The sequence below is a fragment of the Poecilia mexicana genome, unplaced genomic scaffold, assembly GCF_051168715.1.
Source record: "Poecilia mexicana isolate PSO_F unplaced genomic scaffold, ASM5116871v1 scaffold_11, whole genome shotgun sequence".
Classification (NCBI taxonomy): Eukaryota; Metazoa; Chordata; class Actinopteri; order Cyprinodontiformes; family Poeciliidae; genus Poecilia; species Poecilia mexicana.
In genome coordinates, this window is record NW_028263380.1 from 12,357,243 (window position 1) to 12,420,166 (window position 62,924).

The following is a 62,924-nucleotide window of genomic DNA, read 5'->3' on the forward strand; positions in this document are numbered from 1 at the left end:
TGGTGTAAAGCAGAGCGCGGTGGAGCTTGTTTTGCGGGGTGTCAACGCGGGCTGCCAGGCTGGCTGGCTGGCTGGCTGGCGCAGGGCTCAGTCCCCCTTCTCGCCCGGTTCACCGGAGCCGTCAGCAGCCGTCACCGAGCGGCGTGTCCCCGCTTCATCTAGAGTTCCTCCGCTGCGCCCCGGCCGGACCACCACCGTCCTCCCACTTAAACCTCTTAAAAGCCGCTCCTCCTCTGGCTCAATATCAGCGTCTGCACCCGCTAAATATGGGAAAGCAAAATAGACAAAAAAGGGGAGAAAATGAAGAAATAAGGAAAAAAAGAGGTTCTGTTATAATCTTGTTCCGAGTAGAGGTACTGACAAAGCCCCGTTAAAAGCCTGCGCTCCGGTTTCGGGGACAGACGCGGGACTCCCCCGGTATGCGGGAGCGCGAAAATCGACCGTGCGCCCGTGCGCCTCTGCCTCTGCAATTCCTGCTCTCTGTCTCTGGTGCGCCCAAGTCTCCGTGTGTGCCTCCCCAACGTGCCTGATTGTCAAAAACACGTGGGCACCCGTAGCTGGCTTTACTCTAACCCGCTGGAGTTGTAGGAAATGTAGTTTTTCAGCTGAAAGGAACCAATCTCAAAACAGAAAAAAGTGCACACAATAAATTGATATAATGTGGGGATTTTTGTTTGTTTGTTTTTAAACTTAAAAAAAAAAAATCAAGAATAATTTTGTCTTCCTAAATGGTTTTTGAAGCTGGGATGAGGATCTCACAAGGAGCTAAAAAAAAAACCCCAACAAAATGTAATGTAGAAATCAAATTAAATATCTCAGTGATGTATTTAATTTGAGGTATATTTATGTCTTAAAACTTCAATGCAACGATTGTAATCTTAAGTGACAAACTTAAAGGTTTTTGAAAATTGATAATAAAAAAAATGTGACATTTACTCTCATATCATTAAATTCATTGCAACAACCAAAAGAAGAAACCCATCTAAAGTATAAATATAAGGATAAATAGAGAGGTGAAAAAACAACAGTACAAAAAACAATAAGTTTTGAACACTAATTAGTGTTTAACTCACCATCAAGATATGCAAGTAGTGAAGGTAGCAAACCCACATTCTTACCAAGATATAGTTAACCACCAAAAAATGACAGGCTGGGCAGGAAGAACATTATTCTGAGAATCAGCCGAGAGGCCAACGGTGGGAGCTACAGCTCAGGTAGAAGAGAAACACTAAAGATATTTATTATATAAAAAACCTGAAAGACAGGACAGCTAGTTGTGTATTCCACAATCCTGGACAAAAAAAAAAAGATATTGTGGAACTAAAGTCATACTTGTATTGGATCTATTATCCTTAAAATCGTGATTTTTCTGAAAAATGTCAGTTTGACAGCTGAAATTTATTTTCTTTTTTATTATTATTAATTCAATTTAACTTTATAATCTTCTACCTTCAAATGAAATTCTCATGAAACAATCAGGTTCCCAAAGTTTACGCGTTAAACGTGCACAACCATCAAAAGCAGTAACTATTTCTTTTAAGTTATTAGTTACATTTTAACTTTCATTTACCAAAAGAAGACATAACAACAGTGGTCATTTAAATAAATCCCCAAACACAAACAAATGAGAGAAAAAAAAAAACCCATCACCTGGAAAAGATATCTGATCTTTATTACAATAAAATGAAGTTGCAACATGAAGGTTACATTCGTGGAAAAAAAAAAAAAAACATTAAAAAACATTTAAAACACTATTCCTTCACATTCCGCTGCCAGAGATCTTTCCTCTTTATTTTCAACCCTCCAGCCTTAAAGGACGACAACTGTATACATAAATGTTTACTAGATATAGAAATGTTTGTGATGCACAGATATATTTCAGTTAAATTAGAACAATAGACGAGACAATTCATACATAAAGCGCATTTCTTATTCCTTCCACTTTGAGCGCAGCATTGCAGGCACTTTTTAAAATCAAATATCATAACTATAATGAAATCAGGTCTCTGCTCAGTTATTGCTGAAGATTGAATCTTTTTTAAATATCAGAGTGAATCTGTTAATAATCTGGTCAGACAAAGAACCGCGAGGTTCACTGACAGCTGTCGGAGCTTCCTTGAGATGTGCAACTTGTTGCAGGCGAGACTTTTTGCATCAGCACATTTTTCCACACAGAAATCAGTCAATCTGATGGCATTCTCCTCGCAAAATGAAATTTAAAAAAAGAAGAAGAAAAAAAAAAAGAAATCAAAGGACCTGAAGAAATATGGCAGCTGAACAGATCATGCACCCACTGGACTCCCTCAACCCACCCCTCAACACAAGCATCTACATTTTCTTTCAGTTGCTTGTTGTCATGGTTACAGAGTAAAGCAACATTACTGCAAGGCCGGTTCAGGAGAGCTCCAACTCCTCGGCATGGATAACTGATCTGCTCTGAGCAGGATGCAGTGACGATCGGCAGCCAAAAACAAAGGAAATGTCACAAAGTCGTTGATATGTTTCTTCATACGAGTTAAGTGTGGATCAAAAGCACTGAGGGCACAAATAAACGCTCAACTTCAACGTGCCCGTCATTGTATTTCTGCATGGTGGGTTAAAAGCTCCGCGTCTGTCTGACACGATTCCGGTCACAGGTTTTCTCCGGGCTGGTACTGCGGCTCTGTGGCGGTGAAGTAATCCTCCAGGAAGGACTGCAGGTACTCAAAGGTGGGTCTCTCGTCGGCCTCCCGCCTCCAGCACTGCAGCATCAGTTCGTGGAGCGAGGTCGGGCAGCCGTGGGGGCCTGGCATCCGGTAGCCCCTCTCTACCTGCTCCAGCACCTCGCGGTTGTTCATGCCTAAAGGGGAAAGAGGAGGAAGGATTAAAACTGAATTATGTTAAAAAAAAAAGAAAAAAAAAAAAACACAACAAAAATCAAATATATTACGCACACTTGAATTAAAATTCAATAACAAAAAATTTAATGGAACACTTAATATGATAAAAATAAAAATCCTGCCTTTTCAAAAGTGATTCTATCTTTTGAACTTTTGGCATTTTGTCTGGAATATACAGTACATTTTATTTGTATTTTTTGTGATGCACCAAAATAATGTACCCCTTACTGTGAGGGGGAAGGAAAATAATTCATGGTTTTTAAATAGTCTCTTTTAAAAAAAAAAAAAAAAAAGGTGTTATTGGCTCTAGTGGCCTTTATTTGATAGTGAATTGACAGGAAAGCAGGTAATGAGAGAACGGGGAAGACATGTGGCAAAAGTCAGCAGGCTGGGAATCGAACTTGCGACAGCCACGTCGAGGATTAAGGCCTCCATTTCTGGGTTCTGAACCCCTGCGCCACCACAGCACCCCTAAACTGTTTTTCTAGCAAGAATGAAGGTTTGTTAGAGAACATTAGAAAACAAGCCGCATCATAAAGTACTGAGAACATAGCAGGTAGGTCCAGGAGAAAGATGTCGAGAAGCTTTTTGATGTTGCTAGAAAAAAAGGCAGGCAAATTTGAGCAGATCTTTTTTTTTTTTTTTTATCTTTCTCTGTCATTTATTTTTGGTCTAAGTTAAGAGCAACTGTGAAGGGACCTGAGAACAACATGCAGCGTTGGAGCTGCATGTTGGAGAGCGCTGACCTAACCTGACAGACTTGGGAAAACAGAGCATTAATCAGAGAAGCAGCCAAGTAGCCTGTGGTAACTCTGTGGGAGCAGCAGGGAACCACAGCTCAGGTGTGAGGATCTATCATAAAGACAACTATAGATCATTACAATCCACAGATTTCTCATTATGAAAGTGAAAGTGAAGAAAGCTGCTCATGCAAGGAGGTCATTAAAAGTTCTGATTAAAGTTTGGCATAAGCCAGGTAGCAGAGGACACAGCAAATATATGCAAGGCGCTCCGGTAACATCGGGGTGTTTCAGGTGGGTTGGTACTGATATTTACTGCAACATCATCACAACTCCAAAGGCTCCAAAAGGTTTCGCTTCAGTCTTGGTACTATTGTCCTGGTCAACAAATATCTCTGCTAAAAAAATAATAATAATAACTTTCTTTATATCACCTGAACAACAACAGCTGCATGTGTGCATTAATGTGCACACATGCAGAGTGCAAAGAGAGTGTTTGTGCTCGCTAGACTGGAAAAAATAAAAGAAAATGAGGGGAAGATGCACAACATAAGATCCGTTTACAGGATGAAAAAAATAATAAATAAAAACTTGCAGAAGAAGAGGGAGATAAAACAAAAAATGAACACGTCTTCACTAAGACAACTGGGAAATTATTCAACCCTGTTCCCACTTCTCACACAATTCTTCTTCATATTTTATCAGATCACCAAGTTGAGGTGTAAGGTATCAATAACATTTTGCTCGTGAAGGAATTGCATGAATTATCTCACTTATTAAAACATGTAAACTCGGGAAGCCTCAGGATCGGCATGCTAATTGGCACAGGAGGGTGGAAGATGCTCAAGAAACGGTTACCCCTCCTTTTACCGTAAGTTCTCATCTACTAAGGAAGTGCTTAGGCTATGAAGTCTCCAGCAGAGCGGCTCAGTGGCAAGGTTTGTTAGTGTGAAAACCCACCATGTCTCAATAATCAGCTGTTTCACATGCAAAAACTAAACAGCTTCACTCTGAAATGATCTGAGTTTGGTCTGATCCAGTACCTGGGTAGGGAACACGTCCCTTAGTGATGAGTTCAGTCAGCAGGATACCAAAGCTCCAGACATCTGACTTGATGGTAAAGCGTCCATAGAGTGCAGCTTCTGGAGCCGTCCACTTGATGGGGAACTTTGCTCCTGAAACCATGGTAACACAGTCAAGATGTGTGCTCATGTACTTAGGATAGGTTAGGACTAAAAATAAAGACATAAAGACTAAACTAATAACTATATAAAAAGATGCAGATGAAGACTAGATTCTTTTTTTCTTACTCGTGCACACGTATTTTCAGTTCCAGCTCATGGTTTGCTTCCACTCATCATGTTCATGAATGTCATATTAAATTTAAATTAATAAATTTAATGTTATTTTTTTAATTTAAAAAAAAAAAAAAAAAAAAAAAAAGCATTGGGTCCATAAATATTAACACATTAGAAACTGGCTTAATACTGTGGATGCTTAAAATTATACATACACACTCCAACATTGGCCATTCTTCTTGGCTTCAAGTCAAAGTCCTTGGAAATTTATTTATAAAGGTAAAGTTGAGCCTTTAAAAACAAGTTCAGGTGTTTTATTTTTATATCTTTGTCCAATTAAAACATTCATGTGTCTCCATGGTTCCACCACTTGAAGCTGTCACCTTTACCTGAAAGGAAACTAAAGCCTAACCTGTTCAGAAACTGTATGGTGATGAAACACCAGTGTTTCTCTGTCTGCATGAATGTGAAATAAAATGTTGCCAAATAAAACAGAAGCCCTTTCTTCCATACTAGTCTACAGTTGTGATTTCATGTGTAATTTTGACACTGAACGCTTAACAGAAAATCCACAATAAATGCAAACTTGCACACCTGATTCTTGCTTTTAAAAAATGAATGGATGCATGTTCATTCCGCCCTTCAGAAGCACTAGTTCAGATAACTTTTAAAAAAAGCCAAAATTACTGACATTTTCATTCATCACGAGCACTTGCACACACGTCTGGCAGAAGCTGTACGCTTATGTTTTATACAGATACCTTGTCTTGCTGTGTACTCATTGTCCTCAATTAGCCTGGCCAGACCAAAGTCAGCAATCTTGCACACCAGATTGTCTCCGACGAGGATATTAGCAGCTCGCAGGTCACGGTGGATGTAGTTCATCCGCTCGATGTATGCCATCCCAGCTGCAATCTGAACACGAAGAGAAACCAGACATGCTCACGTCTGCGGCGGAGCTAAAAGCCTCGCTTTTGTCCACCACGTGCTGTTCGACTTGAACCTCACCTGTGCTGCCATGTCCACCAGCTGAGGCAGCTTCAGGGTCTGGCCTTCTCCGTCTTTCAAGAAGTCCAGCAAGCTTCCTATTAGAGAAAATAAAAAAAAATTTAAAAAAAGGCACCTTTCAATGACAAATAGAGAAGGTGGTCGCTTTTTAAAACACAGGAAAATATACTTTCCTAAAAATTTTCCAAGTTCCTGGTGTCAATTTCTAACTCGTTATGATGGTTATTGAAGGAAGATAGGGTCACTAGCCTTTTTACAGTATATATATATTTTTTTCAATGTATGTAAAGTGGGATTTTAAATAAGTTACTTAGTTTTGATCTTTGTTTTTATCTATCCTAAAAACATGTAGAGCTCTTTCGTGTTTATACTTACAATGCTTATTTATTACTGCTGAACTTTCTCACACTTTGTGCCACCACAACCACAAACCTGAATAAACTTAGACCTCATGTGAAAGATTTAAGAATATGGGGCAGGAGTTTGTGTTTTAGCAGGGCAACAAAAGCTTTAACCCCCAGCGATGTAACGGCGGTTCAAGTCAATGGTTCTCAAATAATTTATTACTATGTACCATCACAGAAATTAAAGTTTACCATGCACCACCATCTTAACAGGAATTTCGAACCTTAAAGCAACAACAACTTCTTTGTTGTGTCAATAAAAACATGACATTCTTATCCACTGAGACGACATGTTTTGTCTTTAAAATTAGGAAAATTATCAGAGCGAAAGTGAAAAAAGTCAGATGTTTCTCATCAACCTTGACTGCATGATCCAATATGGCTGCTTTGCATATAAAACATAGAGACAGCCAGCATAAAAACTGCACATATTCAGTTTTGACAATTGTGTCCTACTCAATATGTAAGATTAATTAGATTAGGTATTATTAGATTAATATATAATCTTCTTCAATGAACTTGTCTCTGCAGTGCTGAAAAGTAAAGTATTAGTAGTTGTCCTGGTCACTGAGCGTCATTTAGCAGAACCAGTGTTTTCCAACTTGGATCAGAAAAAATCTGATAAAATCTCAGGATCCGAGTTTTAAATTAATATAAAATAGAAACAGAGCACTGGTTTTCACTGCACTCTTCTTTTGGGAAGTGATGTAGTAAAAGTCTTTTTGGCTTTTGGTGTTTAACAGCGCTGCGGCTAAAAATCAGAATCAATATTGCTTCTGCTCTTTCCTTTTCTAATATGAACTGAATCCTTCTGACTGAACGAAAGCCCTTTGAGTTTTATTAACCGTACGTCTCATTTAAGGAATGGAAAAAATAATAATAATTCAAAGTCACTTCAAAAGTTTGACGTCAGCAAGGCTTCTCCCCTGCTGCGATGGAGGCAGTTCAAACCTACAATATGTCAGAGCGGTGACAGTTTACTCAACCCCGATACCTTGGCTCATGAACTCAGTGATGATGTAGATGGGCTCCTCAGACACGACGGCGTACAGCTGTACCAGCTTGTCGTGCCGGAGCCTCTTCATGATCTGAGCCTCCTCCAGGAAGGCCTCGGGGGACATGGTTCCTGGCTTCAGAGTCTTCACCGCTACCTTGGTGGTGCCGTTCCACATGCCTGGCATACAGACGAGCTGAAGTTAACGGGCGCACAGAAAAGCGGGGATGCGCACAGAAAAAGGCCTCGTGTATGTGCCAATTTGTCTGTCCTGTTGACAGCTGCATGTGCATGCAGTGTGTCTGCAGCATATAAAAAGCAAACAATAAACAAAAATGGAGTGGTGAGCTGGTTGCATGTGGTAAATGCTGATCCATGCACATGGTTGGTATTTTGGAGGGCATGCGTGATGTTAATGAGTGAGCCGAGAGACAACAGATGAACAGAGGTTTGTCTGGTTTTCTTACGTCAATAACAGCAGACCCTTAGTCACAGTGTCGGTCAGAAGTATACATACTCTCGTTATGGACATGAATTTCATATGTTTAGGGATTTCAAGGAACCAAAAGAACTGTGGACTGATTATTAAGCACCCAACTATAATCCCAGTGTTTGGGAATATTCTTCATTTGCTCCAAACTGGCTTCCTCAACTTTGGTTTGAACTGGGAACCACCAAGATTGCTAAGCCAAAAACACCAGTGTCATTATCTGAATGGAGCAAGTTTAGCATCAACATGAAACAGGGTGAGACCAAGAAAAAAAGTGCCTGGTCAAAAGTCAACACCTTCAAATTGAGGTAACAGCAGACAAGCTCCTCTTACCTCGTTTTTATCAGAGGAGTTAAAAATTGAACTCATTAACAAAGTAGGTTTGGGGAAGTGAAAGGGAGACTTTGAAACCCAAGAAACAACTAAAAACTGCCAATTTAAAGTAACTCCAATATTTCAGGTTAGAACAAAGATGAACTATCCGTCCAGAATAGTGCAGGGATCTTGGTGACAGCAACAAAAAGAGTTGCTCAGCAACATTTTCTAAACTTTGGAGGAGAAATTCAATCCACACTGTAAAAAGAATGGTTCAAATGTGTCCTTAATGGACCTAAAGGAGTGTGAGATTTATGTCCGTGATGGGAGTGTGTGAACTTCCTGCAGCACTGTACACACAGATGACATCAGGATGAAAACCTGTACAGCTCAAAAAAATATGTTAAAGCACTCAGATTTAGTCACTGGAAAACTCTTTCAGGGTTTTATATTTTAAGGTAAAAATATCCAGTGTGTTCTCTACTGAGAAACAATACACTGGCATAAAAGGAAATCTTGAATTAGACACTGAAATAAACCAAAATAATCTTTGTTACAGCTCAATTTTTCCCTGTTTTTCCTAACTTTTAGAGTTTGCCCGCATCAGTCTCACCCATCCAGACATCCCCGAAGCACCCCTGTCCCAGCTTCCTTTGCATTGACAGGGTTTCCCTCGGCACTTCCCAGGCGTCCCGCCCAAGGCCCAGGGTGAGAGGGGTGGAGTTGAGGCAGGGCTTGGTCAGGTAGTAACAGAGTCCATCGTTAGTTCCTAAGAGGAAGAGTAGGGAGAGGGGGTGCCAGAGATGGTGGGAAAGAAGTTTGGTGATGGAGGATGGGAGAAGAAAGGGTGAAGGTGTGGGTTGGAGAGTTGGTGAAAAGATGGAAAGGGGTGACAAAATGTGATGTGAGTTTTAAAAACATGCACATGCAACAAAAGGAGGATCAGGAGAACAACTCAGCACATCTGGATGTGGAACAGGAACTCAGATTCCTCTGCGTGACGCGCCCACTTGCAACTTTTCAATTTATTTATTTATGAATTTGTTTCTTTACGATTTTACGTTAAGAAATATTCACACTTTCTATCCCGTTGCAGTTATACATTTTTAAACAGGTGTGCTTCTGTTGTTCTTTTTTCTCCTTCAGCGAATCCCCAACAGTCCTACCCATCCAGACTTCTCCAAACTGGCCGTTGCCCAGTTTCTTAATCAGCTGGAGAGACTCGCGGGGAATCTCCCACATATCCTTGGTCTTCACTGATAAGTCGGCCAGCTTAGGCATGCCCCTCTTACAGCTGCCCATCAAGCGGCAGCACAGTCCCGCCGCTCTCTCTGAGACAGAGAGAGACGGAGAGACATACAAACAGACAAAACATAGAGAAGAGCAGAGCAAATGCAAAAGGTAAAGAAAGAAAAATGCAAGTTAAGCAAACATACAACACCACAACACACATAAACATATAATGTACAAAGCAAAAATATGCATAAATGTGGCAGAAACACAGCCAGGATGCTGTGGGAAAGACAAAAAAAATACGTGCCAAGATGCAAACTGAATTATGTGCGCTGTTCCCAAAATGCGCCACTAGGGGGCAGATTTACACTTTCAACTAGAGACGGAAGTGAAACACATTATGTCATCTAAACTCTTCTTTTTCGAGTTTGTAGCTGAAGTAAAACGTGTTTCTTACATTTTAAAAAGGCCAGAGTAACTTAATTTTTCCTATTAATCATGACTGACTCAGTTATTTTTATAGGGACTGCCTATGGTTATAAAAGCACAATGCAAAAAGCAGTATCAGGTGGAAGTATTTAAGATTTCCTCTCAAAAGTATTCATACACTTTGAACTTTTTCACGTCACGTTGCAGCTACATTTTTTTTGTTGTTTTACATGTTTTAGAGGGATTTATAATGCCCAGGCTCACGTACGATAACCAAAACCAACACAAAGTAGGTTATTATTGTGAAGAAGACAAGAAATAAATTCTTTAAAATTACCTAACACGGTGGTGGCAGCGTCATATTGTGGAGACACTTTTCTTCAGCTTCGGTATGGAAATTTTAAGAGCTGAATTTAGATCTGACTGAGGATCTGTGGACTTAATAATTGAAGTTCACGGAAGCTATGCATCAAACCCGACCAAACTTAAACTACTGTAGAAAAATAAGCATAAGTTTCAGTTTCTAGATGTGTAAAGTTGGAGCATATCCCCAAATGCAACGTAGCCAAAAATGGTTACACAACTGGTCACCCTGGATCTTAATGAGGGCAGTCAGAGTAACTGGTTCCCAATTCAAATGCATGCCACATTGCATTTGTTTCTAAGCCATCCATTACTTTCTCCTGCTTCACAACTGCTGAATCCACCTATCTGTGTGGTTCTACTGCAAAGCATCTTTGCACGTGACCATTTACAATACTCATACATTCCTACACAGCACCGCCACTAAAGCACGCCGAAGGTCATGACAGTAATTTGACAATATCTATGTGAAAAAGTTCAAGGTTTATGCTAAAGACTTGTAAATAATGAATTACACATCAACTGAAGCAATATTTCAGTACAACGACACCGAAAGAGGAGCTTTGAAAGCTGGCAGGCGATCAGGAAGGAGGAGGATGAATTTGTGAACTGCTGGCGTGTTACCTGTGTAGTGCTCTACCAGCTGCTGAACAGTGTCAAACTGTGACCTCGTGGTGATGTAGTAGCCACCGTTGTCTAGTTTGCGGATCTTGTAATGCTTGACATGATCTCCCTTGTTGTCGTCCCAGTCCCGGATGGACAGTGAGTAAGCACCTGTGTGAGAGAAATGCGAAAGGCTACGTGAAGGGGAGGTTGGCTGACGTGAAAGAGTCGAAAGATTTGATTGTTTTTACAGTCTCTTTAAAGAGATAGCGCATGTAGACGTGTTGAATGTTTCTTCTCCTCACCTTTGGTGGTCTCACTCTCTCGTATGAGGAAAGTTCCCCTCTGGTTGCCCTGAGCCAGCAGCTGTCTCTCCGCATCCTTCCTCCCCATCTTCCCAAAATACCACCTGTCACCACGAGAGCGCCACACAGGTGATTGGAATAACATCACACATCACTTGACCTCTGCTTTCAGACTACATGTCAATCACTAAGGGAGTTTTAAGTGTTGGCTTAAAGCGCAGCACACACAAAAAAACAAACAAACAGTCACTGTGTGTTTTAGTTTATTGGTGCAAACTCACTCTTCAGCCTGTATGGAGTCAACAGGAGCTACGTAGTTGGAGGGGATGTAACCTGAGTTGCCGGTGTTCAACGAGCGGGCTTCCCACCAGTCACCCTCCCTGTAACCAAAGACAATTTATAAAAAAAAAAAAAAAAAAAAGAAAATATTGCTGGATAAGAAATAAACAGCATTGGTCAAATGTCAACATCATGTAAATTGATTTTGGATTTCCTGAGCAGGACAAAATGTTTTTCAATAACAAAGGCTGGTCGACGTGCCCTGCAGCCGCCGAGACCGCCGATGCTTTTTTAATCAGTGACATTTATTCACAAGGGGAGGAATTTAATGCATACAAAAACAGTCAACTGACTTCGTTTAACACAATGAACATGGATCAATTTAGCCTTCACAGAACTCCATACGCTGTCAGCTCTTAGATAAATTCTTATCTGTTGCTGCGGTCCTTTCGTGTAGCATCTGCAGACATTGAAACGCTGCTTATGTTGCTTCCTAAAAATATTCACCTATCTTGACCTTTTTTCTACCGTTTGTCACTTTACAATCAAAGGAGTAACTCAGATGTTTATGACCACTCTTAGCAAATGCAAATATTAACAATATAAAAGGATGTAAGTGATATGCACTTGTATTGTAGAACCACCTTCTTCTGCAGCCATGCCTGTAAGAAACGCCCAGAATTTTTTTTTGTCCATTTTTTTAAAGCATAAAAAGCTCAAGCTCCATCAGATCGGATGGACCAATTCCCAAGTCCAGTCCTGAATTATATTTAGGATTGAACATTAACTAGGCTTCTCTAAGACATGAAAACATTTTTTGAGCCCCAGTTTCAGTTCCTTTAACAGTTCATGTATCATAAGGTCATCCAACTCACCATCATCGGTTTTCACAGGCGGCTATGATGGTATTTAACACTGACATCCTTGTCACTCACTGAAAAGATTTTTTTTGGATTGCACAACAATCAGCTGTCCTATCAACAGATTCTCCCACATAAGCTGTTTGTCTCCACAGCTGTTGGTTTCTCTAACAATCCTCTCAGGCCTTTGCAGAACAGCGGGACTTTTCATTACACACAGACTCTCATGTTTACTCATAAGGTGACTCCTGAAAGCAATTGGTTTGATTTTATTCAGAGGTTTCAGAGTATCGGGGGGGTTGAATACAGATGGAAACCACAAATCTATAAAGAAATAACTTTATGTATCCTTTTTCTTCCACTTTATAATTTTACTCAACGTGACCTGGACTGTCTCATACAAACCCCATTAAGACACCCCAAAGTTTCTGGCTGCAACATGAAAAGTGTGGAAAACGTTGAAGGTGTGTGAATACGTATTTTTCCAAGTGCGTGTTGTCGTAACTCACGTGTTGTTGATGATCTGGAATTTCTCTCCTTTCTGGAAAGTGAGGTCATCTTCGGTGCGAGCGTCGTAGTCGTACAGAGCTACAAAGAGAGTGACTCCGCCACCTGCAGCAAAAAACAAAACGCATCCATCCGCCACTTCACTCCCGTTCTTCAAATATTTGTGCTGGCGCAAATCAGAAAACAGACATCGCACGACAGAGAACTCATCAAAGGAGGATTAGTACTTTAACGTTTTAAATTGGAAATGGTTTGCCTACCCATGCCTCCAGGCCGAGGGTGCGCATTGGTGCTGGGGAACGCAGAAGGGGACGGGAAGGGCTTGTTGAAGTCTGGGATGGCCTGAGTGGGGTCCGGACAGTAGCGTCCCTGGGACAAACCTCCAGACAGGCCATCTGCATTGTTCGCAGACAGATCGGTAACATCTACTGTTCCTGATGTTGCTCCTAATGATTTGGCTGACTTTTTCTGCTTGCAACAGGCACACCCCATAATAACCGGAACGGCAACAGCGTCTGTGAATGCAAAGATGATGATTTATTCTTTCTTTCTTTGTAACTTTTTTTTTTCACTTTTAAAATAATTGTTTTCTTCAAGAGGGTAAAAAAATAAAATAGAAAATAACTCGTGTCTCATCACTGCAGTTGAATTAATTTCTGGGCGCTGATGTGAACCGAAAGCAACTCAGATTACTGACACACATTGATCAAAATAAAAATAGAGAACTGCAGAGAGAGAAGTCACTAACTTTAAACAAACAAAAAAATAAAACTTCCCTTAAATGGTAGGAGGTGCAGGAGATGGAGAGTGAGGAATTAATTGTGGGGTAGGAAGGAGAAGTTCACTTTTTTCCTCACCTGATGTCTTCCTCTGTCAGATCATCTGTCAATCACCATCGCCACTGGAAAGAAAAAGAGAGGGGAGGAGTTGAGTGACGGGGGGGCTCGTGGGGTAGAGCGGGGCAAAGCGGGGATGACGGGCAGAGAACTGAAGAAAGGGAACTGTAGGACCGAATATGAGAAAAAAGGCTTAGGAGCAGTAAAGCGTGAGGCAGTTGCAAGCAGAGAAGTTAGACGAAAAAAAAAAAAAAAAAAGACAGACAGCTTGAGATAAGGTTTGACAGAGAGAGAGATGTGAGGTTAGCCACTTCCCTTTTTGCTTTGGCGTTTCGAGAGAGGCTATTAACTTATTCTTTCGGTCAACAGCTGTGCACACATGTACATGTGCGTGTGGACGCTTAAGAGTTTGTGGCATAACAAGCTTTGACATGTCATCACAGGAGCAGAGGGTAACGGACATAAAGCGGCTCGGCCGTGAAGGTGCGTAATGGCTTTGACAAAGATCATTGTGTCAATCCCGACTTCCAGTTTTGAGAAAACCACACCGTTTCGGCAGACTGCACATTCACAAAGCAAATAAAAAGCTAACGCAAACACAAAGAGGAAGAAACGTACAGTAAAAACTGTCAAATGTTTTATTTGCAAGCAGAACAATGAGGGCTATAAACATAAGCTGTTCTGGTTAGTGGCGGTGCTTTAAAAATATTGCAGGTTCGCATTAAGTAATATTTAAAAGATAAGAGTGTTTGCATTTGACTACCAGCTGTTGGTTACTGAGCTTAAACTGCATCGATAAGAAGCCATTAGTGAAAAATATTCTACAATCTACATGAAGTATCAGTTGTTTAAAAGGACTAAAGCTGATCAGCCGCTTTCATCGCATAAACTGACTTTACATGGTTTTAATAAAAATAGATTAATACATGCAAACTGCTTTGTAGTGATGGGGAATTCCTGCTCTTCTTATCATTTGACTCAGCTCAGCAGAAATAAAATGTATTTTTCAAATCCCATTTAGTATCACTTCAAGGTTTTGTCAAAGTTGTCAAATTCAGCAAAAAAAAAAAAAACATGTTACCCAATTATTAGTATGAGGGCAAATGGGAATTCTAAAAATTTTTAGGTAAAAAGCAGAACGACTTGCGTCTCATGTTTTTTAATAACATACTCTTTGCTGCTTTAGAAGAAATTTCTAATGATGTCAACCTTTTTATTTTAGGGGATCTTATTACTGAGTAGATTAAAGAGCTTGGCTAAAAACAGAGTGCTGCAGAGAGAAACATGAGAAGAGATGCTACATTAAAGCTTTTTTATTATGAAGATGTCTTGTTTTTCTACTTAATGTCAGTTTGTATCTAACAATATACGTTATGCAGTGGTGAGAAGAAAAAAAACATAATAGATTTGTTCTGTTTTTGCTTTTTCGTCTGGCTTAAATGTTCATCAAACAAATTTTAGATTCAACAAATATAACCAGACTTACTACAAAAAGCTCTTTTCTCAATTTGATCTTATTATTAAGCATTATATAAACCAGTCTGTCCATATGTGAACATTTATTAGCCCCTAAACCCAATAACTGTAACTTTGGCTGCCAACAAGCATTACAGCCAACTGGAGATGAATCTTTTATATCTTTGCCGAAGTGTTTGACTTCAGCCACACTGGAGGGACTTCAAGCATGAAGACCCACAGAGACCTTGTGGAGAGTCTTGCCACAATATTTCAACCAGATACAACTTTGACTAGGCCACACCAAGACATTCCTGCTTTTAAAACAATTTCACATAGGGTCAGATCGATACCATTCTCTCCTTAATACACAAAATCATACTTTGAAAACTACACTTACTCATGTTATCTGTCTGATTTTAAAGTGTATTTTGATCACAATCACTTTTGTAATATATATATATCCCTGCACTTTCTTTAATTATATTTTTAAAATGCAGAAGCCCAGAAAAAGCTAAATCATTTGATTGCACAATTTATAGAGTTAACTTGTCAAGACCTGTTGGAGTCAAATGAACTGGGTCTTTCACAACACTGTGAGCCTTCAGCTATTCTAATATGGATATAAATAAGAGAAGCAACTGTAAAGGAGAGATAATCTATTTCTGTGTTGGAATATTTTTATTAAAGCTCAATTGGCTGTCTTCTAGATTGAGCAAGACAGTGTAAAAGATCATTAAAGTATCATCAAGTCAGAACCTTGAAGACCACCAATAAAATCCTAATCTCAACCCTGTAATGAAGCACCAAAGCAAAAGCCATGTTAGATGCTTGCTCTTTCTTGTTCCTGTAAAAGATGACAAGAGGATAAGAATTGTTCTGCTCAGTTATGAAATGTTCCTCTTAAAAATAAAAATAAAAAGCGTGTTTCATCAGATTATGCATGAGGAGGCTTGAAGATCTAAGCTGCTATGAAGAAACACAGAAAACCAGACGTAGTCTAAAAACTAAAGCGGCACCACCCATCACAAATATTATTACAGTAACGCTGCTTTAAAATTACAGTTGCTAAGTTACAAGAGGCATGTCTGTCAAGAAGCCCACTGCAGGCTTGCTAGGAGCAGACAGCCTCACTAACTAATGTCGCTGACATCAAGAAGATTTCAAAGTTAAACACAAATTTAGCTGGTGGTTGTTCTACGTTTTTGTGCAAGTCTATTAAAAAAAACATTACTCTGACTGTAAAAATAGCCATGTTACCACATTTGAAAAGAGTTGGTAATAAACGTTTTGCTTTCTATAAAAGCATTCAAACCATGTTGCACATGTTTTGTCTAAGATGTGTTGATATCATGATACTATGAAACTGTGGTGTCTTTACTCAAGTGTTTCTTTTTTGTACTTTTCAGAAATATTTCATGTCTCCAAGACAACACAATTTAAAAAGAAATCTTTTGAAACCCCTTAACTTTCACTTTGGCTTCTGGAAACCGTACAGAAGCAGACAAACAAAAACACGCAAGATTTTTGGAATGGCATCTTTTGATACGAAAAATAATCATCAGAAAGTGCCTGTTTTGATATGTTAGCATTGACAAAATTAAGACGAAGATGCATGTTCTCCATTCACATAAGAGCCTAAAAGAAAAGCATTAACACCTATTATTTTTTTATTTTTTTATTTTTTTCACATCACAACCACAAACCAGAAGGTATTTTTGTGGTTGTTTCTGCAGCTTGTCTCATGTCATAGAGGGAAGACAACAAACATGAGATCAAACCTAAGCTTTATTTTGCCGATGTGTCAGAGTGCGGTGGCAGACAAACAGTGGACACACCGTTCTCACAATGAAACATGCTGGTGGCAGCATCATGCTACGGGATCCTTGTCTTCGCCAGAGACAAGCTTGTCAGAGTTGATGGGAAGATTAACAATGCCAGCACTGTGCAGAAGACTCGAGACTTTCACATATAAATCCATTCAAAATACATTCAAGTTTGAGATTGTAATGTGGCAAAATGTGAAAAAAGCTTAAGAGGTGTGAATACATTTACAAGAAAATAAGCAGGACTTTTGTATGTATGGTCTGTATTAAAATGTGTAGTTTATATTTAGAAGTTATAAAAAGCTGGGCCAAAAGATCATCGCCCAGACAATTGCAGGTTTTAATTTAGAAGTGATTACTTTTGGCTGAGCTCACACACATAAATCGGGATAATATCTGCAGATCGCTCTGAGATTCTAACCTGCAACCTTTCAAGATGGCTAACCTTCCAGGCTGCAGCCACCCCACCTACTCAGGAATGCACAGGAAGTGACAAAATGAGAACAATACAAGTTATGGCAGAGAAGGAAGAGAAATCATTCATTACTTTCATTGTGACAAAATGGCAACTTGCAGGTTTACTCGTTCCCCTCTAAAAGCCCTCGACGTTCTTACAGAACTTCACAGCAACAGTGGCTGTTTCGGGGCGATGTAATGCAGCAGAAAATACAGCAGCAAATTCACACACACAAACATTCTCTCACTATCAGACCGGCCATCGTGAGAGTTACAGGAAGTTAGCCCTGTTAGGGTTTCCTGTCCACCCTTCTGATGGCTCCCCCCTTTTCCTGGAAACCGAGGCCAGAGTCCATCCACATACACACCCAGAGCAGCTGCAGAGCCGCAAAAACACCAAAAGCTCACACTTTCCTTTCTGTTGCTGCTCTACACTCTGTGCTACAGCACCTTTCACGTTCTCTACATCCACTCCTCAGATGCTGTTACTGAGTGAAGCAAGGAAAGTAGAAGTGATATGGGGCGTCAGCGAGGCCATTTTGATTTAACTAGCCTTCCTTTGCCCTTTTATGTTCAGTTGTCACTCTTCCTGCCCTTTTGGGACTGGCAGGTGACCACAAACAGGTATGAAATAATAAAGCAGTCGCAATCACACATATACTGGGAAGTGTTTTATCGGTCATTATTCCCTGTTAGGTTCCCGTTAACTAGATAATCCTGTCATTGCTTTGTTTTCCACCCTCTGCACACAGAAGCTGTACTAAATTTACAACTGGTGTGATTGAAGCCGATTTGTGGGTTCCAGATAGAAAAAGAAAGAAAAAAAGAAGACGTTTCCCTGTGATCGGAAATTCTCACTTGCTCAGAGCAGCTCACCTTAATATGTTTAATAACCACTGAAGTTCAGGTTGCAAGCTTTCAAAGTCATAACATGTACGAGGGTTAAGAGTATGAGAGTGTGTGGGCGTTCTGTGGTGTTGGTGATGAGTGGTAAAGTGGGGGGTTGCACAGTTAATCTCCTATAAACATCACACTTAGTCTGACAGTCTGAGCTCACACTGCTTGTTAATTACATATGACAACAATGAGATACAGTGCTGGGGGGATAGCTTTTACTACAAACTTTGACTTTTAAAGAGGAAATATAGCACTCAGAAGGTGTATTAGTGCTCCCCCCTCTCCCTGGTATACATTGAGGGTGAAGTTAATGGTGGAGCAATAGCTGTTTTTCGGTTATGCCCCTGCGCAAAACGGCCCTTCTTCATGTTTGGGACTTGAATAAGCACAGATTCAACCTCCTGTTGCGGACTGGTCGATAAATGTCATAGGAAATTTTTATAGCAGCACACTAATACAAAGTAATAATTAGACTACGCTGTGAAACAAACCCTGCTTCCTCTGTTGGAGGAGAAGTGCGATGCTCGTTTCTGATAAGTCTGGCTGCACCACTGCTAATATTCACCAGGCATCAAAGAACTTTACTCAAGCTTCACGTGTGAGCTTTTTCGTGGGCTGTCGTCTCACCTAAATACCTGCGCTCGTGTTTTGTCTGTTTGAAGTCAGACACAGTTTCCCAGCTGGCTGACCATGAAATGCTTCAGCGGAAATACCAAAAACGTCGACTGTATAAATGGTGAGCTCTCCAGCAGCGGAGAGCCATGCAGAGCTCTCCACTGCTCTGCATGGTCGTGCTCCGGAGCTAAAGTTGTAATAAACTTTTACTGTAAAAGTCAGAATCACAGATAGTTGCAGCAGATGCATGTTTGATTTTTTATTTCATAAAGCAACTTTTCAAATATAGCAGCAAGAAAAAGAAAGAGAATATTAAGACACGTTTGGTGTATTAGACATTAGAGGCAGCGCTATAATGCTCATACTGTATATTATTTATTATTAATGCTTCACACAATGAACTTGCGCATTCATTTCTGCTCAATTGGTAACAAGAGAACAACATTTTTGTTGGTTTCTGAATCAGAGTGGGCTTAATGAAGACTGATATCTCTCTGTCCAGGGATACCTGATTTTTAAGAAATGGATCATTATCAGATTCTTGTAAAACGTGTTGATTTTACTTTTTGAATTAAACTTGTTTTATTTATCAGGCCAGTGGGACCGTTCCTCTTGAAGAATGGAACTGTGCATGATCACATTAAAAGTGCCAACTTTGCATGATTTTGTAAATTATGATAATTTAAAAAAAAGTTGGCACTTTTAATGGACTTTCAATGCAACTTTTAGAGCAACTTTGCATTAAAAGTGTCATTATTTACTGAATGGTACTGTATGACAACTGTCATAAACATTCATAAAGACTTCTTTATGTTCATGACAGATGTCATGTCATGTTTATGACAGTGTCATGTCAGTCTTATGCACACCCCTTCAAATAAAGTGTTACCAAAGACTGTAGTTTTAAAACTGTTTAACTTTCATGTTAGTTTCAACACTAAGACCATCTTTATTTTCTGCAACCCAAATATTTCCAAAATTGCAAACTTGCATTTCTTGTAAATGGGGTATATGATAGCTTCTTTCAGCCAGCTGACCAGCAGGGGACAGCAACAAAATGGGAGAATGGCAACATTATGCTACTCTATGCGTCAAATAGATAAAGCAAAAGTCTCACGTTTTTTTCATCAACTCATAAAAAAACAACTTAAACCGTCAGTGCAGGTGTCTTCGGTTTGACATCCAACATTTCCTGCCTGGTAACCGCCAATAAAGGCCACTAATGCCAAAAAAACAAACATCTAAAAAAAGAAAAAAGGTAAAGATCAGAGTGATGACTAGAAGGCCTTCCAGATCAAACAAAGTGTCAAAGTACAAGTGCAAGCATGTAAACTACTGGGCAGTAATTACCAGGAGGGCACGAATGCTGTATTGTTAAAATACAATTTTTTCATCGATTATTAAGAAGGCTATAAATATCTTTCAACATTTTGTTTCATGAATTATCAATAAAAACGGACAGCTTTTTTTAAAATTTATGTTCTTTTCTACTTTACATTATGATCATGTGAAATATATGTACAATATATATGTGTGTGTGCATGTGTGTGCATGCAAAGGAAAGGAAAACATGTTTCATAACTTTCAAAGTGCATATTATATCATTTCTAGGCAGGATAGAACAGTTCAGTTCGAAATGATGTTTTAGATAATTAGGTGCAATACGCCTTCAGCTAAAACTGTAAAATAACTTTTTAAGTTCTCACTGCAAAGCAGATACATCTTCATAAATGTCAAGAAAAAGCTTTATTTTCTTAGATATTTACACTCTGGGCAACACAGAGAGCCACCTACTCTCAAATAACTGGACATGTAATAGGTACTGGAAGGTGAATCGTTTTGCCCATATCTACTGGCAATCAGACCCATTCTCCATCTTTGATGCAGAAGTTCATAAAAACGGTACTGAAGAAGAGCCGTGGAAATGTCACTTTCCACTTCAGCGCTTGAGTACGTTTCAGCATACTGCTGGATTTGTCCAGTTCAAACAATGTAAGGAAGCAACAAAACTTTGACCTAGAAACTACTACCGAGCATTCTGTGCATTCTTCTAAAAATCACAATAACATCAACCCCTCCATCAACACCGTCACTCCCGCAAACATCCATATCCAAGTGACACACCCTTTCCTGCTGAGTGGACTGCAGATAAGCTGCTCCCAGAGGGAAAATTCACCGCAGTCAAACACACACACACGCTCGATCCTAAATCTGTCCTGTTTTACCGATTTCTCCTTAAAGACGGCAGCCATTGCTTTTGCCACCCCGTCCTCTTGGTCTATTATTTTTACCTTTTCGTGGTCGGACCTTTCTTTCTAACTCCGCACCGTGAGCAGGAAACTCGACAGGATGCAGAATGCGAGTGGGGCAGGAATGATAGGACAATGGGAAGCAAGCTGTCACTGAACCCTCTCGCACACACTGCAACAGAGGGGAGAGGGAGACGGAGTTAGAGGGGGAACAGTGGAAAAGTAAGGCGTCTCAGCCATCGGGACGTCCTGTTTCTACATGATGTCATCACATCCTTGAGATACAGAGGCCAGACCCGGATTGTTGTTTGTAACTCTCAGAGGTTTCCCCTGTTTTCTACACGTTGGAGGGTCGAGACTTTGTCCAACAAGAGGAAGCTGACTGCCTTGTGTCATGTTCAGCTCATGCAGGTGTTTAGGACTATGGCAATGTGCAATTCTAATTCTTCCTACAGCAGAGAATATACACAAGTCCCTTTCCTTCCTGCCTCTATGTAGCTCCAGGGCTATAGACAGGAACTGACCTCGTAAAGAAACAGGAAGTGAAGGAGTCCGGCCTAACAGTGGTTTTACCCATCAAAACTCTCACAATATCTTCATCGCCCTTAAACTTTTTAAAGTGGTGAAACCTATAATTTCAGAGATTACAAAAAAAACTACAAGGATTAGCAACCTGCCCAAGCTTAATGTTAAAACCATAAAAACATTTTTTGATAGATGGCTATGTTGAGGAAACAGGCAGCCCAGCCTTTTCCTCTAGGTGGTTTCCTGCAGGCATGTACTATGAATAATCTACTAAAGGAAAATCTAACACACTGACAGAAATAAGATCTAGCTGGAAAATTTTAGGAACATGTACCCATCACAAATCCAAACAATATATAATTTGGTATGCTTTAAGGCAGTTGTTAGGTGCCAATGGAGCCATTTTTACCATTCTGCCAGATATTTGCCGGGAAATTGAGACTGTCTGGCAACTTTTGTGAGCCAAAAAAGCAAATTTGCTGTCTTATAGGCAGCTCACTGACGGTGTGCAGCAACAGACAGAGAAGGAGCTGGGCCGTGTTGGGTTATACTTTATAAAGACAGGGAAAAGTCTTGCCACTTATCATAGAAACAGCAACTTTTTAAGATCAGCGTCTGGACTAAATGACAGACATTCATCAAGGACAAAAAAAAAAAAGATTAACACAAGCAAATGAAATACTGAAGAAATAAATACTACATCTCTTGAAAGTCTGTGCTTCACTGAATTCCCTTCAGGGCGAAAGCTTGAGAGGAGATATTGCCAACCCTCTTGATGGCAACACAGGTTATGACAAAACTCTTCAAAGTAAATTCCACTGTTTTGACATTGCAGCATGATTTCTAAACATCCTCTGTGGTAGGACATCTGTCCATCACGGAGAGAGCGAGAACAAGGGCATAACCGCACTTCATCAACTTCTCGTAGGCAAGTGCAGCTGAACTTCCCTTTATTTAGCAGACAGAAAGCCGCTTCTCATCAGCTTTCACGTATGTCATCAGAAATTTGACAAATTGATAAGTCAGAAAAGCAGCGTTAAAATATAATTGGGCTGCTTGGGATATACAGTCTATACAGGGGTTTGTCTGGTTATGTTGCCATTTAAATACTTTAATGTGTGTCTTTTTTGACACACAAGAACCTTTGAACACTTCAAGAATAGATGTAACTTTCTTTCTTTTTTTTTTTTCTTTTTTGCAATGGAGTTTACATTACAGAAATAAGTCACTGAATTAGCTCAATGTGTACATACCAGAGAAAGAAGCGGACGTTCAAGCGGTGAATCCAGGTGTGGGTGGCTGGAGAAGAGTCGCGCGCTGCTTCAGAGAGCAAAATGAGTGAGAAAAAAAAAGGAGCGCGCGTGCACTAAAAGGACCAGCCCAGAGGGCGGCGCGCGTGGAGTGGACCCGTGGACACTTCATTCAGCGGAAACAGTGACTTTTAACGCAAATTCCAACGAAAGCGGTTATCTGTGTCGAAGGAGAGACGTAACGCACCTGAAATAACTATTAGCGACAGCAGACACGCCTGAAAATTGCACACCGGATCTGGAAGAGGAATGACTTCAATATATCGGCGATTTTTAGATAAATAAACCTAATTCAGACCACAGTTTTAACTTTCCAAAAAAAAAAAAAAAAGAAAAAAAAAAGAAAGAAAACAAGGTCTGCCTTTACTTTTAACAAGTGACTTACATTTCACTTAAAAGCTGACAGCCGCGCTGAATCAGCCTCGGTTCCTGGGTGATGTGCAGTTGCAGCTCAGATGTGACACTTTGACCGAGTGGTGCGAAAGACAGGAAGAAGACTGAAGGAAATGTGTGACATCCGTGTCAAAAACTATATGCATGCATGAAAAATTAACGTAACTTCTTAGTGTACGGTACCTTCCTTGACCTTTTGAGCTTCCACTAATATTTCAACTGTGGCAAAATTGACCTCTGGTAACTATAGCAGATGCACATTCACGATTAACTGTGGCCTTTGGTTTACATCCGCTAAACAAGTTAATGTAAGGAAGCTTGCTACCATCTTGTGGTGTAAAAGTGGTACGACATGTACCACGACATGTACCAATGTAGAAAATCATTTTTGTTCAGGTTTGCAACATCTTAAATAAGTCAAAATCCTATTATTTTTAAGTCTATTTTTCGAGTTGATCAATTTCAGTTCAGTTTGTCCACGGAAGTGGGTAAAATGGTTTTAAACTTAGGAAGCCCAGCCCATTGCCTCAACTTGATAGAGTAGCAGGAATACCTCTGAAAGGATGTGGCGACAGTCGGAGCGACCAATTCCATTTTAACACAGAAACATCCAGCTGAATCAGGTTCCCAGTAACCTTAAAATATTCTGGAGATTTGACCTTGGCGGGTTAAATCAGAGCCAGTCCAAAGCACAACTGAGGGTCCCAGATCATTTTCATCTTCTACTCGGTCGGTACTACAGAACATCTGAACTCTAGAACCACAAGATTTCTAAAAATATAGATTTTAATATTCTTAAAATAAATAATTGTTAGTTGAGCTGTGGTGCCTGGTGATATTTGAGAAGCCCTTTTATCAAATTCGACATATTTCAAAAAGCAAAAGTGGATTTCACCAAATAGATTCTTTAAAGATCAGTTTGTGATTAAAGATAACTTTTACTTTTTGCCAATATTAAAAACAACTGCCAATGTTTTGGCATCGAAGCAGAAGTACAGGTGTGGTTTAAACTAATCGTCTAGATGTTGTGGCAAACCAATGATAAAAGATGTAATCTTTTGGAACCCATTTTCAGAAAAATCTAATTTCTATCCTTTAAGTTATAGTAAGGGAAATATTATAACTTATTTCCATATTCAATTTACTTTTTTTTACTAATTAAATGCCCAGACTTTTCCAGACTTCAGGACCAAGACGGAGAGAGAAAAAAAGTCAAAAACATTTCACCATTAACAAAGTAACTTTATTGCTTATAAAAATACAAGATATTTTAAGTTTCAGCTTAGCCTTGCTGTACCTGCAAACAGTAACTAGAGGCTGGTTGATTTTTGCTGAGAAGAGTGTTAATTAAACATCAAAAATAAACATTTTTCTTTCTGATCAATGATTTACTAATGCAGTAACAAACTGACCTGACATAACCAGGAGTGTAGAATGTAGCTTTTACAGGTGTGTGCAAGATAAATCAGCTCAACGCTCAAGGCTCCATTGGGGATTTCCATCCTGACATACGCAGTGCAAAAATAGGTAACTTTTTTTTTTTTTTTTTTTTAAATACATCCACATTACAAAGCAGCATCAAAAACATTTAACACTGAAACATACGATATGAATTCGCAAACATTCACTGTAGTGTGTGAGAATAAGTTTTTCATCATAGCTGGCTCAGCATCTGCAGGGAAGGTGTGCAACAAAGTCATTTAATGTAGGCAGTAATGGATCTCAGAGTGTATAGAAGAGCAGCCTGCAGCCGGGCTTCCATCACTATTAGGTTGGCGTGAACCTGCAGGAAAAAAAGGGGAAAAAAAAACAAACTAAATGCCATGTCATCTACCTCTGGGTAAAAGGGTGAAACATTTTCGACCCCCTGTCTGTAAAGCTTCGTTTTCTGATGACATTTAAAAGAGACGGAAACGACGGTAAAAGTCTGAAATGCCAGTGATTCATTCTTTGTTGAGAAGATACCAGAGAGGAGTTGAAATGTCAAGTGATTTGTGATGACAGAGGTCAGGCTAAGGTGTGTGTCTGAACCAGTCCGTACCTTTTCGGAGTGTCTGAAGTGTCTCCAGAAGGCGTGGTAAATGCGCGCAGTGGTCTGCTCGGGGTGACAGGCCATGGTTTTAACAAAGACCTTCAGAGAGCGCTCCAGTAAAACATTGACGCTGCCGTAGTCGTAATCGTCGTACCTGCAGACGCAGAAAAGACTTAAGACGGCGGGGAATACGGCGGACATTTTGTTTAGGCGGTGAGAGAGTAGAGTGTGCTACACCAACCGTATGCCGTAGAGGCAGTGGATGTAGTTCCACAGAGCTTTCCTCAGAGTGTAAGTGTCTACGTCTTCATGCATGGCCATCCTGTTGTAAGTCAAGTTGCTCACGACCTGCAAAGTTGCATCACCATCGTCAACTTAAACAAGCTTTTGTATGTTTTTACACACAAACGGATCACAATTTTAAATATATTTTAAAAAGTATTCATATAATCTGCTGAACTAATCATCCTGCGAAAGTTAACCAATAGGACTGTATGCATTTTTATTTCAAGCGTGTGTAGTAGCCAAGGAACAGAAAACCCGTAAAATCCCTGAAACAAGAATTGAAAGACATTTTTTCTGCAAATTTACAACTGTGATACCCGACAAAGAGGAAGTTAAGAGTCCCAGCAAATGGTCAAACAAAAACTACTGCCCACTGTCTTGTTTCAGGTGTCTTAAAGTTATTTTTAATGACAAACAGAAAAAAAGTAACCTTTTAGATTTTAGTTCTTTATCAGTTAAGGAAATCAAGTCATAAAGGCAGTGTGCTCCTGAATCTACAAGTGATTCATATAGTGTGTTTTTGCTCTTGGGTCATTTTCATCCTCATTGCTTTTTAAGAGATTAAAGGGAAAAGTACCTGAAATTCCTCATCCAGGAACTGACCCATGTCGGGAAGCAGCCTCTGCACCAAAGAGAATCCGTGATCTTCCCATGAATAATCCTGCAGATCAGATGTTGAGATTTTTAAGATCATCATAGGAACAAATGAGATGCACAAACAAATCAGCTAATAACTGATATTAGTGATTTTACTCTGGAAAGACCATGATCGGTGATTGACAGTGGTGAGGAAGTTGTTACCGAGTGAAGACTCGACTGGAGGCCTACAACTAACGATTATTATTGTAATTGATTATTCTATCAATTATTCTGATGATTAACATGATTTTAAGAAACAGCACATTTCTGCAGATTTTTCATTTATCCACTTTAGTCTTCATTTTATACAGTATTGGAACTACAATAAGAGATGCAAATAAGTAATTCAATTCATTTTTCTAAATAAGACATCTTTGCACAAAATGCAATAATATAGCATTCCTTTAGTGTTCGATTGGTCATTTGCACCAAAAGATGTATCTGAAGCTAAAAAATATTTCTATTTATTCATTGAACCTTTATTTAAACTGGTAAGTTATTAATAAAACATTCTTATTTACAATAATGATTAACATCGTCATGTGAAAAAGCTGAGCCCTTTCTGATCGACTTGGCGACAACACAGTGCAAGGCTGATCTGGTGTTTTTTTTTTTGTTTGTTTTGCTTTTTCATTTAACTGACTAATAACTGGGTAGCAAAAGGTGCTTAAAAGGCTTTTATTTTTGTACTGAATCTGCACCAGCTGAAGCTAAATCTGCCACATGTTCTGGGCAGAACATATTTACAGACATTTTGCGTTCATCTTAAATGCAAAATGTATTTTTGCACCGTTTTGCCTTCATCACTGATCTGACTATGTGTTTTGAGCAAATGGCCTTTTTTAGTCTGTATACTCCAATGAATCAATTACTATACAAGTTGACAATTGCTCATTAATCAATTCATCACGATTGATTTGACTGATCGTTCCAGCCCTGCTCAACTTTTTCCTTTAGAAAAAAAATTCGACAATTTTTGTGTTTACAGTTAAAATGTAACATTTACAAAATATTTGAAAAGATAAAACTGTGAACTACCTGTGCTCTCATGGTGGATGGGGACTGTTCTCCTCTGGGGGCAAAGTCCTCATATCTGAACTCAGGTTCCTCCACTAGACACAACACCAGCTCAGGTGGAGCTCCTCTTACCACCGCTGAACAAACGCAGTCAGAGAAGTCGAGTCAGCAAATATCCAAGCGGCCGACGGAGTGACCGGCGGTAAACGGGCGTATTTTTACCAGTTGGTATACTCTCGCTCCTCTGCCTTTCAAACCGAGTAACCATCTCCTCCTGCGTGCACTCCTCCTCCTCCTGCTGCTGCTGCAGCTCCACCATTCTCTTCATCAGTACCTCCACCTCCACCGCTCCGTCCACCAGCTGCAAACCGTCGAAATTATGATGTTTGTATGCACACACAAACGACGTGAACCAAGCCGCTTTTGTTAAAGACTGGTGATGGGAAATGACTGCGACTCACCTCCGGCCTGCCGTCCTCATGAGCCGGGCTGTGAGGGCTGCGAGGAATGTGGCTGGGCGACGGAGGGTGGAAGGCGTAGCCCCCGATGTGGTCCGGTTCTGGGTTTAACCCACAGCCCCACACGAAGGAGCAGAGCGAGTGAGTGTGTGCCATCAGAATCACGGCATGGATCAGTTCAGCCAGGGACCAACGCGGCTCTGCCCCGGCACACACCAGCTCCTGCAAAGATTGGTAAGAAAAAGCTCCATAAATAATATGCTCGTCAAATAAACCAACACATTTCGAGACTATTTTAAGGACGATGGCCACAGTTTGCCATGGAAAACTGGTAATGTTAGTATACCCTCGATTAATAAAGTTGAACATGAAACAGGCTCAGTTTTCTCACCAAAGCCAACCTGAAAATCCATCATGGCTGCCTAAAATTGGTGACAACTGCAGTAAAATTATTTGTTTGGTCTTCTGAAATTCACATCTCATTAAATCTTTCACACAAAGCACCGTTAGGCCTGTTACAACTAATTTTGCTTGATTATAAATTGTCCCAGAAATTATTGTGATAAACGATATTGTTGTTTTGATTCCATTTTCAAATAATATATTGATAATGGCATAATAATGCTAGTTCACCCTCCCAATTAACAATAAGCTTAAATTTTTGGGCAGGAAACTTCACACTGGAACTGAAAGACATTTTAAATATTCAAAAGAAAACACTCCAAAAACAAGAAATAAAACCTACACAAAACTGAAACCATGAATAAAAATGGATTATGAAGTCTCTAAACAAAAACCGCCTTTCAAAAAATATGAATCGTCAAAATGGAAATTATCAAGCTTATTTTAATTTATCATGCAGTTAATTGATTATTTGCTCTTTGCGGCAGGCTTAAGTACTATACATCCTCCTTTTATGAAAACGGTGGCAAGATTTGACTGTCTGCTGAGAAAAATGTAGCATTTTAGAGTAGCTATGGCTGCCTAATGCAAGAATGCAGTTTCCAAAATATTTCACCGGGCAAGTCACCGAGGAGGTGAGTTTGGATGCAAATCAGAAATCTGCTCTTAACTACTACTATTAACTAAAAGTGTCAAAACATAAAGTTGACTTCGGACAGGAAGTGAGTGGGCGAGCAGCCGACGTGTCTGACCTGGATGTGCTGCTGTGTGATGAGCCAGGGTCGGTGTGCCAGCAGCTTGTTGAGGGTATGGAGGCTGCGGAGTTTGACGGGCGCGTGCTTGATGCCGCTGAGCCAGCTCTCGTCCCCTCCAGCCTCCAGGAAAGCCTTGCTGTGCTGCTGCACCATGTACGAACAGTGGTGTCGGGCTGCAGCCTGAAAGACACCAGGAAGCCAAACTAAAAATAAACACGCCAGTATTTCCACTGAAAACGCGGCCTTATATTTGAGGTGCGCATCAAAGTCAAACGATGACATCAGGCGTTTGTGGCTATAAATAACAGTTAATATGTGGGGCAGGTGGAGCAGTTGGTTTAATAAATGAGAAACAAGTCGCCACATCATTATGAGAAAGCAAGTTGGCAAACCTGTTAGCGACTTGTTATGGCAGCTTAAGATCCCTCAAAAACACTACAAATGTGTTTTTGTTTTCCCTTTGAGTTTTCTGTGATGGGCGTTACTTCAGTTAAGTTAGGTTTAACAACACTGCTATTAAATGTTTCACAATAATTCAATATAGTCATAATTGGAAACAAGAGCACAACATTTGTTGATGCTCTCATGGAAAACAGTTTGCTAAAAACAACTCCATGAAAATAAGGCAGGTAAATTAAAATGCATCTCCAAAGCTAATGTCGAGGTCCATGTATTTTTGCTTTTTACAGAAATAATTCTAAGCAAATACCTTGAAGCATTACATTTTAAGTGTAAGCTCTCTTTCGTTGGATTTTTTTTTGGTATAATTTTAACAAAATTATTTCAGAAATGTGAACTTCTGTATTTACACAAACAAAAGCAATATCAACATATAGCTTTAAACACAACAAACCTGGTGAAAAATAACATTAAAATAAAAATCTTAAGTTATAACCTCAGGGAAATATGTTAGTGCAACATATTAAGTGGCAGGTCTGTTGTATTATTTCTGAACAGAGTGAGCTCATAATTATATTAACTGATTTTTTTCTTTTTCCAGATAAATAATAATAATTCGAAGAGAGATTTTCTTACCATTACGGAAACGTAATGTCTCCAGTCACGGGGCAGAGGGCCGTCCAATTCAAACAAAGCATGCTGGGTCCTCAAGAAGCAGCTCAGATAAGACGGGTGGAGCGCCATGACCATGGTGAGATGATCGACTCGACCCAGCGAAAGAAAAGACTCGACCAGGATGTCCTGGTTTAGCCCTTCTATCAACAACTGAAAAACAAAAAGATTCCAGTTCAAACCTTGTCAAGGAAATGTTTACTTTTTCCTACTGTTAGATAATGTGGCTTTATTAAAGAATCCAAAATTTCATCTGAATATTTTAAATAACATCTAGCTAATGACGCAATCATTTCTGTTGCAGAAATGAAGCTTCATGAGTCACATTTGACAGGAGCTTTGGCAACCAAACGCTAGTATTGCATCTTTTACAGGCTAATGCAGCTCGTACGGTAATGTTGCATCAGAAACGATGGCCCCACCGTTTCTCAGCCTGTCTCTTTACCCGGCCGTTTAGTCATAAAAACATAAAATGTCTGAGCCTTAAAGATAGGAAATCTAAAGAAGAAAAACAAGTACCACGTATATTGTCACTTTATCAGACAGTATATGTACATATTTATTGGATATAAATGTTATTCACTGCAAACAAAAGGTAGAAAAGTAATTTCTGTGATTTGTTGAAAACTTAGAAGCCTTAGGCATAAAGCGCTCGTCTGACAGAACACGATCAATGCCAGGCTGAATGCATGCAAATGTGATTTGAATCTTCATTTTCATTATATGCATCAAAATTAGTTTAGATTTATTTATGCTCTTTTTTCAGCTGAATAAAGAAAAGATGAGGGTTTGGAACAAATCTGACAAGCATGAACATGGACATTTTTGTAATTCCTTAATGTTCTGACGGCTTTAAAACTCCCAGTGATTTTAAATGTAAGAGAAAAAAAAACAAAAAAAAAACGAAAACTTGACTCAACAGTTCAGACCTCAAAGAAAGTTGAAAATCAGTCCATACTGTTCTGCACAAAGTTGCTTGATATCTGGTATCCTGTCTTTGGATTTGCATCATTAGACATTAACAATGTGCAAACACGCAACAACATTATTGGCAAACCGTAGAATTAACTACAATCAAGCAGAAAACCCCTTATAGAGGAGGTGATAAGTTGGTCTTAATCCAGCAAAGTAGCAACTGCATTAATAGTGCTATAAACCAAAGAGGAAAAACTAATATCACGCTTTAATGGTAGTTTAGTGAATAGTGAGACAGCAAATTGTTCCAGTTAACCAAATCTTAACACCTAAAGCTTTATGTGAACCTCATTTAAACGTCAGAAATCTCTGCAGCTACATACCTCTTTTGCAGGAATGAAAGCACTTGGACCAGAAGCCAAGGCTCGAGGTACTTCAATCCCCTCCTCCTGGAAATAAAGAATAACGCATTTCTGTCAAATGATCTGATAATTATTCTAATGGAAGAAAAATGACAACCTTCTTCATTTTAGCAGCACAGCACACAAATAAATAAGGTTATAATGTTAGTTTTAGAGCTTAACCAGAAGCCTGCTGCTCCTGAAAAAAAGAATACAAACTTCAATTAAAAAATAAAAACCAATTCCCATAAATAAAGGAAGATATGTCATTGTACTTCAAGTAGAATTACATTACAAACAGCTGATTATTGGTTATGTATTGTCAATCTTTGTCCTGCTAGTCCCAGATCCAGAAAGTCTTGGATCTGGGTTAAACCATGGTTCAACTGTTCAACCATAAAAGTCACGTATTTACCGTTTAACGAACATTTTTCTACATTTTCAGCACAAACCATACTTTGGTAAAACAATAAATAAGTAAAAATAACCGCATGAAATCTAAAACCCACCCCCATCAGACTGCAGCAGCCGAACTGTAATTGGACACCTGTTTCATAACAAGCAGTTCTTAAAAAAAAAAAAAAAAAAAAAAAAAAATGGCAAATTGCAAGTCAAAAAACTCACCGACATCTGAACACGAGAGATAAATACTTCAAGTGAAGCTCCTGGTTGCTTCTAGCAACATGAGTTAGGTTTTAAAAAAAATGGTAGAAATGCGTCAAGCCGGTGTGACTGTTACTTTACAGCGCTGCTTTGGGACTAGGGGGTGTGCCTGCATGCTACATGTTTTTCAGAGCAAAGGAGGGAGGCGTGTCCGGCCTGCTTGTTTTGCTCACAGCAGCAGGAGCTTGCATCACCTTCACCTCAGTGTCTGACGAAATATCCCGCAGTCTGGAGGTAATCAGGATCACTTCCAGCTGATAAATGATTATCAGGTCCAAGTTTATGGTGACTGCGTGGGCTACTCCTTCGCTCTAGAGTTCTTACAAATAAAAGCCGTGCAGAACCCAACTTATAAGCTGTTCTTATTTACAGAATAGCAACATCATTGAGCTCCAGGTTCTGTTGTTGCAGTATGAAGCACACAAAAAATGCTTTTGAACAGCCCAACATTACCTGTGCAATACACAGCAGCTCGGTGGCTCTCATCCGAACCTCCTGAAGGGGACACGACCTGGACAGTCGGAGTAGATGAAGAAGCGTCTCTTTGCTGAGCCGGGCCGAACCGGTCCGGTCCAATTCTAAACACACTAGAATCTTCTCGCTCAGCTTCTCCAGAGCCGTGGCCCGCTCATCTTTGTCCCTGCTGCACAGCCGAGCTAAGCTCTTCGTCGTCGGGCAGATTTCGGACTCTGAATCGGAGTGGTGACGAGATGAGCTCCCGGAGCCTGACACCTGCCTTGGGTTGTCTTCTCCATAAGCCTTGAAGGTGAAGCTTGGTATGGAACCGCTGGCCATGTCCTGGTACCTCCCTGCTACACCTGGGCTGAGCTGAGGTTACCTGTTGTTCTCAAGCTAGCTCAACCTAAAGTAAAGGTAACTCTGAGGTAGTTTGAATCAAACATTAGTTTACGTCAACGTCAGATACTTGAACAATGTTATCGCTCACTCCTTATAAACTCACACAGAGATGAATGTGCAGCCAGAGCCTCTTATAGCCTCCCCCTGTCCTTCCTTCTTCATACCCGGCTGCCTGAATGAGTAGCTTCCGGTTAGCTCGCTAAACTAGCTAGTAGCGTCGGCTATCGAACGGCATTAACGACGCTTTTAAAAGCGGAATACTCGTTTATGTTTAAACACGGGGGTGAGGTATCCAGCTCTTGACAGAAATACACATTTAATACAACGTATGATGATTTACTCTAATTAAATTGAAAGAGCCAAGAAACTTTCTGATATTCCTGGCTGTTTGTGTTCAGATGTTGGAGACCGTTTTGTGACGTCACTGTGGTGAAACCTTTCATAAATACTTAATTTCTTAGTTTAACACTACAAAGCTTTAGATAATACCCAACTAAATATTTTTTATCTTATGGAAAGGCATAGAAGTTGTGTATTTAAACAATTTAACTTTTTTACTTGGTTATGTCATATCTCTTATAAACTTACTTTCACTTCTAGACTGCTCTCCGATTCAGTTTAAATTACATTCAAAAATCAATTTACCTGATTTTATCCAATTTTCTTCCAAAAGTTTTTGTAAATGCTGATGGCTGTGGACAGAAAGGCTATCCAGAAGCTGTCTGTGTTACAGTGAATCTGAAGTAGCCTCTGAATGAAGACAGGTCATGATTCTGGAGTTACTTGACTGATTTTTAGTGAAGCACAGCGTTTTCTTCTGTTTGTCTCTTTTCACTAAAATGTTTCAGATATTTAAGCTAAATATCATGAATAGCGCTGTTCAAATAAGATGGTTTCTTCATGAAATAGCATTACAGAAATAAGCATCTTCTTTAGAGACTAATATTTAACAATGGCTTGTCTTCAGTCAGCGGCTTCTTCGGGCCGTTGTAATACAGACTGCTCCTGCTTCCTGCCCACAACCATCAGCATCTATACAACAGCTCTGAAGAAACTTGGATGAGTCACATTTAACTTCCTTTTGGGATTATTAAACTATTTTTAGCCAAACTGAATTGAACTGACATGAATTGCATTTAATCTTGGGGGGCTAAGATACAACAGAACTCTTCTTGTGACAACCTTTTTTGCTTTATAGTTTCATATTACTTTATTTTGTGTCAAATCAGTTGCATTGTATTCTCTTCAGTCATTCATGCAGCCAATTTGCTCATTTTTGCCCCAATCCAGAGGTTCAATTAACATTTTTAAATGATCTTTCAATATTAAATAATAAAATAAAGTCATGGCTTAAAAGTTTTTGCTGCTGGATTTCTGTTAAACTCTACGTTCATCTTTTCATTTGTTCTTTCATAAAGGCATTTCACTATCAGAGTTTTGTGAATCCTTTCATTAAAGCGGGAAATCAGCTAAGTGTTCTGTTTTGTTTTCATACAGATCTTTTCCCCTCGAGAAGCACTTTAGCACTTAAAGACTATTATCCAAATTTATAGTGCAATTAAGCTAAGCTGCAGCAGGTAACCCAAAGACATCCAGCATTTTTGGTCCTCATGAGCCCACTACATATTTTAAAACCACACACTGCAGCAATATTAATTTAACCTGTTTTATACTACAATAATCTGAAACTACGTTGAACAGTGTGTATTTGTGCTTTGTTTCACAACTTTTTCTGACCCATAAAGACCACAACCTTGTTAACTTCCTGAATCACCTTTATTTAGCAAAATAAACATCACCTTTGTATTCTTCCTGTCAGACATAAATCTTGTATTAATTTACCGGTATATGTATAAAGCCGCCTTTAAATAGGAAGACAAGAGAAGAAAAGAGAGGCAGGTAGCAAAAAGTAAAAACAGAGAAGCAAAGGTGATGAAGCTGCATCATTTGACTTGGCAGAGGTCGTTTCCGGCAGTGACAAAGAAAAAAAAAACCATTTAGTTAACCATCACCGTTTCCCTATGAGGGAAGACTTTTATTAGCACACAGGCCGGCTTTGGAGAGCAACCTACAGAGAACATGCACATATAAAGGCTTGTTCCCCCCATGGTAATCCTGTGTCCCAGGAGAGTTGGAGAAAAATCAGTGATAGATTTGGCAAGAGTTGATTGGAAGAATTTGGAGAGTTCAGCGCACAAGCAGAAGTTTGGATTCATATACTTGAGTATTTTACTGAACGCAACATGGTGAGTGTGCAGAGCCATAAGAGAGGAGTTGCATGGGAGTCTTCAAACAATTTTGTTCTCCAGCAAGGCAATCCTCTTCGACATACTCTCTAGTAAGATGTTGTTAAGGGCAGAAACAGAGACAGTCAATAACACAGACATCTGACTCATTATTACAATCATTAATTATTCCCAATAGGAGTAGGAGTGATGTCAGACTATTAAGTGAGAGAGTATGTTTTGTAAAACAGGGTTTTAGTATTTTGAAACAAAGGCAACATGATTATGGAGCTCACACACTGTCTTTAGCATCTGACATTAGAGATTAGCACTGTTATAGCACAGCTAGCTTCTTTTAAAGAACAGTTATGAGCATTACCTGAAGGCAGAAAACTCTTGCCTAAACTTGGAGACTTCCAAAAGGCCACCAAATCCACTATGGTTGATGCCAAACAGATATTGAAATTTCAAAAGGATAAAACTGCAACTTTGTTGTAATATGTTCCGCCTTCCTGTTATCCACCGATAGCGTTGCACTCTCGTACTCTCTCTTACAGCCTGAATGTAAAGCAAACATGTTTCAACATGACACTACAGTTGCTTACATATCTGTGCTTCCTCTGACTTTATTATTATTATTGAGATATTTATTATCAAATACCTCACTCCAAAATGAAAATTGCTCATTTACATTCTCCTTTCCTCTGTAACAGCTACCACACTAAAGATTATTGACGTTATTACAATCCAATAGTACTTGGTACGTTCCATTCACTAATGGGAAAAAGACAAGATTTTTGGTTTTCCAACAAACAGTGAAATTCTTGGTGCATTGCTACTAAAAAGTGTTCCCAAACACACAACACAGATTTTTCCACTCTCAATCACCATAAAGGATATATTTTTTGTTTAGTGCTTGTAGGGCATCCTCTACTTTCTTCTGGAATTTTACAAGACTGTCGCACTCACAAGGGTCCTCACCTGTGGGATTAAAGTACAGGGTTAATCTTTGCTTTTCTTGTAATATAAATACTTGTTCAGCTTGTCTTTTTTGGTAACTATCATTACATTTGTTAATTTGTAGCTTCTTGGCAATCTCGCTCATTGCCTTGAAGTCAGCTGTGTAGAAGTAATGATCTCCAATTGGCTCAGAGGCAATCTGTTTTAGCTCACTCTCCAATGCATTGCCCACTCCAACAGCGTACATCTCCAAACCTGTGAAGCACAAACACAGTCTAGCATTACTTTGCACTTCACCTTTCAACCCCAATATATTAAGTAGATTTCTTTTTCCTCTGTCTTACCAAGGTTCTTTGCCTTCTTAGCCGCATCTCCAATGTAGTCCTGGCTGCGTCCATCGGTAAACACAATGGCGACTTTTTGCACTCCAGGCCGGGCACCCTGAGCGATGTTAAAGACATTATCAGCCGTGTGGTGTAGAGCCAGGCCTGTCATGGTTCCCCTCTCCATGTAGTCCATCTTCTTCACAGCCTCTTTCAGTGCTTTCTTGTTGTTGTATTGGCCCAGGGGAAACTCCTGTGTGTTAACAAAAGCAGAATCTCGAAATGAGAGGGAAATTAATGGCTTGTGGCAACACTGAGAGTGAAAACTGAAGCTTACCGTTTTGACAGTGCTGGAGTACTGCACAAGACCAACATGAGCATTTTTTTCAGAGACTTCCAGTTTGTCAATGATCTGGTTGATCCACTTCTTGACCAGTTCAAAATTCTCGGGACGCACACTTTTTGAGCCATCAATCACAAATACTGCATCTATCGCAGCATTGCCGCAAGGTGCTAATAGCAGAAAATACATCGAAAGGATAATCTTAATCGAATTGCAGTTATATTAAGCTGGCACAAATACGTTCAGACACACACACTCACCACTGCAAGTGCGACCATCGTTGTTTAAGGTAAAGCCATCTTTGCAGGCACACTTGTATGATCCTGGGGTGCTGATGCATACCTGTTGACAGTCGTGATCCCCAGTGGCACACAGATCTGACACCGTGTCTGTGTGTGTGTGTGTGTGCACAGAACACAGTGCACACATCACCATACAGAAAGGTGCAAGCACACACACGGGAGTTGTTGATTAGGGTTAGGAGGTAAAAAAAAAAAACTATGTCAGTTTGAATTTCAGCAAGCCTTTTAATGATCCACTGCAATCTGCAGTCATTCAAAGGGGATATTACGCTTTGTGGATTTGTTCTTAAGCAAGTTTTTGAAGAGTGTCCATGAGTAGTCAATGTCTTTACTGCAAGAGACACCAGAGTGGTTTCTTATGGATAGCCCAAAATATTGCAAGATGGTCTTTGCCATATGTACCGTATTTTCCGTACTATAAGACGCACTGGATTATAAGGCGCAACTTCAATAAATGACCTATTTTAAAACTTTTTTCATATATTAGGCACACTGCATTATAAGGCGCATAGAATAGATGCTACAGTAGAGGCTGGAGTTACGTTATGCATCCACTAGATGGAGCTTTACTCAAGGATAAATGTCTAAAGCAACTTTGTTGACATAAAGAATGTCAACAAAACAGTCCGACTCCGGTCGGCGAGGAGAGCCTTCCGCGACTGGGTCGGGGCGTGGCCGGACGATGGTCACCCTTCTCCATTCGCGCACAGCATGTTCGTGGAGAATGTGGTGCTAAATGACCTGCAAGACGACCTGATTCTAGACGGTCAGTAGGTAGATAGGTCAGTCAAACTCTATTAATAAACCAGCGTTCTGACAACTATCCCAACATGCACCGCGCACGCTTCTTCTTCTACGGGGAAAATGAAGTCTGCGGCTGCTTACCGTAGTTGCTAGACCTGTTGTGGCTCAATGTTGGTCCATATATAAGGCGCACCGGATTATAAGGTGCATTGTCGGCTTTTGAGGAAATTGAAGGTTTTTAGGTGCGCCTGACAGTGCGGAAAATATGGTAATCAAAAAATAGTCTTTGGCCCTATTCTGGTACCATTAGCATACTTAGCAAAGCTAACTATGCTTGGCATTGGTGAAGTTACCATTTACTATTACTTTGCTATTTTGTCACTTTGTAGTTTAATTTCATACCCAAATATAAACCATGAGTCATAAAACTGAGGCATTTAGCCCATGAGTGATTTTCTTTGAACATCTTTCCATCTCTCTTAAGCTAACTCTTAAAGGAGATTCATTTTTGGGGCCAGACAGATTGTTGCCTGCTACAGATCAGTCATTAACTGCTCATGTATGTACACCACATAGCTCCACTTCAAAAAGAACAAACTATCCCTTTAACATGTGAAGGAAATTATGCATATTTCCAGTGGATCTTTAAAACAAATAGGTGGAAAAGGCTGGCGCAGCATGACTTTTTAAATATGTTGTGCTAATTTCTTTGTGTTGTACACATTTGTCTCCATTATGAAGTAAAAGTGCCGTCATGCAGCTCTGCCCTTGGAAGAAACGTCTGCAATAAGACGGGCTTCCATAGAGCGAGCAGCACAAAGCCCTGGATACTATCGCAGGCCGAGACCGCCCGAAGGGCGTCGCTAATTCAGTTTTAATGATTGTCACTAATAAATCTGTAATTACAGATGGATCAGTCTCGCTCCTCGATTATGAGAGAGTTGAGAGAGGAACAGGAGCAAATCTCCTTCCAAGAGATTGTTTCTGCCCTAATGTCCTCATGAAGCGGGAATTTTAAGGAGGTTTGATATGAATGGGTGAAATTAGCCCATCCATTATTTGAGTCTTGGCGAGGAGGCGCAGAGGACAAAAGAGAGGACACAATAAATTGGAATAAAAGATGATAGTCCTGACATCTTACCCTCTGTGCAAAGGGGCCAGCAGAAACTTCTCCACTGTGATGAAGACACGGATAATAGCGGTCTAACTTCTCTTTCATTTGTGCTTGACTAATCCCTCCTCTTACTGTAAACATGGGTGGCTCTCTCATCTTACCACAGAAGGCCTCCTGAAACTTCTTGGTGAGCTTCTCAATGACGCTGTAGCTCTCCACATAGTCCACATGGTCATCCAGAGGCTCGCTGGCCATCTGCCTGAGGGTGGTCAAGTCCACACGTCCCACACCGATGGCGAAAATTTCAATGCCTGCGTCACGCGCACGCTGTGCCACGTCCTTCACGTTGTCCTGCGGACGCCCGTCTGTCACGATGATGGCAACCTGTGGAAGCAAAATTGTTTAATATGTGTAAGCAGCCCACCAGGATTGGAGAATGGTTCTTAAATCTACGTTGGACCTTGCTGACATCAGGAGATTTGGCCCGAGCTCCCTCTGCCTCACTGAAGGCCACATTCAGGGCGAACTGGATGGCCGATCCAGTCATCGTTCCAGTGGAAAGAGGCTCGATTTTGCTCACAGCCTTGACCAGAGCAATTTTGGTACGGTGAGTCTTCATAGACACCTACAGATCGGCAATGACAACGAGAGACGAGGGCAACATTTCCATTTTTAGAAATTTCTATGACTCAAGTATCAAGATTTTTCTGTAAATATTCTTATGACCTTATGAACATTTGAGAATATGTGTTTTCTTCAAATTATGCACAATGCTAAACCAAATCAACAATTTAGGTCCAGCGTAAGCTTAGACTTCATAATCTAGAAACTCAATTTTCATGTGTCTTAACTTTTCCAGACTTGGACAAAAATAAAACTCAAAAAGCCAAAAAAGAAACGAAATATTTACTGATGTGCTCATGCAGCAAAAGATAAATACCATCTTATAAATATAAATCAGATTTGTGTCTTTCAGATAACTTAATAACATCTAAAGTCTGGAAACTCAAACACTTCTCCACGCTCATTTTTCCATACTTGATAAATAATCAACTTCCACACTATGCAAGATCTGTCAAGCTGTTGGGAACCGATCTCTACCTCATTCTTGACACGGCTGGCGTAATTGACGACTCCGACTCGGGTGGCGTTGGGTCCGACGTTCAGCCCGTTGATGACGTTTGTCAGAAAAACCTTCACCTGCTCAAACTCTGAAGGGCGAACACTACGACTGCTGTCTACGATGAACACGAGGTCCGTGGGACGGGCTTTGCACAGACCTGCCGCTGCACATGGAAGCAACCAGAATTATTTTTCATGTACTATATGTTTACATTTGTGATATTTCTAAGAAAAATAAAACAGAATTACAGCGTTTAATAATAAAGGGCTATTAGATTAAAAAGCAGAGATGGGTGGAGTATTGTGGGAGGAGGCGAGAGGAGAAACAAGGCAGTGAGAATGGATGGGCGAGGGGACGGAGGCTGCCGAAATGTATGTATGAGGAAGTGGGTGGAAACAGAGACGACTCGGCTTCAGAGATGGAAAGACGGAGGCAGAAATGGAGGAAAGATTGGGCAGAAAAACAGCAAGATATCTACTTTTAGAGATCAAAAATGAAGTAAAAGCTGATTCATGATTTTCTGTATTAAACGCAGCTTTTTAGCGCGACCAAAGAGATTTTGGGCCTTTCTCCAGCCAACATGTGCTCGGTTTGGATAAATACTAATTGGGTCTGGGCTCACAATGGGGTTTTGTACATAGTGTCCATTTGGGCTGACAAAGCACGGCCCATTCCAGAAGAGCCAATTGGACTCTCCATGTAGGTCTTAACTCTGTCTCTAATGGGTATTAAGAAACTCTGCTAAAGATGCACATTTATATGGGTCCCACCGTTTACCCAAAGTTGTCCAGCATCAAATCTATGTAGGCAAATAACACGGCACTATTATATAATAATCCAATCTTTTGCTGCCAATTTCCCATCTAAATGGACCCCAAAAGTAAATACTGGATGGGTCTAAACTAAACACAGGCTCACTCTTGTTTTCAATCTCAACCTTCACATTTCCTTCTGTAACAGCTTTTATTTATTTATTTATATTTTTAAATCTAAAGCGTTCACCCTAAAAATAGACAAATACACCCTACCCTCAAGTGCCACACTGTTTTCACACATTTTCCAAACTTTATAACTGTCACCCACAACTTCCAAGCACCACACATGATTTACAAAAGTATTTAAATGAACAAATGCCAACAGAAAATATGGATATAGAAACTAAAACTGCCTATACAACTTTAATAATCTCAATTTTAGGCTTGAAAAAAAGAATACATCCAGATTTTCAATCTTTGAACTAAATCCCAAATACTTTTGCTACATTTTTATACTTACTTTTCTTCATAGTACCATAGGTCAGCTTACGTTGAAACTGATTTGAATATTTAATATTACAACTACTAATTTATAATAAAGTCTATATCTACCAAGGCTGTAATTCAGGATTTTTGATAGCTGGTGAAAAACCTATGTGTATCTGTTACAAAGCCGTATACTGAGGTGAAGAAATTGGGCAGGTTACGTGTGAATTGCATGCCAGAGTTGGAAAAATATCATCTTGAATAAACAAAGTTGTATTTGACTTGCTTAAGTATTTAAGCAACATAATTATATGAGGTTAACTTACTTAGGCTAAATAAATAACGATGATTCTCTAAAGCTCTTAAATCAAAATGAGTGAAACCTGAAGAAACCCTGATAAATTTACACAAGCAACCACAGCAGAATCAGCATAGACATAATTTTATTCAATCTCATTTCAATCACAATAACTGAACTTGTTTTCTTTTAATTGTGATTATTCTGTAGCTTTTCTTAGTTATATAGTTAAACTCTTTCATTCACACAAACACCCACATATATATGTGAATGAAAAAAGAAAAAAAGGTTTATTTTTCAGTATAGTCTTAGTATTGATCTAAGTTAGTGATATTTTGACACTTTTGCACAAATATTTTTTTCAAACTATATTACACATGGTTTAAAGTCTGAGAAAGTACGACAAGGAAATTGATTCAGATCTTTTCAGAATTAGAGTCCAGTGTTGGATCTCATCTGGGGTTTTGAGTTAGGCTTCAGGGGTTAAAAGGTCACTCTTACCCATAGCGGCGGCCATGCGCTGATCAAAGGTGGCCTGAGCTCCGATAAGGCCGAGCAGCAGCAGGAAAAGCGGCACGGTGGGCGTCATGGTGAAAGGCAGGGGGTCCGAGCGCGGCCACAGACGGTCCAGCAGTGAGAAGCAGAAAGGAGACAGAATGGGCCGGAGGACGCTCCAGGTGATGGGGACAGCCACAAAGTGAGACCGAGTGAGGCTGAGCTGCAGGTTATCAATGCAAGAGCTTCATACACTCTGCCCACAAACAGCACCCCCCCCTCTCCACAGCTACAGTGTGGGTACGTGTGTGTGTGTGTGTGTGTGTGTGTGTGTGTGTGTTGTGTGTTGTGTGTGTGGGAAAGGAAGGGAAATACCTGCCCGGGAAGGACCTAAATGGTGGGCAAGGAAATACAAACACCTTGATATGGCTAGGATGTCCAGGTAAACGTGTGTACAGCAGGAGATGTGTGTCTGTGTGTGTGTGTGTGTGTGTGTCTAGCTGGGGGTGCAGGACCAACTGGGGTTTGGTGCACAGCGTGAGCGCCAGCTCTGCAGCTTCAGGTTGGATTTGGCCAAAGCTCAAATAAACACCAACATGAATTCCTCTTTTCTCCCCATGTTCACTCGTATAGCAAACACACGTTTGTGGGACGGAAGTGAACGAGATCCATCGCACACAGCCTGCAGTGTTCCCGCCGTTCTGCATGACGGGTGTGTGTGTGTGTGTGTGTGTGTGTGAGTTTCTGTTCAAATTCAAAAGTACAAGCTACTTCCTGTCTGCTGAGTACAGTATGTAATAACCACCGTTTTGTGAACTTCTGTCGTTTTTCCATCGGTCGAAAAAATATTCAATAAACTTCATCACTAGTTAAATCTGTTGTACCCCTAAAACAGGTAAAAAGAAAAAAAATCAAGATTACAAATGAAACTAATCAGACTTTTCTTTGAGCCCTGCGTTGACTTCTGTCTAGTGTCAGCAGGGCAAGGGCCCCAGTGGAGCAAACACACTATAAAAACACACTTTCATCAAGAAGCTCATATACACTTCTTTAATCTCACTAATCTAAAACAGAGACCCCTCTTTTCCCTTCAACGTCCCACTCCTCCCTACCCTCTCTACTCTGCATTCCTCCGTAATGCCCCCTCCCCACTACTCCGACCACCACCACCTCACACACACACACCACGAACAAGCCGCAATTGAGGGGAGCGGCCTGTACAGTACAGGAACTACCTGAACACATTTTCTCCTGAATGAGCAGCAGGGCTAACTGGAAACGCTACGTGTGAAGCGTGATGATGGGTTCAGGATGAAATAGGCGACATGTTTTTTTCTGGAACTTCATGTCATCTTTGGGGCGAAGGGGTTTTTTTTTTTTTGCCTTAGACGGAATAACACACACAGTTATTTGTATAAGTGTATTCAAGGGGGTAGGAAAAAACACACACATGCACAAAAACACCTGTGGTTATGTAATTTTGTCATCTTGGCAGATTGAACTGAACCCAAACAAGACGTTCTACCTCCATCCATCAGTGTCTTATATAGCAAACAACACCAAGAGTTTCAATTTTGAGTCATTTGAGTATTTAAAATTTCATATCCGACGACCAGTTCTGCAAATAATACTTTTTAAATTCATTCTATGTTGAATTTATTAATGTTTTTTTGTTTTGTTTTGTTTTTTAAAGATGATCTATTGGACAGTTTTCATCCTTATGCTCTACTACAGTAGATACAACTTGGACTATTCTAAAATAAATACAGACCCGTTTCAAAACTATGTTTTAATTCAAAGACCTTTGAAAATTTGTTGTGGATGTACCGATTTAATTTCTGGTACAACTGAAAATTTTGGGTAATACCTAAACATTTTTAACAGATAGGTAATGATCGTTGGCAGCACCTGTGTCACTTTTTCCACTATTGTTATATTTGCGACTCGAGTTCAACTTGATTCTAAGTCACATGACTTCATTCTACACATCTGGTTTTTCATTAGGGAAATTAAGAAATAATTGTTTAAAAAAAAATAAAAATAAAAAATCCACCAGCACCACAGTTACTGGGTTCCAGTTAATTTCTATAAAATCGATGCATTTGTACAGAGCCCCAGAAGGGACATTGAAGGAAAAAAATCAACCTTCTCCTTTGCCGAGTTGACAGCTGTTTCATCAGGTTTTAAGTTTTTTAATACTCTTTACATTTTCAGTAAAGACACTGAACAGCTTTACGACCTACCCTTTCTGACCTATTGGCCATTTCTCTGGGTTGTCAGGATGCGGTTTCCTAATTAGGAAGGAAATTTGCTGCACTTGCTTTTTTTTTTTAGGGGTATTGTTGCTATAATGTACAAATGCATGCAAGACTTTTCAGATTTTAAGAAATGTTATGTCATTTTCTTTCTTCATGTACTTTTTGTTGGTTTACCAAAAAAAAAAATTTGACAAAATATATTGAGATATGTTGATGTGATAAATATATTTAAGTATTTTTCTATGGGACTTTAAAATGATTTCGAAACCAATCCTTACTGGAAGTCACTGTTTCACCTGTTTATTTACTTTTATCCAGCATGCATATTTGGCGTGTTTGCTGTTTTTTTTTTTTTTTTCCAGAAAAAGGAAATGTTCCTGTAACTCCTCTTTTCTCTGCCAAAGCAAACCATTCTGGCCTGTTTGATTTCAGAAAGCATTCCTCACAATAGTTTTGCCGGTTTATTTGCATATGAGTGGAAACCAGTGTGAGGCAAACGACTCCATCAGAGCCTCGCTGTGTGGCACCACGCATTTTTTGGTCCACAGCAAAACAGAAATATTTACCATCAACAGTGAGGTGAGATATTTTGTGCCGTTTGCCTTTATTTTTAAATTGATCAATGTTTGTCTCCTTATTCTGTAACCAATCTCTTTGCTTTCAATCTGTTATATTAATAAATTTTGTGCACCACTTTCAATAAACCCCAGTATTTGATTTAACCGTCAGGCCGCATGCTCGTTTGCACTGTTGCAAAGTTTGGGAAGACTGGGAGGATTTCATGTTTTTGACCACATCCATAAATATTGAAACAAGTTGCCTTTCTCCAAATCTCAGAATACTGAGCAAATATTGACATGGTGGGGAGCGGGCTGGACCGAAGCATCCCATACCTGTGCTCCCACACACACACACATCCTCAAAGACAGCTGTGCTCTGAGCTTCCTTTGTTCACACAAGGGAAGTCCTGGAAAAATTAATTACATGAAGCTCGCCTCAGTCACATGACACATGAATATGAAGCAGTTTGAGTAGGCGCACACCAAAAGAAGACGTGTAGTGTGTCAGACTTCACCTTGAAGTAAAATACGATCCCGAGCGAAAACATCACTGCAGAACGTCTGAACAGAGCTCTCACTCTTCATTCAGAAAGAGAAGCGGTGTGTGTGTGTGTGGCGTGTGTGCGTGCACAAGTGTGTTTCTGTACAGGAGAAATTTTTATGCATGTGTGAATTTGCGTGTTTGTGCTGCTCTTCCCCTGCCAACTATAACAGCTCCGCAGCCAGCATGCAGGAAGAAGGAGAGAGGTTCATTTAAAACCCAAATACGACTCTTACATAACCAACAGTTCTGTTCATCCCCATATCCCCCCTGTTCCACCAACGCACACTCTCTCTCTCTTCATCCCCTCCACCGTTGTCTCCCTCCCACGCCGGCTGGCAGAGTCCACCCAATGTCCTCCTCTCGTCCCTTAGCAACAGCTCATCCCAGTTCTCCTCCCTTGTTCCCAGGCCAACTCACTGCCTTTGCTCCTGTTATCTTCTTTACGAACTCCCCCTTTGGTCCCTACTGCCACCTCCTCATCAAATAGTCCTTTCTCTTTCCTCCTCTGTCATCTAAGCTCTGTGTTATTGGAGAGCTATGAACATAGAATATTAAGTGGAGCTCCAACAAGAAACTTTTTTTGTTTTACTCGCACTGCTGGGAGAAAACCTGGCACTCTATTCCCCAAATGTTTTTTTTGTTGTTTTTTTTTTTTCCTTTTTAATTCCAGTCTGAGGGAAAATGTTTTCAGCTGTTTCAGAGGCAGAGATTCATACAGGGATTTGGTTTCCACATGCTCCTGTTACTGCCTTGCATACTAAGATTAAACAGAGCAGAAAGTGCAGTTTGTGTGCAAACACAGCAGATGGCAACACAGATTAAGGATCAGGCCTGTATATCTACGACTGTCTGGGATGCCTCAGTTCCAGCGACGGCTCCGTCCATATTTCACTGCGTCGGATTAGTCGCATATCCCACCAACTTCTCTTCTCCAGTGGGGAGACGTCTCTCAAAACCACCCTGCTAATCAAGAGTCCAGGATTTTTGCATATGACTACACAGTGCCCACTGGTGGGGTTCGGTTGTAGGCAAGATGAAGTTGCATGCTGCTAAAAGGTCTGAAACAAATACCCAGTTTTTCACATTTTATAATATACAAGTATTTCTAAGCACATCATGCTCTCCTGCCTGACCTGATCTGTCCTCACAATAAACGACAAATGTAGTTTTTAAACCTCCTGTGTTGTTATAATGACCTGAAAAGCATTTTTTAAATTATTTTTTTAAATAAATTGATGAGATTAGTTTTCTAACTCACATTTTATTAGTTTGTATAGCACCCAGAATTAGGTATTCTACTGATCTGGCACCAGATCTCTTCTCATTTTTGCCCTCAGGAGAAAATGGACTTATTTCTGAGAACATTCAGGATTTTTTAAAAAGAGTTCACGACCCTCGGAGAACTGATACAAATTCAACAAGCTGAAGTACCGAGGGAACACCTTCTGAACATTGACTTTATTTTTAACCTTACTGGAGAATCAAGCAAAAACACTGTTGTTTTAATTACTGAATCTTCTTTGCATTTATATCAAAACTAATCTATCAAGTTTCCTTGATTTTACACACATGAACATATTCTTAGCCAAAATTAGTGGATACTGTGTGGTCAATCATAATATGGGATAGGAAGACTGTATATTTAGATAAAACTGATCGGTCAGAATAAGCAATAACATTCATTTCTCAATGAATTTTGACAAAAACTATTTAATGACTAAAAGTCAGAGCTATACCTGTCACTTTCTACCTACTGATGACTTCAGTAAAAGTTATTTCTTGACAAATGCCAGCTTGACGGGACGGGGCAAGACGAGGTTGTGTCTGGCACCTGGACGTTGGCAGGAAATACTTTGGATGGGGTGGAAAGTTTTATCAGGGTTCCTGACTGTGTGCAATTTCCTGAAATACCCAGGTGGCAGAAACTATAAGGGCTGATTAAACATTCGACATTTTTTTAAGGCAACAGCAAACACTGACTTGCCACTTATAAGCCAGAACTTGTGGATATTTGACTTCACCAGAATCTGCACAGTTCTGAACTCAAAGCAACATTTTTGGCGCCTGTTCATGTTTTAGCAGTTTCAAAAGCAGATGCATCTAAAATTATTCAACTCTTACTGCAAAGTAGGTATTCAGGAATACCTACTTTCCCATGAAAAATCTCATGGGATTTTTCAATAAAATTCCAGTGAAGTGAATCGTGGTAGTGTTTCACTGGCTAAAATTATTGTGATAATATAACAGAAGGGAACAAATTTCCTGATTTCTTCTTTTAAGAACATTTAAACTCAAAGTGAGGCAGACTGAAAGCGACATGGTTGTGTTTCTAATTGTTGTTCAATGTATATTACAGAGCTGCTGCAGAAATATAGTTGCACAATAAAACAAAAAATTTGATTTTACCTGTTATTATGGTCATTCAATCATTCAATTTATCCATTTAATTTCAGGGACGTATGAAATTAAATGGATAAATTGTGATGCTGTCATTGCACATAAATCAGACTTCATATGTAGAAACCCATAAGATTGTAGCCACTGTCTTGTATAAAAATATATATGATTTGTTAGCAGATCATCTGCTTTAAATGCAATTTAAGCAAATAAAATGAACCTTTCCATTTGCATTTATTGGAGCTGAGCTTTTTCGCAGCCCATCGGAGTATTAAGATACAAACATTTCCACTCAGAAGATATATTAATAATACAAAATATACAAAAATGTTACACTATTTACACACAAGGCAAACTCAAACACAGATTCAAAACTGTATTGGGGAGAAATCACAGTGGAAGTGACTGTGAATCTCTCGAGGGCTGTCATACTCCAATTTAACACAAGAGGGTGCTGTAGGGCTTTGAGGAGACATGGAGTTGACCTGAGAGGGAAGCAGCGATGACGAACTGGTCGGAGTAATCTCAGCTCTGAGACAGGAGGGTCGCAGAGTGGACACTGGTGGGAGGACGACGGTGCCAGCGGGAACGTGTGACTGGGTCTCTGCTGCTTGCTGCAAGTTTGTATGTGAAGGGTTAAGCTCTCCCACCTGAAAGCCAGGATGGACAGGCAGGCTGGAGGTAGAGGGTGTCTGGTGGTCTCGAACGGATCCCAAGCTGGCCGAGTAGGTGGAGGAACACTGGGTGCGCTGGTGGACACCCGGCTGACTGTACAAGTTACTCCACGGATACGACTGGTACGATGCCACCCCACCTGGCAGAGGGAAAAGAAAAACAATTAAAAAACTACAGCAAATAAGCTTTTAATTGAGAAAAAAACAAACAAACACCAAAAGCAGGAATTTCTATTAAACTGTTTCATGGAATCGTTTCCCACAACATGGTACGGTTGTGGGAAACAGTTGCAGTGTAAGTGCTTTCTGAGAGGAAGAGTTCATTGCTGATGTATCAGCATTCCCTCTGGGTTACGGACCTGGAGAAGAGTTTCAATGTACGCTAAAAATGAGAAGAGCTATCCAGGCTTAGAAGTATCACAATTATTTAAATAAAGTTTAAAAAAAATTTTTAAAATTAACAGAATAGCAATAATTGTTTTCTATGCTGGTTGGAAAGGTTTGGTCAGCTTCCGGTGTGTCCAAACTTTTGATTGATTGAAACTATGTCCAGTAAAGAGGGACCATCTACCTGCCATTACCCACCATGGAAACACCAAAAGATGAAGAGTCAAGCCCTGAAAAGCAGCTCAGATGAACCGACTTGCTCTGGATGCTACTCCTTATTCAGTTCCCATCGTATCTTTTTCTCTTTCTCATCCCAAATCTCTCATTAAACCCAACAGCTGCTGCTGGTTCGCACAAACGTCTTACTGCACTGCAGCTGTCAGCCAGCTTCATCATTCTCATCTGCCACTCTTGTCATACATTTTATCCTCCATGGTGATGTGCACACAGATCCCAAAGACCAACACAAAACCTGTCTGATTATAAATTAAGCAGTTCTTTTTCGAGACTCATTCCTGCTCCTTGCCCAGAGCGCCATGCAGTCAGGGAGCGGCACATTTGAATTTAGTCAATGAGGAGAAATAGCTTTTAAGAAATATCTTATATTTCAGAAAACACAAAACAGGATCATTTTCAATGCTCTTTGGCATTAGAACCAGTTTACAATGAGAAAAGTATATAAACTAATCAACCTGGACTGAATTATGTTACATAATTACAGATCCTTTAAAACCAAGTTAAAGCGTCATTCATTTATGAACCATTGCTGCATCAGTTCATTGATATGTTCAGCAAATGTATGAAGAACCAGAATATATACAGTATCTGAATGTCCTATTGTTATTAATGCCAAACTTATGAACAGAGTCAGAAAAAGGGCTTTGAATTCACTGACCATAATCCCTGGAATAGCTATTAAATTGAAAATGAAATATAGTCTTTGAACATGATTGAATAACTTGCAAACAGAAACATCTGGATGCAGATCTTTTGATTTTGACAAAACACTGATTATGTGTGTATGTGGTTTCTCTTTCTCAGATTTTCTAGCTGAAATAATATATTTTAATCCTGCAAGAATGAGGAAAATGAAGACAAACTTCCAAAATATACTGAAATTATTATTGTTATTCAGCTGCCCACGTAATCAAAGCTTTCTCAGGCACATTTTTGACTAATCTCAGCTTATTTAGATTGGTTACAGGTGCAGGACCATATGTTGCTCTACAGCCCATATCTCAGTGCATTCACAGATGTGCAGATTATCCATCATGCGGGCACCAACCCTTCTCAGCAGCAAGAATTTCCAAAGATTGTTTGCAGTGATGAACAGCAAACACAATCTGCAGCTCTGAGCAATTACTGCATTTAATTGAGTGAGATTTCCTTAATGCTGCTTTCAATTCAGCAAGGATTCAGAGGCTGAAAACAACTAAATGCATGCTTATTCTATGCTACACATTTAATGAATTTCCAAACAGCTGGGGTCTCGTCCCAGTGTCTCACCATGGTGGCCGGTTGGCTGCAGCAGGATCTGTCCGGTCCTCTGGGACTGAAAGTAGGTGTGACCACCTGTTGAGTACGTGACCAGTCCAGCCGAGCTTCCTCCAGGTGCAAACGTCAGGTAGGAGGTAGGGTTGGAGTCTGGAGGGTTGGGGGTGAGGTAGGGCGATGGAGTAAGGTAGGTCATGTGGGGTACAGATGTTTGAGGCTGATGCTGGCTGGTTGGAAAGGAGTTTTGAAGCTGATAAGACAACGAGCTGCTCTGCTGGCTCAGCTTCTCCGCAAAGTCAAAGAGTGAGCTGCAGGGATCACAAAAGACACATTAACAAATATAGGTATATATCCACTGCTACACAAGAGGTTTAACTGGATGCTGCTGACAAGGCACTGTGAGGTTTAAGCTCCCAGTAACATCAGTCCAAGAAACTGTCAGCTCAGCATCTACAGTTTTCACAACCTGGCAGGTGATGTTTGGGGTTAGGGTTGGAGGTTCTCAGATTTGTCCCAATATTTTTTTTTGTTGACGTTTTTCCCTCACCACCCCAGAGCAGCAACGGCATATTCTTTATATGATCACTTAAAGTAAAAATAAAACACAATCCAGCCTTTCAAAATCCTGTCTTTTCCTAGTTCCAATATATATAAAGGTGATTTGGGTCAACTGATTGCTTACATATTTTTCAAAGTGGGTCTTGCTCTGTGTTGCATTTTGAGTTTCCCATTTCATTGGTGGAATCTCTAGCTGCTGTAAAACAAAGCTGTCTTTATTCAAATCAATTTATTAACTACAACAGTCTCGCAGCGTGACGTCTGAAATATTTCAGACCACCAGCTGTCACCCACTCTCTCGTACAACCGTCTCTGTGTGAGCCATCATCATTTCACAGGATCCCTATCTGCCTACGCTCAGTCTCCCTGTCAGTTGTTGCACTTCTTCATCTTTGAATTATTCCCTGGTACTCGTAACACAGTTTACTGAGTTTTAAACTTACCTGGTATCATTCTGGTGAGACTGGGTGTCGTAATGAGCCAATGAGGCACCGCTCTCCAAAGCATCGAGAAACAGAGGTGGGGTTTGGGCTGGGGTGTTGAGCAGAGACTGAGTCGGTGTGACGGAGTTGAACACAGGAGGAAGAAGAGGGAGGCTGGCTCGACGCAGGGGGGGAGGGCTGTGCATGGGACGGGGGTGATGATACTCTTGCAAATTCCCCGAGCTCATTTCTCTCCCTGTGCTCTGACCTTCAAGATAAAACAAATGTTAAAAAAAATCCCATACATCAAGAATAACTTATCATAATACACTAAGAAATAAACTGTTTGGTAAAACATAGCAGTGGTTAAAGGAAGCAATTCACAGAATCACTTGTCTGACCACTACGTTCTGCTGACGCTTAGAAATACAAAAAATAAGGTCAAAACAGAGCTACAGTTAAATTATGTCCAGCTAAGACAAAGCACTGCGTGAAAGAGCTGAAAAGGTATTCCTTCATTCATTCCCAAGAGAGTGGGCTGCAGAAGATGTCGTAGAAGTAGATGTATGCTCTCTCAAAAGATGTGTGGCGGTTTCATCCAATCAGACCAGAAATAAGCAGATGAAGCTGAGGCACCAGATAGTCCAGTGGATTCTGGCAAATTGGGGACCAAAGTTGCAGCATTTGTTCCATTTTCAGCTGGTGCAATTTGCTTTCACTCTGCACTGTGTCAAATGAGCCAAACCTTTTGAAAAACTGGTTCACCCCCTCGCTGCACCAAGAACCACTGAAGGAAATGATCTAAAAACGTCTGAAGACGACGTTGAGCCCAACATCCTTCTTCACGAAATGCAAACAAGATTTGAATGGCATCAGATTTTAGCGACTGCAGGATTTTCCTATTTCGTCCTCTAACGTTACACTCACGTTTGTTTTAGTTGCATTTAACCAGAATGCCATCATTCGCTTCAGTCAGCTTCCTGCTCTCCAGTTCACTTAGCATTCACACGTGAATTCAAATCGCACAAGACTTAATTTCAACCGAACCGAGACCTAGGTTTTTAGGCAGATCAGATTGAGCTTTTTTGGTCCACATCATCAGAGTTCGATTGCACATTCACACCTCCCAAAACAAACCAGACTTTCTAAGAAAAAAAACTAGAGTTCAATTAAAGCGGACTAAACAGGGCTGATGTGGATGCATCCTAAGAAACTGCTAAAGTGGTGTTCAGATAGTTATCCTTATGAAAACCATGGACGAATTTCATTTAATAACACAATCAGTCAGAGCTGGGTTTGCAGCTGATCACAAACTAATTACCTCACAGCTAATTAACTTTCAAAAACTGCAGCTTGTGTCAAATCAGAAAAAAAAAAAAAAAAAACACAAATGCATTTCTTCTTTCTAACACATCCTGTCTGACATTGTGGCACTCCGACTTGTTGTCTGAGTACCAAGTCGGGTCCAACAGATTTACACTCACAAGTGGAGCATTATTGCTGTCACTATGACACTTGTTATGTATATAAAACTTTAGTAGAATTTGCTTTGGGTTTATTTCAAATGTAATGGGCATGGAGACGGAAATGAAAGGGTAAAAGAATGCAAGAAAGATGGGAGAGAAGACTTGAAGAAAAAGAAGGAAAGAAAAGTAGAGGAGAGACAGAAGGATAGGGAGAATACAACACCAATGCATTGTAACGAAAGGCACTGGGACATATCAGTTCTATTAATAGTTGTTTACGTACCTGGGCTGTTAAGACTCTCCAACAGGCTGCTGAAGGAGGATGGCGTCTGAGTGGACAGTGTGGGAAAAGCAGTTGCAGAGGCAATCTGTGGTACTGAAGCTGCAATATGGCCAGAAAAAGGATGCACTCCTGTCCTAAACAGAGTAAAAAAAATAGAAGAAAAAAAGAAGAACACTATAAATGGTAAATCTGAAATGTTACCTAAAATGCAATCACTGAAAATGAGGTTCTTACTGAAGTACCTGCTGGATGTCTGCATAGCTAAATGAGGATTGATTTTATGATTTGGACTATTCATACTGTGTTCAACTCTGCTCGGTGCAGTTTCAGCCTTGGCTGTAATTGAACGCACTTTCCTCCACTTCGCCCTGCGGTTCTGAAACCAAACCTGATAAACAGCAACACGGAGAAGAACAGGATTAAATCAATTTCAGTTCAAAAACTACACTGAGTGAACATGGAAACTGATTTTAAACAGATGAAACGTGACAAGCAAAACCACAACATAGGGAGCTGAGAGTTGTCTCCGTTAATTATCTGTTCTTTGTTGTAGAAAGTAAATGACCAAATAATGAATGTGTTAATTAGTTTGTGGAGATCAGAAGAGCAGAGGGATAGTCTGACCATAATCCTCTGAGGGGTGACACCGACTGACGCAGCAATAGTTTTCCTCTTCTCTGCATCCGGATAGTGATCCTCCTGGAACAACGCCTCTAAATGCTCCAGCTGGTCTGAAACACCCAAATACACACACACACATCAACTACTTGACAAACACTTCAACCTTTGAACACTGCAGCATTTTTTAATTACAAACACAAGTTTCATCTTTCTAAGAAGGATTTCATGTGACAAACATGTGTCTAATTGTGAAACAACAATTATGCATGATTTTAAAAACTTCTCAGAAAAAAATTTGAATTCTTCCTCTACTTTGCCAAATTACAGCTTTAAGTGTTTTGGAGTGCATCTCTATCAGCTTTGCAGATTTACAGACTGAAACTGAAAAGCTCAAGTTCAGTCTGATTAGATAAAGTGTGTTTGTAAACATCAATTTTCAAGTCATGCCATGTGTTTTCGATTGGATTTAGATCTAAAGTTTGACTTTAGACAGATACACAGGCTAATCTAAACTACTGAAGGGTAGTTCTGGCTGCATGAGAAAAAGGACGCCTCATCTCTTTGCAGCTTCCTGACACTGCTTGAGAAAAGGATGCCCATAGCATGATCCTGCTCCCACCATGTTGTACAGTAGGAATTACATATTCAGAGAAAGAGTCAGTCTCTTGGATGATCCTACCCTTGTCATTATAAGTAAATGGCCAAATCTTGATAGGTTTGTTCTTTGCGTCATATTCTTTCCATTCCAGATGATGGTAAGAGCTCTGATATTCAAAACATGAGATGTTGTTGCGCCACAACATGCATGGTGCGTTAAACATCAGTGTTTCGTGTCAATCTGATCATTTTGGGAACTTTTACGTGCTTGTGCGGGCAAGTGTTACTACGGTGAGATGTGGCCTGCTGATAGACCTCTGCCAAAGAATGCCGACTCCTAAACCTGAATCAAAACCTGCGATAACAGTTTATCGCAGACAAACTGTGTGTGTGTGTATAAAACAGACACTCTACCTGTACTGTAGAGCGTCCGTGTCTTCTTCCTCGGTGGTAGCGGGACGCAGGCCAACAACTCGGACCCTGGCGGCAGAGGACAGCTGAGCGCCCGACCTCGGCCTCTGTTGCTGTATCGGATGGAGCGTCGGGTGGAGCAGACTTGACTTATCTCTACCTGCAACAATCCAAATCAGCATCAACTCAAGAACGATTTCTGTCAAATTCTTGGTTTCCACCATTTATTTATCTGTATGGCTTCTTTTTATGAAAATAAAATTATTCTACTCTTTTTTTATTTTCACTTCAAAGGATAATTTCAAAATTCAACTATTCAAATCTACAATGGACATCCTTGAAATATGGAACCAAAAAAAAAAAAAGCACACACACACACACACAAAAGGAACAGGGATAAATGTACAGGAATATAGAAGCACTTCTCATACTTGAAATGCTTAAATTAAATTTAAGGCTTCTCCAGTCTACACAGACAGCCTACGGATATCAACATGATATCCTGTCTTTTGAATGTTACAACCCACTGAAAGCAATGCAGCTGTGATTTTCTAACAATAGAAGTTGGCTTTGGACTTTAAGGAGCAAGCAATTAATTTCCAGTGTTGGCTGATTATGTTTCTTATGCGCAACTAATATGTCTGTACACAGGGCCTGCAGGATGCAGATAATGATGTCCTCAGTTTTGTGTCAATTGGTTAGTCCGTTAAAAGAAAAAGAGACCTGCAATTGCGTAAGACCCTAAGGTTGTTTTTAAGTCGATTATATCATCTAGAACTCATTTTTTAAAAAGGCATCACGTTTATAATTTAAATATAAAATAACCACTGCAAGACATTTATTAAAGTGGGAAAATATATTTGTTATTCTACAAAACTTATAAAGTTATGAAAGTTACCAGATTGAGCCCCACCATTCTCCCTAATCTGTATAAACATCATGACAAACATTTGAAAGGTATAATCTGACTGAAATACTCACTAACTGAGCAGATCAAAACAAGCTTGTGTACATTTGACATTTAAAATACCGCTACAATCAATTAGAGATGCACTGGCAGCTTGGCTGGTGACTGGAAATGGGCGAGTTTTGACAAGTTTAAGCACTACGTTAGGTACTGAAAATCTCCTTCTTTATTAAACCAGCTCTTTACACATCAGGCTTTGTGACAGACGGCCACTCGCACTTAAGCAGATCTTCAGTGTGCACAGCTCTGTCTTTCTTTCCAGCAAAGCACATTAAAGTCAACTTGAAACAGACAAAGAGGCAGGATTGATGGATGCAACAACAGTCATTTAATCCCTCTGTGCCTGGCTGAGGTCCAGAGTCCAGTCAAAAATAAACTAGCCTAATTAGCCGACATCTAGGGTCCTCCGTCTGCAGCCACTTACAAATATCCTCATTGTAGGCATTTTAAAATAAATGAAATGCAGAAACACCAGCTATAAAAACATGTTCGATTTGTTTTTTGAGTCATTATCACTTTTATGTCTAAAAATACAGATACTTTATTGTTAAAGGCCATGTCACAAATAAGAGCAAAAGTATCTATTTGCACGGTTTGATAACTAGAATCAGAAATTTAAAGAAGTACTTTGATTTGACATTTGTGAAATGGCGCTATATAACAATACTGAATTGAATAAATTGCTTAGCAGTACAGGGTTTTATTTATTCATTTATTTTTTTACTCAACATTATAAAATAGACTATTTGATAGTCTGTATTTTTTTTCTGGGATATGTTTATAAGGCAGCGTTATATTTAAAGCTAAAACAATTATTAATTTTTGCAATATTTTAACCATAAAATTTTAAGTTACTGTCGCCTGTCAGTACTTTGTTAGAGCTTGAATTCTGAAATAAAAGAAAAAATTTAACTGTTGCAACTCAAACCATGAACAACAAAAAGAAAACAGATTTCATGGTGAAGGTGCTGCTTTCCACTGGAAAGTAATGAGAATACACAATCTGCGTTTGCTCAAGCTCGCTATAAGCTTTAGAGAGGCGCCATTACCAAATGATAACTTCACACCTCAAATTAAGCTTTAATATCCAAATGGCATTTTCACAGGTGCTTCATTAATAACACAGACGTTTGAAAGTGTGCATCATTTCATGCACACTTAGGCTGTAATTATATGTGGCAAATGAGTTATTAAACACCTGTTAGTTTCCCCAAAATTTGCACAAGTATTATTAAAACTGAGGGTGGTTAAAAAAAAATCAGCCTCAGTCAAAACAGCAGAGCTTACAAATAAATTTGAAAATTTCTGAAGAAATTTAAACGGGGCCTGCCAAAGTGTGCCCGTTAGTTGGAACCCAGCATTCTGGTGCTAAAAATTAGCATCAATGCTAAAGTAAGCTACAGTGTACTCAATAGCAAGTGGAGAGTCACAGGCATGTTGAGCAACATGGACTTACTCCATTCAGTATGTTAAAATTGGTGTATAAACTAAAATTAGCTAAAATGCTAATGTTAGCCTAAATGCTGCCATTCAACATTCAATACAAAAAAATCTGTTTTATACTTTGTGACAATTCGTTACTAGAAAAAAAACACTCATCTCTTAGCACCAAATTAATAGCAAGTAGTAGTATTGCTTAGAAAACAAAAACTCTTGACAAACTGCTTATCAGATTAGACAAGAAATTTACAGTTGATAAATTTTGCAAAAGTAAAAATCAGATCTTTAGTTCGTGTTTACCAGAAAACATTCTCATCTTTTAGCAACAGATTAACAACAAATATGGTTATTGTTCAAAAAAACAGAAGATTTCCTCTGCTCTTTTGAAATACTACTTATTTTACACTACTTAATACTTAAGAATTGTGCAGTTGGTGAATTTTGCAGAAAAGTGAAAATTTTGTTTTGTCATTGGTGGTAAATATATTATAAAACATATATACTTTTCTGTAGTAAGTATTCCACCAAGGTGGTGTCTCTGTAGCTCTGTAGAATTTGTTTTGATTTGATTTTAGCTCTTTTTTTTCCCCCAATTACGTTGCCATGGTTACTCAAAATGCCAATAGAAGTAATAGCCTGCATGACGAGATCTAGCTGCATGTTTTGAGATAGATATATATATATATATATGGTGGGGGTGCACACAGCGGTACGAGCCACATTAACAGTGAAAAGAAGCAGCAGTTATTTTGAGGTGTAGAGTAATAAGTGCCTTCCATGCATTGAATGGAGGCATTGAAATGCCTTCCAAAATGCTTTCCTATGCTCTGCTATGGCAGGCCCCAATAAAAAAATCTGTAAAGGTCTGTTTTTAACAATGGGTGACAGCAGCAATACTTCACCTGGAGCGGCTGGGAGCTCTGCTGGGGGAGAAAGTGAGGCTGAGAGGGGCTGTGGGGTCGTTTTGTCCCACCATGTGATAGCGGCACTGCAGACTGGATCGGGACTGGTTCCTGGGCCGGGTGCAGCACTGGAGCAGGGACCGGGGGACAGTACAGCCCAGTCACCTCCATACCCAGATAAACGGGATCAGACAACTCACAGCTACTAATCAGGCCTACGGAGGGATCAAACTGAATTGAGCTCTCCTCCGAGGCCGTCACTGAGACTTTCTGCGTCTCCCTTTTCTTTTCCTCCTCTAACTTCACACTGACATCCTCCTTTCCACCTTTCCTGGTTTTCATGTGCTCATTTTGCTTCTTGCCTCGCCTCTTCCTGCTCTTTTTCTGCACAGTTTTCTTTTCTGCAACTTTTTTATTTTTACTCGCTCGCTTAACAATTGTTTCACTGCTAATCTCGGTCTCTTTATCTTGCATCTGAACATCCTGTGCTGCCGCCTCATCCTCCGCTTGCAGGCTCCTCTCAGGCTTCACCTGCTCCGCTTTCTCCATCTCCATCAGTTCCTTCTCTGACACAACTTTATTTTCTCCATTTAACTTCCCCTCGTTCCTCTCTTCATGCTCCGTCTCCCCTCTCTTCTCTTCATTATCTCTCTGATTTAGCGCGTTCTCATCTCCTTCTTCCCTCCCTCTGCTCATCTTCTCTTTAGTGTCCTTTGTTTCCAGATCTTCCAGGTCCTCACACAGCAGGCTTGGACCGTCTGAAACAGGGTAAAGTAAGATCATTCAACCTTTTTCTTTATTGTCTGGAGTACAGAGCCGTTAAAATTTCTAAATTAAGATGATTAGTTCAGCACTCTTCTTCAGAGACATTTAGTCCTTCTTCTAGATAAATGCAGTTTCTGATCTAATCAAAGTTAAATCCATCCTACCATTAAGCAGTTGAGCTACATTAAGCAAGACTGAGATCTGATCATTGTGCAGGTTTTTGACATGTTTGAGGAGTCATTAAATATATTTGTATATAATTTGAGTTTCAGAAGTGTTAAGTCTTGTTCGCTATAAGTAATACTAACTTTGGTAAAAAATAAAATAAAATAAAAAAGATGCGTCTCCTATGGACTGGATTAAATGGTTTTCCAACAGTTTTGACCTACATAGATATATCTATAGCTTAATTCACAATTAGTCATTCACCTGATCAAAAAATTAAAAATATATAGCTATGGATGATTACTGATGTAAAAAGAGAAATAGAAATAAGGTTAATTTATATAACAAATCTAAGGATATCCAACATGTTTTATGCCTCAACATAATTTAACAATGCAATATTTTTTTAATATATTCACATTTGGGTGTTCACTTAATGGTAAAAGTGGTCCTCAAAGGTACACAGCCTCTTAAAATCCTGGATTTTCCAGTTTTGTAAGACGCTGGGACCACGATGAAACATTTGCAAAGTTTTACTGAGCTAATGTGGCATATATGCTGTACAACTTAATTTAAAAACAAATCTGTCAGAAAGAAAAATGTAGATTTATTTAATGTTAAAAAGTGAGTCCACCCATATACTCTAACACTTTCTGATTTAATTTCAGGATTCAGTCTTAAGAGTCCCTCCATTAAGTCTTATGACTTAAAAAAATAAAACATTTAAGACTTTCCTTACATTTATTAATTTGCTAAATTTACAGGTCACAAATGATCACAGGATTACATTTTTGTCTAAAACTGATGTTTCTTAAATTGAGCAAGACATGTCACGTTAAAAGTGGACAATAACTTATTATGGCGTCTTAAGAGAGGTGTGCACACTTTCGAGAGCCACTACAGGTGTAGTAAAGGCCAGAAGCATTAATATTCAACCCATCTGCATGTATTACATTAAAATATTATACAGTTAAAATGAAATCCTTCCTGACTGGTCACGTGGTGACCTGCAGGCAGCATTACACATGACTGATGTTCCTCAGGAGAAACTGCAGGCTGCAGTGACCTAATTATTGTCCCAGGTGTGCAACGCCTCGCGCCGCCTCACCTGTCGGTTAATTAACTCCACACTGCTAGCTCCCGCTGCTAAACCTTCTAGCCTGTCCCCATGTCCAAACACCGGGTCGGGAATGTTAATAACACGGCTTTTAAAGTGTCTGCTAGCACCACTGGGAGCTACACCATCACAGGAGAGACTGAGAATTTAAATAAGTCTCGCAAAGTTGAAAAACCAGGCATGGAAAGTGACGACGACGAGCCAAAACGCCACAAACGAGCCAATTAAACAATAAAACAATTAAACGTCGGGGCTGATTGTCCTTACCGAAGTCGCCGTCCTTGTCCATATCATTACACGCCATCGTCAAGTCCATGAAGTTTAGCTAATAATCAAACAGGCCGCTCAGGGTTAGGCAGCGAGGGGCCGCAGCACAGCGCCTTAACGAGCCTGATTGATTGATTAGGCCTCTGCGATGTGACAGGAAGTGGTCACATGAAAGGTGAAGGTGAAGCTGATGCAGCCAATCACGGAGGAAATAACTCACTGCACATGAACTTTGTTTAAGGTTAAGGCAAGATTGTTTTTGGAGACAGACGTCGCTGTAAAAATATTTTTTAAGACATTTGGAACGATTTAGAATATATATATATATATATATATATATATATATATATATATATATATATAGAGAGAGAGAGAGAGAGAGAGAGAGAGAGAGAGAGAGAGAGAGAGAGAGAGAGAGAGTGTAACATCAGCTCTTGGTCTAATTGCTGTATTTTAACATAATGAAGAAGTTTGACTTCTTTTTTAAAATATTTTTTCTAAAATCGAGTTGCAAAAATATATTTAGCAAAAAAATAAAAAATAAAAGAATAAGATAAATGAAAAACAGATTTTATGGGGGTTTTTTTATCTATTTTTGTACCACTGTCTTTGCATCTGAAATATGATATTACTAGTTTAAATAAGTCCTATAGGCTGCTGCTGTAGTTTGTTTATGTCACAAGTCTTTAATATAGAATCGAGTAAACTTTTAACAAGCTTAATCATATACTTGTATATTTCATGTGTTTATTTTCTAATAATTGTTCCTTTAATGAATTCGGTTTATGGGAAATTCTAGGTTCTTGGAAATTTAGAATTTACATTGGGTCAGCAAAAAAAGAAGAAAAAAAAAATATTATGTGACAGCCTACATAATCAAAGAAACTGCTGACTTGACTGCTATTAAGCTGGCAGTCACTCACACCCTTCTCAGGGAGGCTGAGCTTCAACAAAGTCATCACAGCTGAAGAAGCTGCCTGTACATGGAGGGTTGTATGCAAACTGATCATTGGAAGGTTGGGTGAAAGGAAAAAGTGTGGCAGAAAAAAGGAGCAAGAGCAATAGGGATAAGTGTATCAGTGAAATGATTGTGAAGTGAACCGGTTTAACAGTCTGGGGATGACTCACAAAAGGTTTGGACAGCAACTGAAGCCAGAGCCACACACAGATGAACAGGACTACAACTGCATTTTCTGTGTTGAGTCACTGCAGATCCTCAGAAAATGTCAGAAGTGTCTGATCTGGGTGGAAATAAACCAAAATGTTACTCTGTGGTTTAGAGTCCTCTTTTATTCAGCCCAAAGTTTACTTTGCATTTGATCTGAAGATCATGGTTCTGGATGGAGGAAGAGTTGAGAATACAAGTTGCTTGAGGTGTAGTGTCCTTCAAGTCTCATTTGTTCACCAGAACCTACACGCAAATAATATTTGGGGGGGGGAAATGCATTTAGGTATTTCTATTTATCACCATATATGGAAAATGTGAAAATCTAAAATATTTCTGTTTATGTTGGGTTTTACTCTGTGCCCAATAAGCTGTAAAAGATGTTTCTCTTATGTTGCTTACCCTACATTTGCACCTACCAATGATAACCCATTGTAGAAATACAAACGCTCAATATATCTGATAATAAAACCAAATCTTCTCCTTCCCCCCCCCAATTACAACCCAGAATTTCAAATGGCAACCCCTTCAAAAAAAAAAAACAGAACGGTACCTGCAGAGTGTCTTAGCACAGTGGAGAGCGTTTCTATGTTCAACAATCCTGCATCTAAGTTATTAATAGATGCAGCCGAAAAAGCCAGCTTTGGGCTATTTTCACTCCTCACATCGGAGTTGTTCCTCTCTTACCCACCAGATGGGGCACCGATTAGAGCCATGGCGTCTCACTCTAACAGCTCATATATGATGCATCCTGTCAGGGTTTTCTGGAGCCATATTCAAATATCAGCAGCCCACCTACCTAAACCAGGACAGTTCGTCTTCTGCAAATCCTATACGCCTCTCCTTCGGCTCACCTCATCGGTTGTGGTCATGAACATTTCAAACGTGAATACTAAAAGACTGATTTTCTTTCCAGTGTTCTCCCACATCCCCATGGACAGTCAGAGTGGGACATATGACGAATAATTTCCTTGCTTTGAAACAACACAGAGTTAAACATGTTTAAGTCTGCTGTGAAGAGGCTGTGATGGCCCACATTCAGCTGCATGTTGTTGCAGAGAAAACACAAGCTGAGGGACTTATCAGTGGGCTGAAAGAGGTTTAGAGGCTAAGTTAATGCTGGCGTGTGAATTTACAGGAGGGGGGGAACTGTATCGGCACGCAGTTTGTTTGTTTCGATTGTATCTTTCCAGAACATACTTATCTGATGTTCTGTTTCACAGCATAAAGTTTGAGTGGGACTGAAAGCGTCTGAGAACATAAAGGAGAAAGTCACTTCCTTTAGCTAAAGCATGTTTGATTAGCTCATAGCCTCCAAAAGTGTTCACACCCCTTTATTTCTCTAGATTTTGCCAGCACGGGTTCTTTAGCTGCTTCTCTGATTAATGATCTCTTCGGCGTTGCGGATGGCAACGCAAATCTATCTGTTTTGATAGATTTGCTGTTGTAACACACTCTTCACTTTCAGATGATGGACTGAACAGTCTTGGATTCAGAGTGAAGGAAGGAAGCTGAATACAAATGTACGTCT

General features: G+C 39.8%; 4 protein-coding genes across 10 annotated transcripts; all 4 read right to left on the reverse strand.

The window, feature by feature from the left end:
• Window positions 1-1,651: 1,651 nt before the first annotated feature.
• yrk (Yes-related kinase) lies at window positions 1,652-23,512 on the reverse strand. Of its 5 annotated transcripts, none has more exons than XM_088010213.1 (14): window positions 23,262-23,512; window positions 13,565-13,608; window positions 12,968-13,222; window positions 12,710-12,812; window positions 11,343-11,441; window positions 11,062-11,165; window positions 10,778-10,927; window positions 9,295-9,459; window positions 8,742-8,897; window positions 7,324-7,503; window positions 5,926-6,002; window positions 5,679-5,832; window positions 4,663-4,794; window positions 1,652-2,839 (listed from the first exon to the last, which is right to left on the reverse strand). In XM_088010213.1, exons 3-14 carry the CDS (start codon window positions 13,197-13,199, stop codon window positions 2,631-2,633), a joined length of 1,761 nt encoding a protein of 586 aa, XP_087866339.1. In that variant the 5' UTR covers window positions 13,200-13,222; window positions 13,565-13,608; window positions 23,262-23,512; the 3' UTR covers window positions 1,652-2,630. The 5 variants fall into 5 exon arrangements, with proteins under 5 accessions (XP_087866339.1, XP_014865722.2, XP_014865723.2 ...); XM_015010236.2 differs by lacking the exons at window positions 8,742-8,897; window positions 23,262-23,512 and adding exons at window positions 21,084-21,213; window positions 22,820-23,213; XM_015010237.2 differs by lacking the exon at window positions 8,742-8,897.
• A 978-nt stretch (window positions 23,513-24,490) lies between these two features.
• On the reverse strand, window positions 24,491-33,022 carry sesn2 (sestrin 2). Its single transcript, XM_015010230.2, has 12 exons — window positions 32,869-33,022; window positions 32,361-32,769; window positions 31,227-31,292; window positions 29,893-30,081; window positions 28,855-29,037; window positions 27,704-27,922; window positions 27,465-27,603; window positions 27,264-27,379; window positions 26,164-26,247; window positions 25,543-25,649; window positions 25,311-25,455; window positions 24,491-25,052 (listed from the first exon to the last, which is right to left on the reverse strand). Exons 2-12 carry the CDS (start codon window positions 32,700-32,702, stop codon window positions 24,966-24,968), a joined length of 1,677 nt encoding a protein of 558 aa, XP_014865716.2. The 5' UTR covers window positions 32,703-32,769; window positions 32,869-33,022; the 3' UTR covers window positions 24,491-24,965.
• Window positions 33,023-34,519: 1,497 nt separating this feature from the next.
• matn1 (matrilin 1) lies at window positions 34,520-42,207 on the reverse strand. Of its 3 annotated transcripts, none has more exons than XM_088010214.1 (10): window positions 41,940-42,207; window positions 39,878-40,062; window positions 39,246-39,401; window positions 38,938-39,160; window positions 36,877-37,005; window positions 36,611-36,786; window positions 36,295-36,526; window positions 36,059-36,205; window positions 35,891-35,971; window positions 34,520-35,103 (listed from the first exon to the last, which is right to left on the reverse strand). In XM_088010214.1, the coding sequence occupies exons 1-10, from the start codon at window positions 42,025-42,027 to the stop codon at window positions 35,054-35,056; spliced, it is 1,467 nt and encodes a 488-aa protein (XP_087866340.1). In that variant the 5' UTR covers window positions 42,028-42,207; the 3' UTR covers window positions 34,520-35,053. The 3 variants fall into 3 exon arrangements, with proteins under 3 accessions (XP_087866340.1, XP_014865719.1, XP_087866341.1); XM_015010233.2 differs by having other exon boundaries at window positions 39,237-39,401; window positions 41,940-42,204; XM_088010215.1 differs by lacking the exon at window positions 36,877-37,005 and having other exon boundaries at window positions 39,237-39,401; window positions 41,940-42,206.
• Window positions 42,208-47,907: 5,700 nt separating this feature from the next.
• Window positions 47,908-60,338, reverse strand: nobox (NOBOX oogenesis homeobox). The gene is made up of 9 exons (XM_014972630.2): window positions 60,229-60,338; window positions 57,915-58,672; window positions 54,609-54,765; window positions 53,601-53,707; window positions 53,219-53,364; window positions 52,977-53,110; window positions 51,249-51,495; window positions 50,260-50,555; window positions 47,908-48,506 (listed from the first exon to the last, which is right to left on the reverse strand). The coding sequence occupies exons 1-9, from the start codon at window positions 60,275-60,277 to the stop codon at window positions 48,061-48,063; spliced, it is 2,340 nt and encodes a 779-aa protein (XP_014828116.2). The 5' UTR covers window positions 60,278-60,338; the 3' UTR covers window positions 47,908-48,060.
• Window positions 60,339-62,924: the final 2,586 nt, after the last annotated feature.

Coding starts and splice junctions, on each gene's coding strand:
- yrk (XM_088010213.1), bottom strand. CDS start 13,199: ATGGGGTGTGCCTGTTGCAAGCAGAAAAAGTCAGCCAAATCATTAGGA. Junction 11,166..11,342: donor GACTCCATACAGGCTGAAGA/GTGAGTTTGCAC, acceptor TCGTGGTGACAG/GTGGTATTTTGGGAAGATGG. Junction 2,840..4,662: donor GGGACGTGTTCCCTACCCAG/GTACTGGATCAG, acceptor TTTCCCCTTTAG/GCATGAACAACCGCGAGGTG.
- sesn2 (XM_015010230.2), bottom strand. CDS start 32,702: ATGGCCAGCGGTTCCATACCAAGCTTCACCTTCAAGGCTTATGGAGAA. Junction 27,923..28,854: donor TCACACAGCAGCACATCCAG/GTCAGACACGTC, acceptor CAATCTTTGCAG/GAGCTGGTGTGTGCCGGGGC. Junction 27,380..27,464: donor GAGCGAGAGTATACCAACTG/GTAAAAATACGC, acceptor GCGTTTGTTCAG/CGGTGGTAAGAGGAGCTCCA.
- matn1 (XM_015010233.2), bottom strand. CDS start 42,027: ATGACGCCCACCGTGCCGCTTTTCCTGCTGCTGCTCGGCCTTATCGGA. Junction 40,063..41,939: donor GCGCATGGCCGCCGCTATGG/GTAAGAGTGACC, acceptor TTCCATGTGCAG/CGGCAGGTCTGTGCAAAGCC. Junction 36,206..36,294: donor TAAGAAGGCAAAGAACCTTG/GTAAGACAGAGG, acceptor TGTGCTTCACAG/GTTTGGAGATGTACGCTGTT.
- nobox (XM_014972630.2), bottom strand. CDS start 60,277: ATGGACTTGACGATGGCGTGTAATGATATGGACAAGGACGGCGACTTC. Junction 53,365..53,600: donor TCACCCCTCAGAGGATTATG/GTCAGACTATCC, acceptor GCTGTTTATCAG/GTTTGGTTTCAGAACCGCAG. Junction 50,556..51,248: donor TCTCACCAGAATGATACCAG/GTAAGTTTAAAA, acceptor TGATCCCTGCAG/CTCACTCTTTGACTTTGCGG.